This window comes from Pinus tabuliformis, chromosome 4_2, assembly GCF_031772625.1.
Source record: "Pinus tabuliformis cultivar Carrire ecotype Pingquan chromosome 4_2, CPIR1, whole genome shotgun sequence".
Taxonomy (NCBI): domain Eukaryota; kingdom Viridiplantae; phylum Streptophyta; class Pinopsida; order Pinales; family Pinaceae; genus Pinus; species Pinus tabuliformis.
The window spans coordinates 1028214292-1028286380 of record NC_142304.1 but is presented as its reverse complement, the minus strand read 5'-3'; the positions used below and the strand labels follow the sequence as shown (position 1 = coordinate 1028286380).

The 72089-nt window shown below is 34.3% G+C and overlaps 1 protein-coding gene across 1 annotated transcript; it reads left to right on the top strand.

Moving 5' to 3' along the window:
* The first annotated feature begins 27441 nt into the window (after window positions 1-27441).
* Window positions 27442-30606, top strand: LOC149173128 (nematode resistance protein-like HSPRO2). The gene is made up of 2 exons (XM_089426587.1): window positions 27442-27606; window positions 29623-30606. Exons 1-2 carry the CDS (start codon window positions 27442-27444, stop codon window positions 30604-30606), a joined length of 1149 nt encoding a protein of 382 aa, XP_089282713.1.
* Window positions 30607-72089: the final 41483 nt, after the last annotated feature.

The following is a 72089-nucleotide window of genomic DNA, read 5'->3' as shown; positions in this document are numbered from 1 at the left end:
CGCTTTCTGTCTACCTGCTCCTTAACTGCTTTTTCCTGTTGCATCCATGCGAGCCTCTTTGTAAGGGCTACTGTTTACGTGGTCCCTTTTATATCACCATATCTTTGCTGCAGCTCACGTGCCTTTGTTTTTAAGCACTATCTGTTCGAGTCCTCTTGCATAATCGTGAGGACCTCGAACAACTCTTCCAACATTTTGGTGGAGTCCTTCACTGCACTGCTGATCTCCTCCATCCTCGATGTAATGGTGTTGGCATGCTGTTCCCTTACCTTTGTAGGAGTTGAAGGCTGCGTGTTCAGCCGCAGCTCTGCTATCTGAAGGTTCAGCTCCAGCTGAACCTTAGCCATCTCTTCCCCCGCCTGCTGCTAACCTATCGATGCACGCCTCTGCTGGGATGGCCAACTTAGGGACCACATGGCAGGCCTCTTCAACCACCTTCACCATTTGTCGGTTTTGCGCCACTACCTCGTCGAGCTACAAGCTTAGTTGTTCCATATTAATTTTCTACTCACTCAACACCTGTAGTGCATGGCCCTCCCTCACTCGCAGTTCTGCATTCACTCCGTCCTGCAGGACATAGAGTGTCTCCTGAGGGAGCACAACCATGTTGATCCCTACTCCTTTCAATGCACTGACCGTACGCCTATCAGCCTCATTCTCTGTAACCAGTTCCCCCCCCCCCCCCCAACAACAGAACCATTTGTTGGCTTGATGGGGCCTGACCCAGGTTCAGAGTTATTGAGCCAAAAAAATCCCTATACTACTGGCCCTTTCGGCAACAAACCATGGAGAACAGACTGAGGTCTCACCTGATGCAGTATGGGGGGATGCTGGAACCAAGTTTCTGCACCCTTGAGATGTATGAGGGGTCGATTTAGTCCAACTGTGAATACCCTCGCGTAAGTCACTTCGTGCACTATCCTGACCTACGAGGCCTTCACATTATGTTATGCTCGCCTTTACACAGTCTTAACCAAGGGTTGAGGTGCTTTCGCTTGCTAAAGCAGCGATCTGCACTATTTCCCCATGTTACACCACAGATCTTACTTATGTTCTTATAAAAGTTAGTTATCTTTGCGTAAAAAGATACTCTACCTTATATTCACTTTATCAACACATTCATATAAGTCTGCACATCATATAAACAATAGAAAAGGAATTTATACCCAATACATTCAATGCACAAAATAGGAGAAAGATACACAGAAATGATGTAAAAGTTCTCTTTATTAATACTTCAATCGGTTAGACTCTCAACCCGCCCTGCGCACGCAGCTGCAAGGGTATGCGCACTCATCTGTAGACTACTAGGGCTCTTCTCACTCAGCTGCAGAGTCTTATCCTACTCTATGACCCAAATACATGACTCGAAACTTCAACTAAGACTCAATTCTTCATCATTAGATCTTCGGTTAATTTCTACTTTTCTTGTCTACAACTTAGAGCCTCGCTCTATTTATACAATCCCATGGTCTGTGAACCATGGGTAGATATCTAAGGCCGACATTATATTACAAAATGAGGGCAAACAACCCTTTGACTCCTTTACAATCTTCATGCTCCGCGCCCACAAAACGCAGAGTCTTTACATCGGATATGGTCAAAATGAGGGCTTTAGGCCCCAAAACTTGCCTTGGGGGATCCCGTGCCCAACAAGAAGAGAGTTGGAAATTGAGTTTGTCTTATTGAGATTTTCCTCACCAAGGGTCAGATTCCATGTTGAAATTATGATGTTCTATGTTTTCAAAATCACTTAAATACAAAAATTATTTAAGTTGCAAAATAATATAAGTAATTGTAGATAGAACATAAACCATATAAACCATATAAACCATATAAACCATATGCACAATGGAAGACAACCAATAACTCAATGAGACAGAGAGCAGTTAGGAAAATAACCAGGGAAAACCTGCAAGGGGAAAACCCACCCAGATTCTTCTAATATTATAAATTAATTATTCAACAAACTTACATAGTACAATGAGGGAATGAAGAAGTTCACCCAAATATAAAGAATATCTCTAATATCAATAGCTAATGAAACATTGAATCACTTTGGCTCTCCAGGATCTGCTCTTTCTCTTCAAGACTCTCTCCCTCTCTCTCTCTCTTCCTCTAGACTCTCCAACTCTCTCTTTCTCAAGTTTGAATTCTCCTTTCAAAAGAACAAGTGTATCAAGTGAGGATGAGAGGCATAAATATATAGGAAGAGAAAGGAGGTAAAATTCATGAGGGAGTAAATCCTATGCCTTGATGAGGAGTTACATATGCCAAAATAGGAGTGTAACTTATGCCATAAAGGAGAGGAGTGTAACCTATGCATTTAGGAGAGAAGTGTAACTTAGGCATGAAAGAGGTGTAAGAGGAATCTTTTTATGATGAGTCATTAAAGTGTGTAATAGAGTGTATGAGGTGTGTAAGAGAATAAGAGAGAGAGAGAGGAATGAATCCATTAAGAGAGGGAAAGAGAGTAACATATGCATTAATTGAGCACAGTTACTTATCACATGATTGAGTCTCATGATTGAGAGTCTTGAATTTCTTTTTAATAATAATAATAGTAATAATATTTATGATTAAGTCGAAATTGAACTATTAGGATTGATTGATAACCATAAGGGATTTTCCATCAATGTTACTAGTTTTGGAAAGTTATGCTTGATACTTTCTATTTTTAGACTATCTGATTTTAGAATTCTATTTTTAGAAATTCTATTTTTTAGAAATTCTATTTTTAGACTTTCTATTTTTAGAAATTTATCTGTGAGCTGCCAATTTTCAATAGCAACCATTTCATGATTTTGTTTCCAAATCATGTCAAAATATTAGAGTGATTCATTCCAATTTTTGTGGTCCTATGGGTGTTCCTTCTAAAAATGCAAAGAAATAGATGATGATTTTTATTGATGACTACACCAGAATGTTATGGGTATATTTGTTGAAGAATAAATTTGAAGCTTTTAAAACTTCCAAAAACTTTCATGTATAGATTGAAAATGATGCATAATATGATATTAGTTATATCTGTACTAATAATGGAAAAGAATATACCTCAAATGAATTTGAAAAATATATTCGCAAACATGGTATTCAACATCGAATAACTATTCCTTATAATCCTCAACAAAATGGTGTAGCTGAAAGGATGAGTATGACTCTCCTAAATACGGTTTTTTAAATGATGTTTTTCAAAAATGTAAAGTTGATGTTCTAGGTTGATCTAGTTATATTTGCAGTGTATATTAAAATCGTATGATCATCTCATGCTATTAGAAACAAGATTCCTTATGAAATGTGGTATGGCTAAATTCCTTCAGTAAGACATCTCAGGATTTTTTGTTCTACCTGTTATGCATTGATTCCTAGAATCAAACTTGGTGAAAGGAGTTAAAAGTGTATCTTCTTAGGGTACTCAAATACCTACGAACCATAACATTTTCTATGATGAGGTAAATAAGAAGTTTATACTATCTAAAGATGTCATTTTTCTTGAATCTTCCAAGACTGACAATATTGTTAAGCGATAACTTGATTAGATATCATTTTTGGGATTCAACTGCGTTAAGTAAGTCATTCAAACGTATGACCATTTCCATGAGAGGTAGTCGTAACTGACTAATTTCTCATGATTTTTGAATAGTTCACTTAGCACTCATTGCATCGGGTGATGCTCACAGGGGTGAAGAAGTGGGATTGAAACTAGTGAAATGTGGAGAACGAATCACATAGCATCAATCATCACTTCCGGGGCTTGCACCCGGTAACCAGGACTTCCCAGGAGGTCACCCATCCCAGAACTCCTCTGGCTCAAGCGCGCTTAACTGTGGAGTTTTTCCCCACAATCAAGCCCACTTAGCTTGCTACCCCATTTGCAAAACCTTAGCAAGTATTGTGCCTCATGAACCATTCAAGTAGAGATCCCTTGACTCTTTTTGAATTTAAGTATGGGGGATTTACGCAGTGCATTATATTAGATATCATTTTTGGGATTCAACTGCGTTAAGTAAGTCATTCAAACGTATGACCATTTCCATGAGAGGTAGTCGTAACTGACTAATTTCTCATGATTTTTGAATAGTTCACTTAGCACTCATTGCATCGGGTGATGCTCACAGGGGTGAAGAAGTGGGATTGAAACTAGTGAAATGTGGAGAACGAATCACATAGCATCAATCATCACTTCCGGGGCTTGCACCCGGTAACCAGGACTTCCCAGGAGGTCACCCATCCCAGAACTCCTCTGGCTCAAGCGCGCTTAACTGTGGAGTTTTTCCCCACAATCAAGCCCACTTAGCTTGCTACCCCATTTGCAAAACCTTAGCAAGTATTGTGCCTCATGAACCATTCAAGTAGAGATCCCTTGACTCTTTTTGAATTTAAGTATGGGGGATTTACGCAGTGCATTATATTAGATATCATTTTTGGGATTCAACTGCGTTAAGTAAGTCATTCAAACGTATGACCATTTCCATGAGAGGTAGTCGTAACTGACTAATTTCTCATGATTTTTGAATAGTTCACTTAGCACTCATTGCATCGGGTGATGCTCACAGGGGTGAAGAAGTGGGATTGAAACTAGTGAAATGTGGAGAACGAATCACATAGCATCAATCATCACTTCCGGGGCTTGCACCCGGTAACCAGGACTTCCCAGGAGGTCACCCATCCCAGAACTCCTCTGGCTCAAGCGCGCTTAACTGTGGAGTTTTTCCCCACAATCAAGCCCACTTAGCTTGCTACCCCATTTGAAAAACCTTAGCAAGTATTGTGCCTCATGAACCATTCAAGTAGAGATCCCTTGACTCTTTTTGAATTTAAGTATGGGGGATTTACGCAGTGCATTATGGGGGATAACTTGATTGTTTCGATAGATTCAATCATGCAATTTTTTTCAGGAATTTGATAAAGATATTCCCATCTTTAAGGGGGGATTCCTATGGTAAATCAATCTATGGAATCTCCTTTTAAATCAGTCTATCCCCCTCATGAATTTCCAACCATTTCTTCAGATCAAAAACACAATTTAAGTGACGTGATTGAGAGGATTGAAAGGCCAAATCTCGATGCAACCATATCTCAGTTAACGAAACAACCTATACCATCTCATAAAGATCCTTAAAAATGGCTCACTAAGACACTTAAAAGTGTTCTTCTTAATGAGGTTGGAAGGACAAGAACTAGAAGTTCCATCAAACAAAATGAAGGTGATGTAGATGATTATGATTTCATTGTTTATATGGATGTTTCATATGACTGTGAAATAAATTTGTCTATTTATTTTGAACCAGCTTCCTTTAAAAAAGTTGCTTCTCATGATGAATGGAAAGAAGCAATGCAAACATTGTATGATGCATTCATAAAGAATGGAACTTGGAAGCTGGCGGACCATCCATTCTGAACCAAACCAATTAGTTTCAAGTGGGTCTTCAAGAACAAGTATAAATAAAATGGCTCACTTGACAAGCACACAGAAAGCCTCATGGAAAAAAGTTTTTCATAGAAAGAAGGGTTTGACTATGAGAATACCTTTTCCTCACAACAAATGGGCTTCCATCCAAACTCTTTTTACCTTGGCAGCTCATAACATATGGAAAGTGTTAGAAAGCCAGGACAATATTGAGAGGGGGTGGTGAATTAGTATTGTGAGAATTTTAAGACTTTCTTTCACAAAGTAAAGAAGACTAAAACACCAAAAATGTCTTTAAAAATAATTAAAGTAAGCATCAACACAAGAAGAACACATTAAACATATAGATTCTTCAATATTTTTCTCAATTTCTTGTACATAGGCCAGCTTCAACTTCTTGTTACATCAATTAGTAACCTTTGACCTACTTGAGAGATACAATCTTCAATATGTTCCTTTATTAAGATCCAACCTGAAGGAAGTTACCACTCCCTAGTTTATCAGTTGCTAATAAAAAAACTACAACCCCTGAGTTTATCAACTACCCCTAATTTGCAAGTCAAAACGTGTTGGACTTCCTTGGTTCATATTTCATTCAATTTTCAAGTTCAAAACATGAAAGCATATCTTTTACAAAATATTTTTTCTATCTTTCAATCACACAAACAATCACCAATGAGCTCTCTGTTGCAACATCCCCATAAAAAACCTTTAGAAATATTCTTACCCCAATACTTCCGCCACATAAACCCAACCTCTACTTAAATTTTATGTGGTGGAAGTATTGGGGTAAGGGACAAAGGCTTAGACCCCCTCCCAAACATTACCATACGACCCTTGGCACGAAACTATAGGCACAAAGGAGGCGGAGAGGGGCCAACCCCAACCATATGACGTGTCAACAAAACCGCGGGCGGAGGAAGTGGGGGCCCGGGTGACATGGGCAGATGGTTAGCCCTGGCCATGGGCACGTGACCCCCCCACATGACCACATTTTTCGGACCTTAATCCTTTGCTGACTTTTTAACTGCCCCAATAATTCCGCAGGATTTTCGCAGAACTGGCGCTCTATTAGCGAAATTCAAGGCGGAATTGTAGGACTGGTGCCAGAATTTGGGGAGTTTGTGGTGCGATTAGCAGGAAAACTTGGGGAAATCATAACTTGTTGAGTGTTTTGACTAATTTGGGAGTAGGAAGAAGCTAGACATGTATTTTTGGGTCTTTTAAAGCCATTGGAACAGGTTTCAAAGCCATTGAAGCACTGTAAGTGTTTGTATTCACAAATTTGATCATAATGAAAGAGGGCCAAGCCATTGGAAGCTGGACCAGGAGACGTAGCCCAGGAAGGGTGAATTCCTTCATCATGTGCTGATGTGTTACTGTTTATGGTGATGTTTATGTCTGTTACACACTGCCGGCCAATGTTTTATTTGTGTTAATTTTCTCATGAAATTCATATAAAAACTCATGGTTAACTTGCAATTTATCTCATAAACCCTCAAGCACTTTGTTTATATTCTGAATTAAATTTAATAATAACAAACTTAACTTTCTCATTCAGATCATTTATGACACTTATGACCAACCAAACATGATGCTTATGAAGCTTTATAAATATAGTTCGATGTTGTATTTACAATGACAACTGTTGAAAACATGACAAACATGAAAAACATACCGCTTATTGGAGCTTTATAACACAACTTGACGTGGTATTTACAATGACACACACATACCTATATATTTATATGCCAAAAAATAATTTTCTTTAGCCAGTAAATAAAGAAGGATATAATGCCCTCACTTGATCAACCATCTCCCATGTAGCTTCATCAGGCCCAAAGTGATTCCATTGCACTTTAACTTGCTCTATTGCTTAGTTCTGAAGCATGAGATGTTTCTGTTGCAATATGCATTGTGGCTTTGGTTATAACTCTCCCTCTAGTTCCACCTGCAATACAGACCAATCAATCACATGATCAACATCCTGCACATATATCTTAAGCAATGAAACATGGAGAAAATCATGGGCTTTCACTATTGGTGGCAGTGCAAGTCTATAGGCCACTGGTCCACTCCTCTCAAGGATCTCAAAGGCCCACAATACTGAGGTGCCAACTTGGCACATGACCCCATCCCCAAGGATCTCTTCTTGTGATTGATACACAAATACACATGCTCCCCAACCTAAAACTCCTTGAAGGCTTTACATTGATCTGCATAAATCTTTTCCCTGTGTTGTGCTGCTTTTAAATTCCTTTTAATAACCCGCATCTCCTGTTCCATATCTGCTAACATATCTGGTCCAATCAACACCCTGTTCACTGGATCACTCCAACTAATAGGATTATTACATCTCCACCCATAGAGAGCCTCAAATGGACTCATCTTCAAGGATTCCTGATACCCTTAGTCACACAACACACATTCGTCACACATATATAAGGTAAACCATAGGCATTTTCCGTGCATTGACACCATCATTTCAGAAAAGAATGAAACTCACAATTGTTAACTTTGAAAATATATGAAGAACACTTATCTTTAAATGTTTTGGGAAACTCAGTTTGGGACGACAATTATACACCCAACCATAAACAATTATAGCCAATCATTACTCGAAAATATCACCCCCGAGCCAAATTCCAGAGTCTGAGGGGTCCATTCTTAGGGTTGTAAACACAAAAAATCGTTGAACCAAGAATTAGATATTCTACCACCTCCTCATTCCAACTGTGTTGTAACCAAAAGTGTACAGAGGCACTGTGATTCCACCCATATTTAGGGACTCCAAAACCAAAACCAAGAAAATACACAACATGAAACCTTCAGAATCCTTCCAGGACTTTTCTTAGGATTGTTTCCTCCACCCCAACCCTTGGGAATTTCTAAGAAATACCATCTCCACCTTCTAGGTTATGGGGATTCGAGAGGAAAACTCTTCACACCTAGAATGTTTTCTTCCAATCTCCTACCAACCAAAAATTGTTTCACCCCCGAATAGATTGCAAATGTGCTTCTATTGGTCTCCTCCTCTCTCTTGAAGTTGCTCTTTGATAGACCCCTTATTTTCGTCTCTTCTCCACCAATTCGAACCATCCCCTTGCTTTACCAATTAGGACTGATTTGTCTTTTCCTTGGGAAACCTTCAGGCAGTGACCCTACTAAAACAAACTTGTCAGCTAATAGGAATTTGCCACCGTCCTGCCCGTTACTGGTCTAATAAATGTAGTTTCTAATTAGTTGTAATGGGCCACCTATACATCACAGGAGCTGGTAGTCCACCCATTGCTATTTTTAATTCTTTTTTTCCTCACTACCTTGTTCAACATTCCAAGCAAGGATGGTCTCATCTTTTCTCTTGCATCTCCATAAATTTTGAAAATACCAAGCCTTTAAAAATACAACAACTAACCTTTAATGGTTGTCAGAAGCAATCCAAATTTCCTTCAACAAGTAACTCAACCCATCCTAGGAAAGAAACCTCCCAAAGCTTCCTGAATATGTGATCCTTGACTCAGCCCTAATTTGTGAAATATTTACATAAAATATTTACAGTGTGTTTTATAAATGGAATCATGACTAGGGCTCTCACATGGACTAGATGGATAACTATGTAGATAACTATTTGAAGGTAGTTTACAGGTAGACAACCAATCTTCGATAACAATGTTATACCTTCTTTATCACTCCTTTTTTTGACTATGATGAAGTCTTTTCTTTTTTTGGATTTTTTGAACAATGTAACTGATTTTTTTATTTTTTTTTCAAAAGGTGGAAAACCTATCAAACTCAGTAGTCAAACCAATAGTGAGGACAACCATCTCTCGCTGCCATTCGCGAATGTCAGTTGACGCATCACTGTTATCAAGGAAAACCACGCCACCTGGAATAACCTGCTGGTGGTCCATAAGGGAGCAGGCTTTCACTCCTGCTAGATGCCTTTGGGTTTTGAGCCGTTAACCTGTTTCCTTACATCCGAGGAAGACGAGCTCTTAGCCAAACTGATTTTTTTAATATTAAACCAATAATTTTTTCTTAAAAAAAAATTAATTATTAAAAATTTACCATTAAAAATTTAATGAAAAATTTATTAAGACTTTAACATAGCTCGTTTTTTCATAAGGGAAAGATATGTATTAATATAAAACACTGACCTTTTATCTCTTAAGATTTTAATAAAGCTTTTATCTACTTACGTATTTTAATATATCTTTATAGTATTATTTATAAAATATTTATAGATTTTAACTTAATCCTTGGAGATAAAAAAAAATTTAATGATAAATTTTATTAAGACTTTAACATAGCTCGTTTGTTCATAAAGGTAAGATATGTATTAATATAAAACACTTACCTTTTATCTGATAAGATTTTAATAAAGCTTTTATCTACTCACCTATTTTAATATATCTTTATAGTATTATCTATAAAATATTATAGATTTTAACTTAATCCTTGGAAATAATATATAATAATAATAATAAAATAATAATTAATTGTAATGGTATGATAGAATATTTAAAAGGAGATGTTATGTATATAATATATTAAATAAATATTTTCATATAAAGTATGGTTAAATAATGTTATAAACCATATTTATTTAAAGTTGAAAATAAAATAAAAATTTAATTATTTGATAATAATTTAAAATTTTAAAATTATATCTATATATATGTGTTTTGGGTGTATTACATTACTATCAGAGTAGTTTTTATGTGTTAATTTTTGGAAAGTTTTTTAGTCTATTTTTCGATCTAATTTGTCTAAAATCTAGCAGAGATCCATTGAAATCACAAATTTGATAGATGAACTCTTCACAATCGAAGTACCCCAGTGGTTTTTCAGGGTGTTGATCCATATGTTTAGTGAAAAAACCAATTTGAACAACACAAATCAAGATTTAAACACAATTTTCCCTGTAGGATTACAACAAGAAATTCACCAGAAACTCCAAAAAGTTGTACTTAAAGACTACATTATTATTATTTATCTCTCTCTCTATATATATACATATAATCAACAAAATTGGCAGTTAGATTCATTGTGATGAGAGACGCTCTTTAATCTATTATGGGAGAAATGTTGTAATGTTATGTTATATTTTGTAATGTGAACATTTTGGCTCGATCCAATTAAAAAGAAATAAAATTACTAATTATAATTATTAATTAAATATTTTGACTCATTCAAATTATATAAAAATTAAATTAAATTAAAAAATAAAATAAAATAAAATAAAATAAAAAATTAATAATTAAACGAGCTTACATCCATTTTAACTTCGGATTTTTCAAGCTTCTAGAGGGATCAAATCTCTCAATGGTGGAAACATTTCCTCAAATTTTACACTAAAAAAAGAGATGTGCACCTTGATAGATTTGACCCCTCTCAGTGCTTGATAGATCCAACTATAAGATAGATCTAAGCTCATATTAAATGTCCACTATGTCTATCACAAACATGGATAAATTAAAATTTAAATTAATAAACTTAACATAAAAATACATTAACACTCTTTACGCAAAGTCTTTCGGTAGAAATCGCATAAGAGAAATTTTTGGCCGACGCGTTTCGAACCAACAAGTGTGGTTCATCATCAGGACCAGATGAAGAGGCAGACCATAGCAAAGGCTTAAATAGAGAGTAATGTAGAGACATAATTTCAAGTAATGACTATATTTGAACAATAATATTTAAATTATGATATTAATTTATTAATATATTAAGAACAAATATTATTAAGTAACGACTATATTAAATGGTGAGTTTTTGAAAAAAATATTTAAATAATGATATTATTTCATTAATTCATTAAAAATATTAATAAGTAACAACGATATTAAACAGCTAGTTAGGGGAGTCAAAAATTATAAAAACGAGTCAAGCCCCTAATCGAGACAAGATCATTTGATAAACAATTAATGGAAATAAAATAAACTAAATTAAAAATAATTAATGGAAAAATAAAATAAAATAAAATAAAAATATATACAAGTCAAAAGAAATATATATATATATATATATATATATATATATATATATATATATATATATATATATAGATATATATATAAATTGAAACATATATATCCAAAGAAAAGTAATCAATAAATAAAAAGGGGTCAATGATAAAATATGGAGCTTAGGCCCATTAAATAAATAACAAAAATACTAGAATGAGTTAAAAACCAATAGGATGATAAATACATAAAAAAAACATGAAGGATCAAGAAAATAAACTTTAATGAAGAATGAATCAACAACAAATATTATAAAAAGGACACCAATACCTACATAGATAAACAAACAAAAAAATAAATTGCAAAAAGAAGCCTAAAAAATTAGGAGGACAGGACAAGGACCCAACTTCTACTAATATTCCAACCATTATAGAGATGATGGTTGGAATATTAGTAGAAGTTGGGTCCCTATCTTGTCCTCCTAGTTTTTTAGGCTTCTTTTTGCGATTTATTTTGTTTATTTGTTTATTTATGTAAGTATTGGTGTTCTTTTTATAGTGTTGATTTATTCTTCATTAGAGTTTATTTTCTTGACCCTTCGTGTTTTTTTATGTATTTTATCATCCTATTCATTCTTAACTCCTTCTAGTATTTTTGTTATTACTTAATAGGCCTAAGCCCCATATTTTATTGTTGACCCCATTTTATTTATTGATTACTTTTCATTGGATATATATATATATATATATATATATATTTCACTTGTGTATATTTTTATTTTATTTTATTTATTTTTCCATTAATTATTTTTAATTTAGTTTATTTTATTTCCATTAATTATTTATCAAATGATCTTGTCTCGATTAGGGTCTTGACTCATTTTTATAATTTTTGACTCCCCTCCTTTAAAGTTTGACTTTCATATATATATATATGTTTTAATTAATTTAAATATTATTTCTCAAAAACTAGTTGTTTAATATAGTGGTTGCTTATTAATATTTGTTTTTAATAAAGTAATAAACTAATATCACAATTTAAATATTATTTTTTAAAAACTAGCCATTTAATATCACTGTTATTGATTAATATTTTTAATAAATTAATGAAATAATATCATTATTTAAATATTTTTTTCAAAACCTAGCCATTTAATATAGCGTTACTGAATAATATTTGTTTTTAATATATTAATAAATTAATATCATAATTTAAATATTATTGTTCAAATATAGCCGTTACTTGAAATTATGTCTCTACATTTCTCTCTATTTAAGCCTTTGCCATGGTATGCCTCTTCATCTGGTCCTAATGATAAACCACACTTGTTTGTTCGAAACGCGTCGGCCAAAAATTTCTCTTATGTGATTTCTACCGAAAGACTTTGTTTAATTCATTATGGATCACAGAAGCTTGAGTACATAAATTAACACTCTTTGTCACCAATTAATCTACACCTCTAAAACATTAATAATATAATTTATACCAAATATTTTTAATAATATGTTAAATTTATTTCATATTATACATATAAGTTTTAATTCTCTCTTTGATAATATAAAAGTTCATTGTCACATTAACGCTCTCCTCTTTCATCTTCGTCACATAACAAGGCCGCATAACTAGTGTTCGATGCCTCTTAGTTTAAATATAACAAACAACTAAATTAAAATAATTAAAATATAGAATTGTTTTACATTTTATTTATTGATTTTAATTGAGATTTGATTAATTTCAATCATATATTTATGAAATGAAAAACGATTTTATTATTTTACTTCACTTTAACTTTAATATATTGTTTGATTAAATTTATTAATTGATTGATAAAATAGTTTTATTATTCATTAATTGTAATTTAAATAGAATTTATTTTTTTCAAAATACTTTATTTTAAAAATTATTTAATGTTATATCAGAAAGTTATTTCCTATATCAACACTATTAATTTTAATAAAAATTAATATACATGATTAATATATATTAAAAAAATACGCTTCGTAGTATGTAATGTTTTAGTTATCGTATGTAAGCGGTTCGTATTTTTGATAACATGTAAAGTGAGATATCAGATTGCGTTATTGGAAATGGACACCAAGATAATAGCCAACAAAATACACTTTGTCTTATGTATATAAATATGTAATTGCATGTCACATCTAAAGTATTTAGAAAAAAATCAATGTCCCAAAACTAGATAGGAACATAATCATGATCACATCATGGTGCGTAGCCTTAAAAACAGTGTCCCAAATAAAATTGGATCCAAGCATGTGGACCGCATGTTATATACATAAATACACATTACTATTTGTTCTTCTTCAATATGTTGTTGTCTCCATTCAAATCCATTGCATTTTGATTAGACAAACCTTAATATTCTTATTAGTATCAGACTTATTTCACTGTTCATCATTCACTTTCTGCTATTTTTGCTTCGTTGACCACCGAAACTTGTTATATTTTGCTGAGATATTGCAAAGGAACAATATGTTGTTTTTATATCTATAAAACTTTATAAGTATCAAATCATTTATGATCACCTTCTCTAAAACAATTGAGCATACTACTAATATTTTATATTTAAAAATTAATTTAAATTTTTTTATGTGTAATGTATGAAAATAAATTGTATTAAATAAAAAATTTGTTTTCCATCATTTATATGCGAAGTTACCATAAGTTAATTTCCCTAAATCCTTATATGTATTCGTGAGGAAATTAGATTGGCCCTCATTAGCCATCTAGTAATTGAAAGCATAGGTTTTTTTTCAAAAACGCGTGCAACTACTTTGAAATATCAACTTTATTAAATAAATTTGGTAAAGTAATTCAGGTTGAGTGAGATAATTAAGGAAAATTAATATAATATATAATGCATCCACTATACGTAGATTTCAGTACTATTATGGCTAATACGTTGACTAGTGCCAGGAACAATTATTATTAATTGCGATAATGCCAAGGCAATAAAACTTTAACCAATAAAAATAAGTTAAATTAATAATAAATAAAATAAAATAAAATATTCCAATGTAAACTTTGTGAAATCACGTTTTACACGATTTGTTGTAAGGACTTTGTGAGACATACGTTTCACGTGACATTATTGTTAATGCGAGTAAATCATTTATGATAATTTAGTTGGTTTTGTGTTTTAAATTTAAAGAGTAGTAATTTATTTAAAAGGTTTTTTTTTTTGGAAAATAATATAAATTTAATTAATAGTGGTTAGTTGAATTGGTGAAAGTGAAATGTAGTTATTATATTTATTGTTGTTTTTAAAATTAAATATTTGTGTTGTTTTTCAAATAAGATGTATTATAATGTTAAACATTTTAAATAGGTTGATTATGAAGGAAGCGTGATAATATTCACATATGTATTTTTTTAAGGAGGTAAAAGACAAAATACCACTTAGAGTGTCAAAATATAAAATACAGATGTTGAAAATTAGCACTTCAAGGTCTTGAGAAAAATATAAAGTAATTAGTAATTCATAAACTAGAACCATAGAAAGAGGAAATCAGATAAGAGAAGGGATCTATATTTGTTGTTGCAACTTGAATTGGCCTCTTATTGTTGCTTGGTAATGTAGATGTTCCATGGAAAGGAGGAGGTCCTCCTAGTTTTCGTGCCTATCTAATACGACTTTTCCCAATAAATATTTCATGTGCCAATAGAGGTCCATAATGTACACATATTGATTATATTGTCCATGTGTGTGATGACCTGCATTGAGCACCTAATAAACCATATCTGCCAATACCTTCGTGTCCAAGAGAAGACACCGCAGATTAACTATTTCTCGCTCGACCTGTGAGAGTTCTTCCTAAATAGGAGGTGGGGTGAGATTTCAAAAACATGTAGTCGAGTCCTCAACTTTGAGTTGAGCATGTGTGCTTCCCCATGGCTTCCCCAATTGCTAGGCTTCTGGTAATACAATAGCCCCCAACGAACAAAATCTCTCTAATGGCGCATTCTGGCTACACGAGAGGGTATACTATTTTGATGGGTGAGGGGAGAGGTTTCAGAGATGAGACAAGGGTGGATGAAAGGTCAAGTGTCAACATAAGAAATTCCCCAAAGCATTATCCTGTTAGTATTCATAACAATATCAAAGGAATAATAAGGATAATCACACATTAAATAACACGACACATAAACCACGATTTACCTTAGAAATACCCAATCAGGAAAAAGCCAACAAATAATAGATATATTATTATCCTTTACTTAAACACAACCAATCCAGCCAACATCTTGGCCCCATCCAGGTGAGCCTTCACCGCTCAACTTTGAAAAATTACTATGGAGAATCCCCAAGCCTTTTAAAGGCTTCGTCACAAGGAATACCATGGACTCAATACCATACACCACCCATACCAAGTGCCTGAAACTACAATTATTAACCTAACTACTTTAACTCCTTCATTGAGTCAAGTTTATGTAATAATCCCCACCTTAAACCTTGACTTGGGGTTTCCTTTGACCAAATCCATCCAAATCGTTCAAGTGAGACAACACTGCTCACTCTAGCGCTTACCCCCCTCAAAGTTTATACATAGGGTGTATGTTAATATGGCATGCCCCCTATCACCTAAGTCTAATGCTATACTTTTCTAACAATCTCCCAAGGGTATGCATGCCTTACCAGGTCTTACAATAGTATGCCCACTTACATGCAAAATTTTTGACTCTAATATATATATATATTATTGTTGCTTTCATCCTCTCTAATAGTCATTCACTTTTATCAAACTTTGACTTCAAACATCCTCATCATGGCTCCAACGTTATCCCATGTCCATATTTCTCAATATCCATTATTTCTTTTTTTTCGCTGAAGCAAGAGACGATCCTTCTATTCCAATAAACCAAAAGTAATGTTACAACATATACAAAAAACCTGACTTCAACATGGACTCCGGAAATATCAAGGGCATTCTGCCATAGATATGACCCTCCATTCTACAAAAAGTTAAGCTAACCTCTCAAATAGTACCTTCGGTTAACCATTATGATTTTTTAACCCAAAGTCAAACTTCACTAACCCTCACATCACTATTTCGAATAGCCTGATAGGACAAGCGACCCCACAAAATAACACCGCCAAATATGACTGTTAATTCCTTTTACAAAATTGAACAGTTCAGGGAAAAATCACATAGCCAAGATGCTCGAACATTAAAGCGCGATGGAGGGTGGTATTCCTTACCATACCCTTGCCACGTGTTGAGAGCCTAGTGGAATCGCTCTCAAAATTCCCATACCACTTACCATTCAAAAGCCCAACGATCGCCTGGAAATCGCTTAATGCCTGGTTATCTGTTCCGTAAGAGGAATACGGGAGAATATTCACCACTGGAAAGTTCCAACCACCCTTCCTGCGAAATCATGCTTCGGAACTCGCATTGGATACATCCGCTGGCTGTAAATTAAACCCTGTGTTGTAATTCGAAGTAAAAAGGAGACTGATTAACTTACACCAAAGGCTTATGTAACCGCTCTGAGTTTTCCCTTCTTCAAGGTACCAACCAAAGTACTGTGTTTGAGCTTGCTTAGAAAGCTTCATTCCGTGCCTTTCCCTTTGGCCAAATGTCCAAAAATTTCTCTGTCCTCTGCCGCTTGTTCATTACAGAGAGCTTTTAATCTGCTCTGAGGCATTTCCTGCCACTTCATCTCAATCCTGCATTCTGAATTAATCACTCCTTGGTTGGCCAGTATATCCGCTAGTTTATTGGCTTTTCAACGAACATGATTGAAGCTAATAGTTCGAAGACTCAGGAGATGTTTTTGAATTCTTTGGTACACTTGTATTAGTCTCCAGTGTTTTGAGACCCTCTCCGGTGCTGTTCCACAACTGATTCTCTTAACCGCGTTTATAGAGATCTCTGAGTCTGCTTCGATAATGACATTAGAGCTGTGATTTAGTTTTAGAATCTCTAGACATTGTTCCAATGCCATTAATTCAGCCATATTGTTGGTGGTTGTGCCTAAATGGCAGTGGAATATAAAGATTATATTTCCTTCTTCATCTCTTAACACCCCTCCATAACCTGCTATTCCAGGGTTGCTTTTTGAAGCACCATCAATATTGCATTTCAGATAACCTTTCGGTGGAGGATGCCAGAACTCCTTTTCCATTTCCAAATCTCTTTCCTTTCTGCTTAGTCCATGGTGAATGATCTCTTGCATTCCCAGATGCCTGAGAGTTCTCAATTCATTCTTTGTGGGAGGATTCTTGGGATAATTGCGAACAATGGTGGAAACTGTCTCCTTAATCTGTTTCAAGATCAAATCCATTAGGCGAAGAGGAGTAGTTTTTTCTTCCTTGAAAATTCTTTTATTCCTTTCTTTCCAAACATTCCAGATAATGAAGCTTGGCGTAAAGGTCCAGGCCAAATTAAGGATCTCATTCTCTGAAAAGTTTTTTCTCCACTTGTTCAGGGTATTAATGATACTTCCCTTATCTCTATCTGTCTGTTGAAAAATGGTGTCAAAAGAATCCCACAGCCAAGTGGTGTAGGTGAAGCTATTGAGAATTTGCTCCATTTTGTCCTCTTGAGCTTCACATAACCGACATCTCGAAGGCCCAATAACACCCCTTTTCTGCATATTGTCCCAAGTTAAGATTTTCTTGTGATGAACTAACCACATGAAAAGCTTAATTTTCATCCACCCTTGGTGGCTCCAAAGTTTTTTCCAGGATTTCGCCAAAACACAGGGATCTAGGTTCAGGATAATTCTTTTTTCTTCCTTAATATTAAAGGTACCTTCTTTATTGAGGCCCCATCTTAACTGATCCTGCCCATTTGTTACCAAGATCTTCCTTTGTTTTAACATGCTCATGAGTTCCTCTGCTCTTATCTTTATGTGGCTATCCTCTCTGCAGTCTATGCTTCTCCAGTTTCTCCACTTTCTGGAGTCATGAGGAGGATTCCAAAAATCTTTAACTTTGATTAATCCTTGGGAGTCTGTTTCTTGCTTGAGGCTCATAAAATCCTCTCTTATCAGCGTTGGTTCTTGTTGCCATTTGTCTTCCCAGAAGAGAGCTAGATCTCCTGCTCTAATTTCCCAGAAACTATTGTTTTGTACTAGGCTTCTGTTTTCCCAGGCTTTATTCCAGATGTAAGAGCCTTTTATGTTTCCAGACATTCTTATAAGATCACTTGTTTGCCAGGAGCTTGCATATTTTTCTTTCCAGGTCTTAGCCCATTGAGCCTCTGGTTCTTTAACCCATCTCCACCAGAGCTTGGCTCCTAAAACGTTACTTAGAATCTCCTGATCATCCAAGCCTAGACCTCCGTGACTTTTGGGTTTACAGATTTTATCCCAAGAAACAAGGGCCCATTTCTTCCTTGTTTCCTCCTTGCCCTAAAAGAAGTCTCTCTATATATTCCTGAATTGTTGTAAGACCCCTTTTGGAGCTGGGAGGGCTGATAAAAAGAAAACATGGATAGATTGTTGAATGGCCTTTGTCAGAATCAACCTACCAGCTGGGTTTAATGATTTGAAAGTCCATTTTTTGACTTTGTCTTGCATCTTGTTGATCACCAGTTCCCAAATACTTTTCTGCAATGGTCTAGCTGTAAGTGGAATTCCCAAATACTTTGAAGGGAGGGAATCCCTTTAAAAGCCCAGAATTCTGGAGATATTCCTTTGAATTGCAATGTTAGTATTTAAGAAAAAGATTTTTGATTTGGAGAGATTAACTTCCATACCTATAGCTAGGGCAAAGCTCAATATCCATTATTTCACTAACCACCACATGTTCAATTTCATTTGGGCAGACTAGGAGTGACTTTCTAATGCAAATTTTTTATTTATCTTTGTTTAATGGCCATGGACACTATCACGATCTCTCAGATGCGCAATGGTTTCATTATTGCTGCTATGCCTCACATGCTCAATCTTTGAGGCCAGTCTTCTTCACTCCTTGATATAATTGTCTCTCTCTTCTTGTTTTGCCAGAATCGCCTCATGGCTTTGATACCACTTGTTATTATTTAGAACAATATCAAAGGAATAATGAGAAAAATCACACATTAAATAGCAACACACATAAACCGTGATTTACCCTGGAAATCCGGGGAAAACCAACAAATAATATTATTAATATCAAATAAATATTATTTAATATTTATATTGCACTTATTTAATATTAATTTAAAATTAATTTAATTTTAATTAATGTCATATTAATTAATTATTTAACTAAAATAAATAAATAAATAAATTACATTAATTTAAATGATTAAATTAATTAATTAATTTTTAATTAACAGTAATTTTAATAGTATTTAATGTTAATATTTATTTTTATTTAATTTGATTTTAATTTTAATATTTTAATCATAGTCTGTGATATTTTGAAATGAATGAATAAATAAATAAATTTAAATGTTTATTTAATTTATTATGAGATAGTTGTTCTAAGAAGGTTGAAAGGTAGATCTCAAAGTTAGTAATCTTTCCATTTCTTCCTTTCCTTGTTCAACAGTTGGTTGGTTTTCGGTAGGTGCTATGCTCAGCCCAGACCCAATCACTTGGGCCCAAAAGGCTTTCCAGGAGCCTGGCACGCTCAGACATAACATGGTTGCACCGACTACTCAATCAATAACTGTTGTAAAAGCATGGATGGTGGGGCGATTATTGTTGCAATGTTACCTTAAATACCTTGGGTTTATAATATTAATCCATTATGTTCAATATTATTCCCTTGGGTTTATAATCCATTGAGTTTTTATAATTAATCCCTTGGGTTTATTATTCCCTTGGATTTATAATATCAATCCCTTTGAGTTTATTAATCTAAGGGTTCATATTCCTAGGGTATAATATGTAGATCTATTATTATCCTTGACTTAAAAACAACCAAGCTGCCTAACATCTTGGCCCCGACCATGTGAGGCTTCACTGCTCAACTCTAACACATTACAATGGAGAATGCTCAAGCCTTTTAAAGGATTTGTCACATGTAATACCGTGGCTCAATATCACATGCCACCAATACCAAGTGCCTGAAATTACAACTATTAACCTAACTACCTTAACTACTTCATTGATTCAAGTTTACCTAATATGTCAAAGGAAGAGGGCCAGGTTCATGAGAGGGCTTGCCAAGATGTGAAGTTACCAAGAATGGAAGAGACTAGAGAGAGGGAACTCCCCAGTGGTTTGAGTGTTATGAGAGCATGAGGAGCCAACAAAGTTGTAAAGGAAATTAAACTAATGAGAAAGAAACATAACGCAAAAACTCGACAATGGTGAAGGTTGAAACCGAACCACAAGAAAGCCAAGCAACAAGATATAAACAGAGAGAGAGGAGGATTAACCTGTGACATGGAATGGCCAGCCTGCTGGAGAGATAGCTAGCCACAACATCAGAGCCCCAATGCCAAGTTAGGAAAGATGGACCCAATTCTACCCAAAGATGAAGCTTAGTGGTTGATGTGAATTGTGGTTCAAATCCAAGAATAGAATATTTCAGAGTAGTAGAATAGGGCTTTTAAGTGAGTTGGCATTGCCTTATGAGAAGTCCTCTAAGAATGTTGAGAAAGCTAGAGATCTGTATTTCCAAAAGAGGAGTAGACTTTCCTATGCGTGGCTCTAGGATTGGGAAATTTCAAGCCTATTACCAAGGACCTAGCCCCTCCATGAGAAATGTTGGTGAATTTTCATAGTCCCTAATTTAACCATGTGAAACGTCTTGTCTTCCTAGATAACACATTGTCTAATTTTGCTATCGAATGTGATGTGGGTGGTAACCATAAAATTCAAAATTAAATCCCTCATTAATGGTTTTTGCAATCTACCAGACGTATAAACCAAGGTAGGTGAGCATGTGAGAGGATCCACTTCAAGGTCAGTGGACTCTTCAGAGAGTGAAAGTGAAGGGGTGGCATAAGATATTTTGAGTTTCAAATAATAACATGGAAACATCCCGAGCCTCAATTGCAATTCGTATTCAAACTATTAAAGGGGTGTGTTGCCATGTTGCCTAGTCATGTGGCTAGGTGAAATGGCAACAACATGCCCCACCATATTCTCACATGCACTGACACCCCATCTGAGAGTTCTTTTATTCATGGTTATATGTATATGTGTTTACAAAAATATGGACTTATGCAATATGAAGTATGCTTTTCAAGGATTCGATAAAATAGTTATCCTTATTTGTAGTAATTATCTGAAGTTCTTTTGTGGTAGTGAATTTTTATCCATTAAATAATAATAAAAAAATGAGTGGTTTTTTGTTGATTGATTATATTTTTTTAATAATAATTAAAAATAAAAATTACTTAAAAAATTCTTAATTTGAAATAAAAGAACACAATAGAAAAAATATCTTTATAAATAACATGTTTTATATCCGAATTCAAACTTATGTGATCCATATCATGAATAATGAGAAATCTTTTGGTAAAGATCACATCAGAAGTGTTTTGTTGATGTGTTTCAAACCATCTAGTGTAGTTCATCGTGAGGACAAGATGGAGAATCAGATCTTGGCATCAGATTAAATAAAGAGAGCACTATGTCGAGACAATTAATTATAATAGTTAGAATGTAACGATTTTTTTTTTGTAAGCTTGACATGACTACATCTTTATCATGTCCAATATATCACCTCGATCAGGGTGGGGAATTGAGCCAATGACTTCACATCAAGGAGTGTCTTAACAGACCACCCAATCATCGTCTATCCAAGGCCCTGTGGACAATGCAACGATTACTTTTGAATAAGTAACTATTATTTATTAAAAAAGAATATTTCAGAATGATCTATTTAAAAATGAATAAAAATAAATAAATAAAATTAAAATGGAAAGAAAGAGAACCAACTAATAAGGAAAATTTTAGAATGATATATTCTAGGTCAAACAAAAATTTGGTCAAAATTAAACAATAAGGAATCAAAGGGATAAATGTTGCTTAAGACTAAGCAATTAACTAATAAGAATCTATAAAAAATAATAATTAAAATAAATAAAATGAAATAAAAATAAAAATAAAATAAATAAATAAATACTAAAGAATAAATCAAGCACAAGAAAAATAGTTGATTTAAGAAAAACCAATTGATTCACATTAAGTAAAGGAACACACACACACACCCACACACATATATATATAGATCAAGGATCAATATTTTAGCTAAAACAATGAAAATGCTCATAATTGCTTCAGACTTGAATTAATGGATAGATTTTGTCTCTAGCTTTCCAACGCCGCAAATGGTTCAAAAAACCAACATTGTATGCAAAAGTTAGAGCTTCTGCAAATTTGGTAAAAGAAAGCCCCTCGGGGCCAACCCCCACCCCATGTGACCAAGCGCCTGAACCAGGAGCTAGGGGCCAACTATTAAGCGAGATTAGTGTGTCACTAATCAGTTTATCATTTAATTAATCCTTAATTAAGTTGGTGGAATTTATGGCGGAGCCACTAAATCTGGAACTGCCACCAAACTTGGCAAAGTTAACTCGCAGTTCTCCAGATTTAGAGGAGGTTTTCTCGGAAAAACTGTTTGAGCCATAAATTACTCCATTCTCAACCAAATTTCAAAAATGAATAGTCATTTTTGGCTAATTGGCATGCTTTAAACTCATTGGAGTAGGTTGCAGAGGCAGAAGAGGCCATCTACAGATGTTTTTGTTCACTTGAAGATTTTTGAAGCCCAAGGCCACCAGGTGTTGGAGTCCATTCCCAGAGCAGTTGCTAACCAAATTGAGTAAAAAAATAGTCATTTCTGATAGATTTGAATGTTTTAAACTTATTGGAGTAGGTTTCAGAGCCAGAAGAGGTCATATATAGGTGTTTTTGGTCACTTGAATATTTTTGAAGCCTACGACCACCAGGTGTTGGAGGTCATTCCCAGAGTAGCTGGTAGCCAAATTGAGTAAACAAATAGTCAATTCTGATAGTTTTGAATGTTTTAAACTCATTGGAACAGGTACCAAGAGAATTGGATGCATGTAACAACAATTTTAGTGCTATTGAAGCTAATATAAAGGACACACTATGAAGCTGGACCAATGAGATGTAGCCCAGGAGGGGTGAACTCCTTCAACAAATATTTGTGTATTGAGTTTTGTTATTTGTGCTTGTTGTGTTTTTATATGCCGTTGTTCAGACAATTAAATTCATGCTTTTTAAGTTCATGTAAAACACTAAATTTCACCAAGTTAGATGAATTGACAATCACATGCTCATGGATAAACTCTCTATGGATAAGCAAACCAAAGCAAAGAAAATTTTATATCTGGAAATGATACTAGCATAGAATTAACTAGCAATCAATTTTAGATCATATATATATATATAAAACTAACAAAGGAACCAAAATTATGGAAAAAGTAAAATATCCAAAGGGAAAACAAAAAAAAGATTAAATTAATGAGAAGATAATTATAATATAAATATGAACCTAAAACATTAAAAATAATTTTTATTTTTTAAAAAATTAAAGAAAATAATGTAATTGACTATTTATTAATACTCAAAATCCAAAATTTTAAGTTATAGTTGAAAAAGTAATTAAAAAAAAAATTAAACAATCCAAAAATATTAAAATATAACATAGAATTACGTTTTAGGCAGTAATAGATGTTGATAAGAGAAAATATACGGAAGAAATAAAAATATCTATAAATTTATATGAACAATTGATATATATACCTATATACCAATAAAAAATTATAAACGTAATATAAATCTATGATATAATGAATAAATGAAAACAACTAAAAACATATATAAGGAAGACACAAACAATAAAAGGTTAAAAAGAAGGAAAAAAGAAAAGAAGAAAAAAGGGTTAAAGAATAAATAAAAAGAGAAAAATATAAACTCAAGAAGAAAGGACAGGGACTTAACAATTGCTAATTTTCTAGCCATCATCTCTATTTAGATTGTTTGACTTTCTTTCAATATCTATAGCCTCCCTAAACTTACAATAATAGAATTGATCAATCTTTGTAATGGCCCGCGATTCTTCAATGAAAATGGGGTGTTTTGTCTTTTTCACATGTTCTGCCAATCTTGAGGAGCGGGTCCTTGTTTTATGTCAACTGCATGCTCAATATCAACTGCATGCTCATGATATCCTTTGATTTATTGAGCTACGAGTTTAACCAATGTAGGATGTCTCGAAGAAACATGGGATTACATAAATACTTTTCATATTCTTAGAGTCCACTAGGTCTTTTACAGATCTCAGGGAATTTTGATTGGTGTTTAGGGGCCTAAAGGATGAGGGACTCTTGTGCTTTCTTAGGATCCTCACAATTTTTTAGTGGTGCCTTGGATAAAAGCATGTTTTATGTTAAGGTCTTACTTTAAATTCTTTTGTTATAATATCTGAGAGTTGGTTAATTAATATGTTACCATCTTCTTTGAATAAAACCCATTAAATATTAGTGGATAGTTATTTGATGCAAAACGGTCCATTTTATAAAACTCACTAATTAGTTGAGTATCCATTAATGTTGGGACAATAAATAGTTAGAGTTTTGGTGTGTTTATTTACAAATATGGGAGGCTATAAAATGTTTTGTTTGATATTGTTGTTTTTGAAGTTTTTCTCAATGAAAGACCATCTCATCTTGAGAGACAAGTGAACATTGTTTTTTCTAAAGTTTTTACAATTATATTCTTGTTAGATCTAAGACTTTTGTGATCCATAATGTAGATAAATAACTTTCAGATTAATCACATCATTAGGATTTGGTCGACGTTTCGAACCAACTAATGTGGTTAATCCTCAGGACAAGGTGAACAAATCAATTGATATTTAAGAATAAATAGCATGGATGCATCATTGCCCAGAGTTAGCCTTTGAAAAATAGTTATTAGTAAATTAGTTAACTAACTAATTTACTAATAACTATTTTTCAAAGGCTAACTCTGGGCAATGATGCATCCATGCTATTTATTTCTGAAGATCGATTGATTTTTTCACCTTATCCTGAAGATTAACCATACTAGTTGGTTCGAAATATCGACCAAATCCTAATGATATGATTAATCCAAAAGACATTTATCTAAATTACATTCTTAGTATATATAATCATATTTCAAATTTAAAAATTAAAAAACATTACACTTAATATCAAAATTATTTACTAAACTATTACACTCCAAATTATAACAATTTTTTTTAAACTAAATTATATTATAACATTTTTAAATAATACAAATATCTCTCATTTAAGAGTATCAATATTAATAAACCTTCAAAATAAGACAATCATATCCACTATTCTATACTTAACCTAATTTGATACCCTTCTTACTTTAATGTTTTACAAACTTGAATTATAAAATGGATAAATCACTTGACATGTAAATGAAGTTTTATTCCTTATGATTTTATTGCTATGTAAGATACATTGTTTACATATATATTTATACATTGTTTACCTATATATTTATATTTTTGACATATCCAATATAAATTAGTTCTAAATAAATGCTTTGGGAACCTTGATAGAGGATAATGTTGAACTAACATTTTTTCCATTGTATTAATATTTGAAGCTTTAGCATGGCTTCAATGGAACAAAATGTTTATATAACATAAGACAATATTCTCCTTTTATAAATTCCATTTGATTTATATAACATAAGACAATATCCTCTTTTTATAAATTCCATTTGATCTATGTGAATTTTATTCGGATATGTTTTGTTTATTTGTGGAATCAATTTGTTTAATTTCAAGTTTTTACTTGATTTGAAAAGTCTTAAGTAATAACCAAATATACTAGATGTATATGGTCACTGCCACACAATTGAGTTGAGCGAGTTTATTAATTTGAGTGAGATTCTTACAAATTCATATATATTACAGAAGAATTGGAACAACAAACTAAAATGCAACATTCTTGTACATTTGCAAATTCTATCTTCAAACATGTTATGGTTATAAGTGCTAGTTCAACATGTAATTTTATGTTGACGATTTTTAATATTGATTAAGCTACTATGTAATCTTATTTTCCATTAATTTTCTGGTGGCAAAAATTATTGTTATTTTTTTTAATTAAATTTAAAAAAAATGATATTTTATTAGAAAATAATGATGATTAAAAAGGGCGTTTTTATTGGTGTCTATAAGTGAGATTTTTTGAATTTTTTTATAAAGATTTATTAAAATCACAAGTTTTACGAGTGAATTTTCACAATCAAAATGTGCCAAAAATTTTCATGAAACTGAATCCATATATACATTCAAAAAACCATTTTAAACAACACAGATGCAAATTTAATTACAATTTTTTTTAAGCAAAAGTCTTTTGGTAGAAATCACATAAGAGAAATTTTTGGCCAATTAAGTCATTCATTAATCCTTGCAAGTTAGGCATATTCTTAATAGCATACATTTTACACCTAAATTCATCATACTGAATATATTTAGTAGTAAGGGGTGTGTTCCAATTATTACTTTAGGGAGCCATCTACGGAGGCGGAGGAATTCCCGAACTGCTAAAAGTGGTCAAATTCCGGGAAAAAAATTCAAAAATTCTTGTAAAGGCAGTGGTTGAATCATGTTTTTGATGGTGGAAATAAATTCAGCACTATCAAAAACATGTAAGGCACCTAAAATTTTAAAGTTTAACAATTATAACTTGAATTTACAAAAATCCCTACTAGATTTTCTCAAAATATGATCAAAATTTTCACGACTTTCAATAAAAAATGACGTAATGTAATCACATTACTATCTTCCAGCTGACATCACAGATGATGAGGCGCACGAGCGCCCTCTGACCATTGTCGCATTCCTATTTCAGACCCTATAGCATTATTAATGCTCCGTCCTTACACTCACCTGACAGGAGCTTGATGTCACCGCGACCATTGATCATGCATCCATGCATCCATCTCTTATATTCCCGCGAATACCCCTCACCTAGCTCCGGCGATGCGTGTTCCTGCCCGCCTCCAGCGCCGGTGTTCATGCTCGCCTCCGGTTTGATGTCTTAATGAGGTTTACCAACCCCCGCTTCGAGGCTCATAAACTCTGCACCAACCATCCCCAATACACCAACCAGACTCAATATGTTATCGGATTCTGGACTAATCCCGACAATTCAGACCCTGCAACCATCGAACAAGAGCACGACAGAGCAGCGGCGAACCGACGTTGGTGATCCCCTGCACCGCTTCGAAACCGGTAACGCTCTACCCTTGCGCAATGCAAAGCCCTCTCATGCTAGACGTTCTGTAAATTAGAAGAGAAATCCGAAACCAACGGAAAAGAATAACAATATCCACATCTATATCTAATTTGAAACCAAATAGACATAACAGGGCTCTCGAATGTCTCTGCCACTTCTCTTCCAGTGCTATTCGAACTTTTTCATTTTGTAATCGATAATAACACATGAATAAATCAAAATATACCAAAAAATTTCATCCTAATACGCTTCTGCTAATGAAATGGGTATCCCTGATCTAGGGGCCACGTAGTTTCTGTTGTTATCTCTCACAACAGGAGGACTCGCTCTCGCCCTATAGAATAGAGAAGAACCACACAAGAGCTCTTTAGTTTTATTTAATCTCTTTACACCATGAATGAATGCTATAGGGTCTGAAATAGGAACTGTCGTAGCTGAACGGTATGGGAGAACGTGATAGCCATAGTACTGTTACACTTCTGTACTTCAGAATTTGGTTTTGTCGGGTGTGAGATTGTGGAAGTTTTATGAGGGTGTATGATAAATACTACTTACTACATAGACCTTCGTTTTTGTGATCTCTTCGAAATTCGTAATTAGATTCACATGAGTATTTTGTAATTTGAATCGATTCAAAAATTGATTTTATACTATAATCAGAGTTTTGTTCTCAGATTTCTATATAATTGTCTTCTGGAAGGAGGGTTAAATTCTTTGAACACAAGTGTATGTGATTATATTTTCATTTTTCCCATTTCTTAATACGCTTTCTTCGATTCTTCAAAAATAAAAGCTGTTCACATTATGTGTCATGTTTATATTTTTATTTTGAAGGTAGATTTCATATTTATTTAGGGGTAAAAATGAGAATAATGGTTTTACTTCAATTTTATCCATGAAATCTTGGAAATATTTCAGTTTTATTTAATTATCTCAAAAAAAAAGTTCATGTAATTTTAATTATCAGATGTTTTTTTTGTCTTCTTTAGGGTAATTATTCTCATGGAAATTTGGGACTTCTTAGAATCTTAATTTTCAAATTTGATAGTTCTTAACATTTCATGTTTCAGTGATATAATTTGCATAAATTAGGTATCTCAATTGTCTTTTAATAAAACACTGAATCTATTTATACACTAGAAAAATTATTTAGATAATTTAAATTCACAATTTTATTCTTCCATAAAGAGAAAAATATTAACTTTATATTAGAAAATAAAAACTAGTACATGTTATCCATATCTCTCCCATATTTGCGAAAATAAAAAGATATACTAAGCTTCCCATCCACATACACAATGTTCAGAGCTATTCCTGCAACCAGTCTAAAAAGGGCCACCGAATATAAAGAAACAAAACTTACAGAATTTATTACCGTATCAAAAATCTTCTTTATAACAAATTTTAAGAGTGTCACTAAATTGGGCGAGGGAGAAGTCATAAGGCTTATAAGCGAGGCTCGACAACCACAAGAGAATTTACGTGTTAAGTTTTTATCATCTACAGAAAAAGTTGAGTTGCAACAAATAGATATGTTTTCTGTCCAGTAACATATTATATATAACTTTTTAAATATATCAAGGATTTAAGAACGTTTTATTCTATTCCAATTTTCAAAATTTTAGTGTTTAAAATGGATTTTAGTGTTTATTCTATTATTATGTTGTTCTTTTTAGATTATGGTATATGGAGAGCATTAGTGTCTTTACTCTCCTGGTTATGTTTGCAGGGAAAAAATATGTCCTATAAATAAATGGCATCCTATTTTTCCTTTGTTGAAGAGTCCATAGAGCCCTCCCCCATGGAGTGTGTGGGTTACGAGCAGTATGTGCATCTCCCCGAGCTTAGTGCCATGTGGAAATTCAAGGAATGGCCTGGTTGGTCTAGAGAGGGGTTGGTAAAGGCTGCCTTATAGTCATTGGAGATTACTTTTCGGTTTGTTCCGTCTGTCCTTTGTGACACAAGGACTTACATTGACAAAGAGGAATGGAAGAGAAGGCTTGAATCCTTAATTAGTTCCTAGATTGAGTTGATTTCAATGATTTGTGAAAATGACAAGCAGGTTCCCACTCTTCAGTTGTCAGTAAGTAGTGGTATTCTTGCTAGGAAAGTTTTCCATGAGGTATGGCAGAGACCTGGTGCTTTACCTGTGGTTAGCAGAACAAGTGAAGAGAGCTCACTTCCTCGTTTGGGTACATGGAAAAGCGCTGAAGCTATGGTTTCTAGAATATGGCTTGCCATTGAAGGCCATATGCAGAGGACTCCATTCACTTTAGGTCTGGGGGAACCAAATATGTCAGGTAAGCCTCTTATTGAATATGATAGAATCTGTAAGCCAAGATATTTGCACTCTTTAAAACAACATAAACAGTTCCATAATCCAGAAGATGCCAAACTTTGCAATGTCCTCCAGATCTTTGAGGCCTGGGTATTTCTAGGCCAAGAATTGTTGCAGAGAGTATATGAAAGAATAGACTCTGGGGATTTCGTAGGAGCATCCACAGACTATTGGATGGTTGAAAGGATGTGGAACATGCTCACAGAAATTGTGAATTTGCTTCTAGTGATGGACCCAGATGATTTCCTTTGCCTTAAACACCAGTTGGCAATTAGCAGCACTAGTACGCTTGCAGGCGCATATTGCCTTCGGTCTGCCCCCCTTAGAGACCTTACAAATGCATGCAAGGAACTAAGGAATCTGGTGCCCAAAGTCATCGGTGTTGAGGCTGATCTAAAGGGTGGACCAAGGCTCCAGGAGGCACTTATGCATTTGTTTCATTCACATGGACTGCGCTCACATAACACTTCAAGTGCTTACCATGTTGCAACAATACATGTTCTGTTGTCCTTCCAGGAAATAGAAGCCGCGGTGAAAAGGTTTTTCTTCTCATATCAGCAGCTGGTAGTAACAACCATGGGTAGCACTGAAATGAAGGGTCCATCATATCTAGGTGCTTGTGATGCCCTACATCAGATATATTTTGAACCACCTTTTTTCCCTAGTGTGGATGGTGCAAAGACATTTTTGGGTTACTATTGGCACTAAAAGTCTATAACTATGGTGGATGGTACACTGGAAGATCTACAGACAAATCAAGTGAAGTTTACAAGACAAAGAACAGTGCCTTCAGTTTTTCAATGTATTACCCCAAATTCATACATACACTTTTTACATTGACAGTTTTGAATACTATACATAGAATTATATTGGATATAGGATTAGACTCATTTTTGTTCATCCCCATCAGTAGGAGCAATCAATAGAACAGTGCTAGAAATTTGAACAATTTTTTTTTTCCCTCTCCAACATGGATAGGATACTAAGGATTCATAGTGTGCAATTCCTCCTTCGTTAAATACTGTAAAAGATTGTCCAAAATTAAAAAGGTAATTATTAAAATTATTAAATTTTACGAGTTGTTTCTTTTTTTAATTTTTTAATTCTTTACCTAAATTCTATGATGAGTTTAATGATATTTATATAATTCATTATATAAAAAGATTGTAAGAAAAAAATAAATTATATTAATAAAATTATAAAAAAAAAACTATAAGTTTTATATGGAAAACATTGTAAAAAAAAATTGCATTTCCTGCATTTTCATGATAGCTATTATCAAGTTAGATAATAGGAATTACAAGGATTGAGAAATAATGCAAAATCATGATAATGTTATGGAATTCAATCAGAGAGATTTATTTCTGATAGACTATTACAAAAAAATTTGACACTGTTTTGGTTATGGTTAAATAAATTTCTATTCTAGAGATAAATACAGAGAAATTTTAACCTTAATTAAAAACCTGTTAATTTCAATATCAAGCCTTCCTACAATTATCTAAGGCTACCTAAACTTTAAATTTAATATGCTTCATAAAATTCAAGTTTCAATACCTCCGCCTATTAAACCCACAACCACTTGAAATACTAAACTAATACATGCTTGCCTTCCCTTTTGTTAAGCCAAATTGAATTTGGTTGGTAAGCTATTGCCAATCTTTTTAGCTGTAGTTATAGCTTCAAATGGAATCCGAAGTAGATCCAGTTGTCCTTAGATGAAGTAATTGCTATTTTTTATTTTATTTTAAATATTTTGTTTTATTTGTTTATCGACAAATAAATAGCAATTTGTTTATGTTTACCAAATTGAATTTGGTTGGTAAGCTATTGCCAATCTTTTTAGCTGTAGTTATAGCTTCAAATGGAATCCGAAGTAGATCAAGTTGTCCTTAAACGAAGTAATTGCAATTTTTTTATTTTATTTTAAATATTTTGTTTTATTTGTTTATCAACAAATAAATAGCAATTTGCTTATGTTTACCAAATTGCCACTTTAATAATAGTTCTCAAATTATGTATCATCGAAATATTCTCAATTTTCTATGAAAATTTGAGGGAATGTTATATTTTAACTTCATAAAAAATGCCTTGTTTTCCGGCAATGATAGGAACATTATAATTAGGCATCTCTACCGTGTCTTCTTTGGAGTAAGACAAATTGTGTTTTTCAAATTGTGTGAATATAGTTCATTAATTTAAAACGATGTTAATTTTATTTATTTTTTATATATTTGAATATATATAAGATGTACACTTTCAATTGTTTTTGTTATTGGGTTTTAGATAGTCTAATTTTTTAGTAATCAAATCTGAATTTGAATTTAATAGCTATAGTTTATGAATGTAAATTTCTAGATGTGCGAAATTTATTTATACTTTTAAAAACTCAAGTTATATAATAAATTAGATTATTAAAATTAAATCAAAATATTAAACAGTTATATTGCATTGTTTGTCGAACACAGTTTGAGATAGATTAAGCTTACTGGACTGTAGATAGGGAAGGTAACAGAGAGGCTTGGATATTACTGAATTCACCTATTTTGCTAACTCTGTTCTTTCAGCGAATATACTGATGTAGCTCATCTGATTGTTTGGTAAATTGAAACTAGATTTGTGGATGCCACTTCATAAACGCAACAGTGGTATTGGAAAATATTTTGTCATCCTTCTAAATAAATACCTTTGCTTTTATATGGCACCTTTTAAAACGAGGATACCGAACGTCCCAGCAATGGAATTCGAACAAACATAAGACATCTTTCTTTTGTTTGTTTTAGTTGTAAATGCCACACTTGTTTTTAGCACTTGGTTTATATATATATATGAGTGTGTTGGGGGGCGTGTTTATATCTGTTTGATATAAGTCGTAAAGCTGTCATGTTAAGTGAAACACAAATTTAGTAAAAAAAAAATTATAAACAATATCTTAACCATATATCTCATCATCAACTAATCTAAATTATAACTTAACTATAATATCTAATCCCTCTTTTTTTATTTTCCAAGAGCCACCCATCCCAGCGAAAGTATAATATTACTTCCAGTGTCTGAAAAGGAATGCTTGCTTGGTAAATCAGTTTAATGTGCAGGGTGTTTGAAAGAAAGTTGCAAATATGGTTGTAAGTGTTAATGTACACGGTTATAGTTGAGACCAAAGGTAAAGCGCCCCAACTTTCATCCCAACCCAACTAAATTATAATATAGGTGCAGTTGTTGAAAAGGAGTATTGTCCTAAAAAATGAGTCCTCAAAAATGAGTTTAATGACCATGGTATTGGAGGGAAGGTAGTAGATATGCCTATAAGGGTTAATGTACATAGTTATAATTGTGGGTGAAGATAATAATTAATTAATTTTATTTTTTTTGGGTAAAATTTAATGATTTTTGTTTTTTTATAAGATTGTAAGTTTTTTATTAAATTATATTCAAAATTTTTATAATGCAATTTTTTATTGGGTAAATTATATTTTTGAATGTATAAATAAATTTAGTTCTTCAATACTAATTTGTTTTAGTGAGATTGTAAATTTTAGTCAAATTATTTATAGTATAGTATCATTTATAAAATACGTTGTTCTTTAATCATATAAGTTTAAATTTAGAACATTGATAATGCATATTGCTTATAATCATTCTCACTCCTAATATCTATAATTTGGCTTAACACTTATCATTTTCTTGCAGATTGACACACGGTTCGCTCGCTTGTGCAGAGCCTAACTCCATGGTTTACAGAGAACAAAAACAATCATTGTAATTTTTCTTTCGTGGGTGACTGGCAACCTTTAATGAATTGCCTTCACCTCTGCAATTTTTTTCCATATAGTTCAGATTGTTTTAATAATCAGTATTAGTAGGGCAATTACTTAGCCTTTACTTTAAAATTTTTACATTTCACACATAGCTTAAGTAAGGGTAAAAGTAAGTGGCCATAATCCACACATTTTTTCAATTTGTTTTGCTATTTTACCAAGTCACATAGCTTAATTAGCAAAGGAGTAAGTGGCCCATAATTCACTCATATTTTTTACTAACCAAAGCATCTTTACTTCATTAGCATTGGGACTAGGAACTGGTGTTATTAAAGAAAGGGAGTAGCCCCTGCTTCCCTTGCGTCTTTTAGACGATCCTGGGCTTGCATCTAAAATCTTTCTCAAATCACTCAGTTTTTCATCTCCCTTTTTAGGCTCACATAGTGTAATAGGAAGGAAGTAAGTGGCCCATCAACCACACATTATTTTATTTGTAGGTAAGGAACAAACATAATTTAGTGTAAGTAGACGAATTTGAAAAGGATCATCGAATATCCACATGACTACAAACTTTGTATGTTCACTCTGTCACTTACACACACTAAGCTACTCTAAACTTTGAACAAAGGGAATCAAGTGTAAAAACCTTTTGTACTTAGTTTATTTAAGCTTAATTTTTCACACCATAAGTGAAGGAAGACACGTAAAAGCAATCATAACTTGAACAAACTAAATTTCCCCACATGGGCCACAAAATAATTTATAGTTTAGGTTAGGACTGTTGGGGGTAGGCATCCAATAAGCCACCATGGTCATGTTACATTTTGAAACATAGAAGTTGTCTTTTAGGGTGCTTCAAATCCTTCAATCAGTCCACGGAAAAGACAACCCAGGCAGCAAAGAGACCCGATTCAGAGGGGGTTCGGCTTAGGCTCATTGCATGCAGTCCTATATGGGGCTACCCAACCTGTATAGTGCTCGGTACTGATAACTGATTACCAAGAAGCTAAAGACTCGACTGCCTCCGTGAGACGAAGGTATCCTATTGGCCAAATTTTAGGGCATCTTTCCCTATAGGTGGAGGTGTGGGAAGCACTAAAGCCTCATTCAATACCTTGGTTGATTCTTTTCGTTGCTGGAAGCGTCACCAGTTCTTTCGGGACGTAGCCCCAGTACTCGTCATTGTTTGGCTGCTGGAAGCGTCACCAGTTCTTTCGGGACGTAGCTCTAGTACCCGTCATTTTTTTGTTGCTGGAAGCGTCACCAGTTCTTTCAGGACGTAGCCCCAGTACCCGTCACAAAAGATATCTCCGCAAGGCCTAGTTACTTATAGAGTGGAAAGGACGAATAGGTCTTCATAGGACCTTTTATCATACGCAAAAGAAACTAAAATATTTTCCTTGTTTGATTGATCACATAGCTTAACTTAAAGGGAAAGTAACACTTTATTTTTCATTTTGATTTATGTATGTAATTTCTTTTTATACACATTCCTCTCCTCACCACAAAAGTGACACACATTCCATTTTAAGAATACATAAATACTTTACTTTTTCATATTAAGAATAACAAGACAATGCTACAAAAAACATTCCAATTCTTCTTTCACCTGAATATACATTAAAATAAATTCTACAAATAAAAATTGAAATGAATTTTTTTTTTAACTGATTTAAAATGAATTATTGGATAATTTGTTATTTATTTTGATATTTTTTGGGTAGAAAAATTGGAGGAATTATCTTTTGTGACATATTTTATGATATGTCTTAATTTTGAGATTTAGAATTTAAAGCCCTCTAAAGTTATTTTGGGATATGAAATGAGTGAAAGCTTTGTGAGAATAGCTCTCTGCCTCTTGATGTCGCTTTACACACCAATTCTAGCTTTCAAACAATGTGAAAATCACCTCAATCAAATTTCATATGTAGAAGCTATGCCTCCCACAAGTTCAGCTAACTTGTTCATACGGTGGTACCAAGTGGACGTTGCATCAATGCCATTACTTAGATATGTGGAGTTAGTCACGTGTGGACATTCAAAAAGATCCTAAAAGGTCCAAAACCGTAACACTAATATTGGCTTGAAAAATGTGAAAACCCTAAACCTTAAATAGTTTCCAAGCTATGTTAAATATTACGTCACTAGGAAGAGAAGGGGTTCCATCTTTTTAGGATTGTATTAAAACATAGTTGAGCACAACATCTAGGAGTGGGATTTGAGATCAAAACAAAGGAGAAAGATAATTTGCAACAACCATATAGACAACAATGTCATAGGCAACTCGATAGTCAATACCCCTTTCTTTGTATTTGTATTTCCATAATTAAATAAAAAAGAGTAGAGTATAAGCCTCACCTTCTAATTAGGTTTTCTTTTATATGATATCCCCTGAGTTATATCTTGTATTAAATTATATGATTTTTATATTCACTTACATTTTTTTCTTTTATGGGTTTCAATATTTATATGTATTTAACACTAACAAAGTGTTGAGACATGTGAAAACCCTAATCTGAAATCATTATCAAGCTATGTTAAACACCAGGTCACTAGAAAGAGGGGGTTCCATCTTTCTAGCATTGTATTGTCTCGTGGTAGAGTAGAGCATCTAAGAGTTAGATTTAAGAGCATAACATAAGAACCATTTAAAATGTAATGTCAAAAAAAACTCTGTAATAAATACTCATTTTTTGTATGTAAAGTTTCATAATTAAATAAAATATAATAGAATATAAGTCTGCTTTTTAATTAGATTTCTCTGATATCATATTTTATAAATTACATCTTTTATTAAATCATATAACTAATATTTCCATTTACTTATTACTTTTTAAAATTATTTTCAAATATTTGAATAATAAAATAATAAACAAATTAAAATTCAAAAAATAAATTAAATAATAAAAATTCAAAAATGACAATGTAGGCTATAATAAATTACTTCGGGTGAATATCTACAATAATTTATATATTGTTTCACAATAACTTAAACCTAATATTAGTTTTTGAAAAATTCACTCTCAACTTTCAATACCATGACATCTCATGGTGAAGACCTCTCCAATCTACTTATGTAAAAAACGAAAAAATGAGGGGTATTATTAGACTCGAGAAGCCTCAACCTATGCTTTTACACTTAAAAGTTACCTTTCTCAATGACTCATTATCATCTATAACCACATACCTTGAGATCTGGTAAAGGACTCTCCATAATCTACTTAATTAAAAAAGAGGGGTGTTATTAGGCTAAATAAGCCTCTAACTTAAGCTTCTAATAAAGCAAAGATGCGGGGTGCGTCAACTTATGTTAAGTTGGTTCATTGTTTAATATTAAGTATGTAAGCTAGGGTGAGCAATGATATTATGGGGACGACTAACTTAAATTCTTTTTTTTGCTGAAGCAAGATTCGTACCTTTTATTCATTAGAAACAAAGAAACAAATTACATATAATACAACTACCCAAAGAGACCTGAGGGACATAGAGTCAACTATCCACTCAGGGCTTGGGTACCAAGTCTGGGCCACGAGCCCACAAATTTAACTATGATACCTTCAAAATACAAACAAAAGCCTAAACTGGCCAATCCGTTTGCAAAGTTCTGACAGATGAGACGCAAATCGGAGCCAAAAAAGGCATATACTTAGATTCCAAAAATGGACCCGATGAAATAATAGAAACCATACTAAACGGATTTCGAGTCTGAATGGTGGAATAAACTTCGCGCATGTGAATCTCCCGAAATCCACCAATTCCAACCTCAAGGCTCAACATGCACGGAAGATAACAGTGAATCCAAACCCGAATTCAAAATAACCCAAAATTGCCACTAGCCCCCGGTAGCCCGCGAGATCTCCCACAATTTAGTCCCCAGTAGAGTCCCTTTGATACGAACAATCTTGACCATTGATCCACATAAAGAAATCCAATGGAAGAGCATAATATCGCACCGAACAAGTGGACCAGACGTTAGTGTGCGATGGAGGGTGGTTTTCCAAACCCTCTCTCTGCCACGTGTAGGATGTTGGATGGGATCGCTGCAAAATCGCTAAAACCATTTCCCACTTTAGAGCGATGCGAACATCCAAAAACCGCCAAGGAAGCGGTTTTACTCTACGAGGCCCAAAAATGTAAAGATTCCGGTTGCTGGTAAAACAAGGATTCCTTCCATGCCTGCTCAACTTTCTTGCCTGAACCTGGATCCCAGAAAAGAAGAGAGGCTCTCCATTAATTAAAGAACTATGGTATCCGCTGCGCTCATGCCAATGAATAGTGATGTTCATCTGACTGACTCTAGGTATTTTAGCGGCCAGCCTGTGATTTCCATAGAAACAACTGTTGTATTTTATTGAGTTCTTCTTGTGGTAACGAATCTACTCCTCCCGTGGTTCCCTGTATCAAAAACCCTTCTAGATCTAGGTTTTCTTTATCAAGAATTTCTTGTAGTTCATGATCCTCCAAGTCCATCTCATTTTGGGTCATCTCCTGATCCATCTCTAGTTCTGCATCACTCATTATGGCTTCCTTCTGATAATCGATGTCCTGTGTGTTTTCCCGATTTTCTTCAGATTCCTTGTACACAGGACTTCCTTCCATTGCTTGATCTTCTTTTGAGATCTCTTCATCTTCCTCAAGCACTTGGAATTTGTTCTGACTGATTTTTGACCTTCATCTTGATGTTGTTTTGGTCCTCTTTTGCTGCCCTTTCCACGATTCACCACTTTCTGAAATCTGTATGTTTCCTTCATTGTGTTATTTTTGCTCTTGCTTACTACTTTACTGAGTGGACAATCTCTGAAAAGGTGTCCATGTTCATGACATCTGCGACATCTGAACGGAATGTGCTCATAATCTACTGTTTGCACCCATTCTTCATCAAAAACTTCCAAGATCACCTCATCCGGTAGAGCTCCTGATAAATCCATTTCCACACATATTTCCATCACAAGTCGCCCCTTGACAATAACATGGTGGCCCCACCTCCAGAAAGAATTCATATGTCATACATGGTTAGTCTAAACTTGTCAGAGATATTTAAGCTTATTAATATCTTACTTATCATACAATGTCATCTAAGATCCCCTGAATATTACTTAATCCCAAAGTGGTTTACGTGAAAAGTATAAAATATTTACTTAAAAATGAGACTTCCATGCTTAGTACGCTATGCATTGATCAAGACCATAATATTTACTCAAACTAAATTATTTTCAATGCAATTTGTACAGGTATTTTAAGAATGAATAAGTGGGGGAAGATTAACAAGTTGGATGTTGAAGACCCGGAAGATATGATACAATTTTTAGCAGAAGACTTAACATGGACAGAGATTGGGGGGGACCAAGTTGCGGTGATTCCATATTGTCGACTTGATGATTTCATAAGTGGAGAGGAATCAAATGAAAGTGCACCCACTCAATTTCTTCTTAAGAAACATCGAAGTAGAGGAATAGAGGATATCACACACACCAATTACTCAACATACCTAGAGTACAGTGTGTGAGTCTCTATATGCTTTTTCAAGATACGTATAATTTTTTCAATATGCATAAATATTATACCTAATTTGTAGTAATTTTTTTACGTACAGTTATTGGTGTTCATATGGTCCACAGTGAACAAGGATAATTAGGAGTGCATCATCAGATCCAAGGACAAACCGCAATCGACATGAAAGTATCAAAGTTGGTTGCCAATGTCACTTCTTTGTGCGACGACTTCAAATGAGACCAGATGATGCTGTAATAATATATACTACATGTAGACATATTGATAAATCCAATGTTATTTGTCATGGGACAGATGCAATCGGTAGGCCCATGAGATTCAATTATGCACCACATTTAAGTTGGGATATGCGATCTAGTGTCCAACATTTCGTTAAAAGAGGTTTTAATGTTACAATGATATGGGACAAGTTCATCTCTGATGTGAAGGATGGATCTGGTGAGTTATACACAGGGATACCTCGAGATACATACATGACAAAAAAAGATATAAGTAACATTTACAATGATATCATAAGGCTAGAGTATGCTAAAGATCAAAGTGATCCAAAGAGTGTAGAGTGCTGGTATAAGGAAAACCCAGAGAGTTTTTTCTTCTACCAAAAACAAGATCTTGTTGAAAATATCCCTTTTATCATAGGCATACAAACAAAGTGGATGTGTTCAATGATGCTGAAATACTCTCACAATAATATTATCTCAATGGATTCAACCTTTAGTACAAATAAGTACGGGGTGAGTACATATTTATCCTAAATCCGATTCATTTATTTAACCTCATATTAATGCATGTATCTTATATAAATATAATTATGCACATTTTTTGTAATGCAGTATCAACTTTACACCTTAATGGTTTTCGACAAACATCACAATGGAGTTCCAATAGCTTGGGTGATATCATCACGCAATACTATAACTAATCTTTCTAAATGGATGTTGGCCTTACTTGCAATTGGAAACAAAGAGCGACCATATTGGAATGTTCTTGCCTTCATCACAGATGATGCTACTGCCGAAATTGAAGCATTGAGGTGATGTGTTTATTATTTTTACAAGAGGCATAAAAAATATTGTTAATGTATACTCACTAAAAATTATGTTATTGCAGGTCTTCGATCAAGTGCAAAGTATTATTATGTGTGTGGCATGTTCGTCGTGCATGGTTGAAAAATGTTGGAAACAAGGTCCAAGGGAGAGAAAACCAAATAAGCATTTTTCGTGGTTTAGGAGAAATCATGCACATGTGTAAAGATGATGAATCTATGAGAAAGAAAGTTGAAAGCTTATTTGAAGAATTCAGTGAACAAAAAAGATTTTTGGAATATTTTAGAAATACTTGGTTAGACAACAAAAAAATATGTAAGCTTCTTATTGGTGGTTTTAATGACTCTATTTTTCATGTCATATGTATACTTATTAATATATAACTAATAAATTTCTTTCTACAGATATGTGGGCAAAAGCATACAGAAATTTTCCACATTCAAATCAAGATACGAACAATGCCATTGAATCTTACCATCGGTATATCAAGGAAAGGTACCTATGTGAGAAGAACAATGCATGCCATAGAAGGGTTGATTGGTTAATCTATGTTTTGTTGACAAAGGTTGTATTATATTACAATCATATGCACCATTTAAAAGAAGCTGGTTTTGTATGACCCAGAAAAATACAGGAACAATTGAATTCATCCAAGTGTAGAGCTAAGAAAATCCCAAATGAAGATTGTGTGCCTGATGAAAAGAGTAATGATTATTGGGTTCGCAGCCAAAATAAGGATACTCATGGCATTTGGTACAATGTCATATATAAGGGTTCTAATCTACACTTCTGCAATTGCAATTGGGCCTTGAATGGAAATATCTATAAACATGTATTGAAAGTTGAGATGTTAGTGAGTAACACTATTTTGGGTGAAAATGTAGCACGTGGTGTCACTGATCCCAGGATAGAAAGGCTTAGAATTTTATTTGATTTGAATGAAACACCTATATTGGGCCCAAAAATCCAAACAGAGCTTTCGCCTTGCTCTGATTCTCCTCCCAATCTGAATTATCATAATGAAACAGGCATTGATAATTTAGAGAATTTATCATACAATGTTGAATCGACCAATGTACGACAAGATAGTGCATTCTCTGAACATCATGAGATGAAACATGTTAACTCATCAACCCTTGAGAAATTGAGATCCATAATACCTACAAATTTGGAACAGGCATATGCATTGAACAACTTGGTAGACAAAGCATGTCAAGAATACAACAAAATGTTTTTCAATACTATAACTCCATCGAAGATCACTACCAAGAGAAAACATAGTTTCTTGAGTCCAGTAAATAAAAAGAGGCGATGTGGTCGCAAGTCAAAATCAGGGACAGATAATCTACAATTTGAAAGGGTTGGACGAGTTCATGCAAGGAAAAAAAGAATGGATGAACAATTGGAGTCATCTTCTCAAAAACAAAGAAATGTGGACCACGCGCCTGAGATAATGCAAGATTATATTATACCCAATATTGGTATGGAAATTTCATGCTATGCATTGTTTTACATTAAATGTGATATATTAGCATGTTCAACACATTTGCATGACTATATGAACTATTTTTATTGTTACAGCTGAGGGACCCACATCTCACAACATTCCAAATTGTCGAATTCGTTTATTTGATGAACATGCTATTGAAAAAAGATCTAGCATTGGGAACACTGCTTTAGCCATTAACACCCCAATATCCTCCCCAAGGGTGCTCCCCCCTATTGTTGAACCAATTAGGATGTATCATCGCCCACACCCACCACCTTTTTCCTCCATAAATTCTTCCATGCCTATAACCACCTCTGTAATACCTTCCCAATGCTCACCCCTACCCTTCAGTCATCCACCATTCTCATTTTTTCAATTGTCCACCCTTAACATTCCAATTCCCCCCCCCCCCCCTAGGTTAATCCCCCAGCCTACAGTGATTACCACTATCGTACAACCGGTGGGGGTGTATTGTCGCCCACACCCACTACCTTTTCCCTATTGCACATCCACCATGCCTTTATCCAGCACCCCTGAACCATGCCTATATCCATCACCAAGTGCTCCGCCATCTACCCAGGAAGGGCTGTCTTCTCCATTGCCTCAAATCCTCATGGTGAGAATGAGTATTTGATCAAAATATCATCATGAATTAATGAAATTGATTATATGCCTTTCAATTTTTACAACTAATTGATTACTGTAATTTTTTGCAGAGATATCAATTTGGAAATCCACCTGGGAGTGCCAAGAGGGACGAAGGTGACTTATAGACCCATACTTTAGATCGATCATGATGTTGTTAATGAAGTTCTATTTTGTAAAAAAGAAACATGTATAGTTGGACCTATTTTGAATAAAAATACATAAATTTATACTTGTGTTGATGACAACATCTTCATTAAATTTTAAATCCTTATGTGGATGCGATGTTATATTCTATCAATGTTACATTACTTTTGATGAATAGTTGTAACATATTTTTCTTTTATTATTTACAAATTATCAAGTTTATAAGTTAACTTAGTTTTATATTTATATCTTATTTGATATTTAAAATGTAATCTTAAGACTTATACCTCGCACCTCAAGATTAATCTGTCTAAAAGTACATATGCCTTTCAAACTTGATACTAGATAAAAAACAATAACCACACATTACAATCCAATATCACTTTAAAAATATTCTTACCAAGTCTCTTAACAAATATGTAACCGTAGATATTTTTATCATAAGCTACCATACAATAACGACTCTCAAGTATAAACAAAATATATATCGAAAAAAATATGAAAGCTTAAATATATTTTCACATCCTCGACCCTAGAATATTCATTTATTTCTTTACATATGAATTATAGTTTATAGTTTATGTTCATATTCCATAGATTTTACATGTGAGAATCAACCCATTTAATAAACATGTACTTGTTATTTAACCTCTTTAACCTTTATTGATTTTTTTTTTTGTTTTATGGGGTTAAGGGTGTGATTGGAGAAGAGGGAATATTAAGATTACCAAAATAAAATTACAATTGAAATAGTAAGGAAGTATATAGTTAAAAGTTGTAAATTTAAATTTTGAAATGGTTAATATTCTAAAGTGAAATGTTGATTTTTAAGAGTGGAAATATCGATGGATAGAAGTATGTATTTGGAATAAAAAAATGTGAATTCCATTAATTTCAAATCTCCAAACTGCGAATTTTGATTTCTAAAGCGTTAAGTGTCATGTTTTGTTTCAAAAATATAAATTTTGATTTCAAAGTTGTTAATTTAAATTAAAAAATAGTGAATTTCAAAGTAGCTGTTTTGAAGTGTAAATTTGGATTTTCAAAGTAGTGATATTGGTTTTCAAAATGCCAATTTTTAAAATAATTTCAAATTACAAAAACGACATGCATATACGGAAGATATGCACATATACGGAAATTGCGCATATCTTCCGTATATCCCTAACTTTCCTGTATGTGCATATCTTCCATATATGCACGTCGTTCATGTATCTGCATCGTAGATGCGCAAATTCCATATACAGAAATTGCGCATATATGGAAACTGTGCATATACAGAAGATGTGCGCATATACAGAAATTGGGCATATACGGAAGATATGCGCATGTCTTCTGTATATCCCTAACTTTCTTGTATGTGCATATCTTCCGTATATGCACAGTTTCCGTATATGCGCAATTTCTGTATATGGAATTTGCGCATCTACGATGCAGATACATGAACGACGTGCATATACGGAAGATATGCACATACAGAAAAGTGGGGTATATACGGAAGATATGCGCACATCTTCCGCATATGTGCATATTCCATATATAAGCAATTTCTGTATATTGAATTTGCGCATATACGATGTAGAAGCATAAACGAAGATATGTACAAATTCCATATACAGAAACTACGCATATACGGAAACTGTGCATATACGGAAGATGTGAGCATATACGGAAACTGTGCATATACGGAAGATATTCGCGTGTCTTCCATATATCCACAGTTTCCGTATATGCCCAGTTTCCGTATATGTGCAATTTATGTATATGGAATTTGCGCATATACGATGTAGAAGCATAAACGAAGATGTGTACAAACTCCATATACAGAAATTGCACATATACGGAAACGGTGCATATACGGAAAACACACGCATATCTTCCGTATATAAATAGTTTCCGTATATGCCCAGTTTCCGTATATGCACAATTTATGTATATGGAATTTGCGCATATACAGAAATTACGCATATACGAAAACTGTGCATATACGGAAGACGCACATATCTTCCGTATATGCCCAATTTCCGTATATGCGCACATCTTCCGTATATGCATAGTTTCCATATATGCGCAATTTCTGTAACATAAACGAAGATGTGTACAAATTCCATATACAGAAATTGCGCATATACGAAAACTGTGCATATACGGAAGATGTGCGCATATACGGAAACTGGGCATATACGGATGACATGCGCATGTGTTCCATATATCCCTAACTTTCCTGTATGTGCATACTTCTCGATTATGCACGTCGTTCGTGTATCTGCATCGTATACGTGCAAATTCAATATACAAAAATTGCGTATATACAGAAACTGTGCATATACGGAAGATATGCGTGCATCTCTTCCGTATATGCACAGTTTCCATATATCCGCAATTTCTTTATATGGAATTTGCGCATCTGCGATGTAGATACACGAATGATGTGCATAATCGAGAGGTATGCACATATAGGAAAGTTAGGGATATACGGAAGACATGCGCATGTCTTCCGTATATGCCCAGTTTTCGTATATGCGCACATCTTCCGTATATGCACCGTTTCTGAATATGCGCAATTTTTGTATATGGAAATTTGTACACATCTTCGTTTATGTTACAGAAACTGCACATATACAGAAACTGTGCATATACGGAAGATGTGCGCATATACGGAAACTGGGCATATACGAAAGATATGCGCGTGTCTTCCGTATATCCCTAACTTTCCTGTATGTGCATATCTTCCGTATATGCACGTCGTTCATGTATCTTCGTTTATATTACAGAAACTGCGCATATACAGAAACTGTGCATATACGGAAGATGTGCGCATATACGGAAACTGGGCATATACGTAAGATATGCCCATGTCTTCCGTATATCCCTAACTTTCTTATATGTGCATATCTTCCGTATATGCTCGTCGTTCGTGTATCTGCATCGCAGATGCGCAAATTCCATATACAAAAATTGCGCATATACAGAAACTGTGCATATACAGAAGACACGCGCATATCTTCCGTATATGCCTAGTTTCCATATATGCGCACATCTTCCGTATATGCACAGTTTCCGTATATGCACAGTTTCTGTAACATAAACGAAGATGTGTACAAATTCCATATACAGAAATTGCGCATATACGGAAACTGGGCATATACGGAAGATGTGCGCATATACGGAAACTGGGCATATACGGAAGACATGCGCATGTCTTCCGTATATCCCTAACTTTCCTGTATGTGCGTACTTTCCATATATGCATGTCGTTCGTGTATTTGCATCGCAGATGCGCAAATTCCATATACAGAAATTGCGCATATACGGACACTGTGCATATATGGAAGACACGCGCATATCTTCCGTATATGCGCACATCTTCCGTATATGCACAGTTTCTGTATATGTGCAGTTTCTGTAACATAAACGAAGATGTGTACAAATTCCATATACAGAAATTGCGTATATACAGAAACTGGGAATATACGGAAGATGTGCGCATATACGGAAACTGGGCATATACGGAAACTGGGCATATACAGAAGATGTGCGCATATACGGAAACTAGGCATATACGAAAGACATGCGCATGTCTTCGTATATCCCTAACTTTCCTGTATGTGCATACCTTCCGTACATGCACGTCGCTCGTGTATCTGCATCGCAGATGCGCAAATTCCATATACAGAAATTGCGCATATACGAAAACTTTGCATATACGGAAGAGATGCACGCATATCTTCCGCATATGCACAGTTTCCGTATATGCGCAATTTATATATATTGAATTTGCGCGTATACAATGCAGATACACGAACGACGTGCATAATCGAAAGGTATGCACATACAAGAAAGTTAGGGATATACGGAAGACATGCGCATGTCTTCCGTATATGCCCAGTTTCCGTATATGCACACATCTTCCGTATATGCCTAGTTTTCGTATATGCACAGTTTCCGTATATGCACAATTTATGTATATGGAATTTGCACATATATGATGCAGAAACATAAACGAAGATGTGTACAAATTCCATATACAGAAATTGCGCATATACGGAAACTGTGCATATACGGAAGATGTGCGCATATACGGAAACTGGGCATATACGGAAGACATTCTGCATCATATATGCGCAAATTCCGTATACATAAATTGCGCATATATGGAAACTGTGCATATATGGAAGATGTGCGCATGTACGGAAGATGTGCGCGTGTCTTCCGTATATGCACCATTTCCGTATATGCGCAATTTCTGTATATGGAATTTGTACACATCTTCGTTTATGCTTCTACATCGTATATGCGCAAATTCCATATACATAAATTGCGCATATACGGAAACTGTGCATATACGGAAGATGTGCGCATATACGGAAACTGAGCATATATGGAAGATATGCGCAAATCTTCCGTATATGCCCAGTTTCCGTATATGCGCAATTTTTGTATATTGAATTTGCGCGTATACGATGCAGATACATGAACTTTGTTAGATTTTAAGCTTCTGTGGTAGTTTTTTGCAGTGGTATGATCCGGATTATCCACAGTTTCATGTTCATTCCATCGACGTTTCAAACCCCAAAGGGGGTCCATCATCAGGACTAAATCAGAAAGAATATGGATGAAAACTTATTGAGAGAAGAGTTATAATGACCTGGGTATAAATAAACCTAGATCCCTAATTTTTAAGAAGTCGACACTTATGTAAATAATTTTTTCATTTATTTATTTATATATTTTTATTATTTTCAAATTAATTATTCCTATTAATTTACCTAGAACCTAAAATATTTTAATTGATATATCTGATTCATGAATAAGTTTAATTTTTCATTTCCTTCCAACTGTTTTTATTAATTTAACAAATTTTAATTTTATTTGATTAATTAATTAATTAATTTAATTCTTACTTATTGTTTTTATTTTCATTTAATTAATTAATTTGAATTTAATTGATTAATTAATTTAATTTATTGTTATTTACCATTCTAATTAATTAATTAATTACTTTAATTAATTAGATTAAGTTATAATTTTAATTTTACTTATTTATTTATTAATCCAATGTTAATCCTTGGTTATTATTAATTCTTTTAATTAATTGACTAATTTTATTTAATTTTTATTTTAATTAGAATAGAATAACTGAATTAATTAATTTTGATTTAATTGATCTACTTAAATTAATTAAATAATTGATTTATAATCCTTCCTATTATTTTTATTTGATTAATTAATTAAATTAAAATTTATTGATTAATTAATCTTATTGATTAATTAATTTTATCTTTATTTAGTTAATTAATTAATTAAATTAAATTTATTGATTAATTAATCTTATTTTTATTTAGTTAATTAATTAATTAAATTTATTGATTAATTAATCTTATTGATTAATTAATTTTGTTTTTATTTATTTAATTAATTAAATTAAATTTATTGATTAATTAATTTTATTGATTAATTAACTTTATTTAATTTAATTATGACCATAATTCTTTTTGAATTAATTATTGATATTTACCATTTTAACCTATTAAGCCTTAATTGCCTAATTAATTAATTAATTGATTGATTGATTAATTAATTAATTAATTTAATTTAATTTTTCTTTTATTTTATTATTATTAATTATTTGAGAAATTCTATTTAATTCTTATTTAGAATTAATTACAATTTTTTATTTAATTAATATAATTAATTAAATAATAAAATTTAATTTAATTAATTAATTTTGATTTAATTAATCTAATTAAATTTTAATTAAATTTATCTAATTAAATTTTATTAAGAGACCCTGATACTATGCTTCCAAAGCCCTGGAGGGGTTTATTTGTCTGATGAGGGGAAGCCAGTTTCCACTAATTTCACTCCCATTGTCCTTGTTGAGGTTTTGAGGAAATTTCATAATTTCGATGGCCTCTCTGATTTTTCTTTTGTGATAATTATCCTCTCTTGCAATCACTTTAGCGTCCTCCAGACACACATGATGTTTGGTTTTGGACGAGTGTTCCGCAAGGGCCGATGTACAGGATCTCTCATTCTTTATATCAGCCACGTGCTCCTTTAGTCTTATTTTCAGAGATCGACCTGTTTCCCCAATATAACTCTTGCCACAAGAGCAATCAATCTTGTACACACCCTTGAGTTGTTGACGATCGACGTTATCCTTTACTGACCTCATCATCTGCCTTATAGTTCCACATGTTGTAAATTGAGTGTTTATGTTATTCTTCCTTAAAATTTTTGCAATCTTATCTGTAATCCCCTGGATGAATGGAAGGTAGACCTTCCCAGAATCTTCTTTCTTGTCTTCAGGAGGATGCTTGTAGAGGGCCTTATCTTGAGCTCTTCTTATAGCCTTCTTGATACTCCATTCTTTGTATCCAAGGTTTTTGAAGATAGAGATTATGTGCATATCTTCCGTATATGCACGTCGTTCATGTAGCTTCGTTTATGTTACAGAAACTGCGCATATACGGAAACTGTGCATATACGGAAGATGTGCGCATATACGGAAACTGGGCATATACGAAAGATATGCGCATGTCTTCCGTATATCCCTAACTTTCCTGTATGTGCATATCTTCCGTATATGCACGTTGTTCATGTATCTACATCGCAGATGGGCAAATTCCTTATACAGAAATTACGCATATACAAAAACTGTGCATGTATGGAAGTCACACGCATATCTTCCGTATATGCCTAGTTTCCGTATATGCGCACATCTTCCGTACATGCATAGTTTCTGTATATGCGCAGTTTCTGTAACATAAACGAAGATGTGTACAAATTCCATATACAAAAATTGCGCATATACGGGAACTGTGCATATACGGAAGATGTGCGTATATACAGAAACTGGGCATATACGGAAGACATGCGCATGTGCATACCTCTCGATTATGCACGTCATTCATGTATCTGCATCGCAGATGCGCAAATTCCATATACAGAAATTGCGCATATACGGAAACTGTGCATATACGGAAGATATGCACGTGTGTCTTCCGTATATGCACAGTTTCCGTATATGCCCAATTTCTGTATATGGAATTTGCGCATCTGCGATGCAGGTACATGAACGACGTGCATATACGGAAGGCATGCACATACAGGAAAGTCAGGGATATACGGAAGACATGCGCATGTCTTCCGTATATGTCTAGTTTCCGTATATGCGCACACCTTCCGTATATGCACAGTTTCCATATATGCGCAATTTCTGTATATGGAATTTGTACACATCTTTGTTTGTGTTACAAAAACTATGCATATACAGAAACTGTGCATATACGGAAGATGTCCGCATATACGGAAACTAGGCATATACGGAAGATATGCGCGTGTCTTTCGTATATGCACAGTTTCCATATATGCGGACATCTTCCGTATATGCACAGTTTCTGTATATGCATAGTTTTTGTAACACAAACAAAGATGTGTACAAATTCCATATACAGAAATTGCGCATATACGGAAACTGTGCATATACGGAAGATGTGCGCATATACGGAAACTATGCGCAATTTCTGTATATGGAATTTGCGCATCTGCGATGCAGATACACGAACGATGTGCATATAGTAAGATATGCACATGCAGGAAAGTTAGGGATATATGGAAGACATGCGCATATCTTCCGTATATGCACAGTTTCCGTATATGCGCAGTTTCTGTAACATAAATGAAGATACATGAACGATGTACATATACGGAAGATATGCACATACAGGAAAGTTCATGTATTTGCATCGTATATGTGCAAATTCAATCTACAGAAATTGCGCATATACGGAAACTGGACATATACGGAGGATTTGCGTATGTCTTCTGTATATGCCCAGTTTCCGTATATGCGCACATCTTCCGTATATGCACAGTTTCCTTATATGCGCAATTGATGTATATGGAATTTGCGCATATACGATGCAGAAGCATAAACGAAGATGTGTACAAATTCCATATACAGAAATTGAGCATATACGGAAACGGTGCATATACGGAAGACACGCGCACATCTTCTGTATATGCCCAGTTTCCGTATATGCGCACATCTTCCATATATGCACAGTTTCTGTATATGCGCAATTTATGTATATGGAATTTGCGCATATACGATGCAGAATGTCTTCCGTATATGCCCAGTTTCCGTATATGCGCACATCTTCCATATATGCACAGTTTTCGTATATGCGCAATTTCTATATATGGAATTTGTATACATCTTCGTTTATGCTTCTGCATCGTATATGCGCAAATTCCATATACATAAATTGCACATATACGGAAACTATACATATACGGAAGATGTGCGCATATACGGAAACTGGGCATATATGGAAGATGTGGGCATATACGGAAACTAGGCATATACGGAAGAGATGCGCATGTCTTCCGTATATCCCTAACTTTTCTATATGTGCATACCTCTCGAATATGCACGTCGTTCATGTATCTGCATCGCAGATGAGGAAATTCCATATACAGAAATTGGGCATATACGGAAACTGTGCATATACGGAAGATATGCACGCATATCTTCCGTATATGCACAGTTTCCGTATATGCGCAATTTCTGTATATTGAATTTGTGCGTATACGATGCAGATACATGAACGATGTGCATATACGGAAGATATGCACATATAGGAAAGTTAGGGATATACGGAAGTCTTCCGTATATGCCTAGTTTCTGTATATGCGCACATCTTCCGTATATGAACAGTTTCCATATATGCGCAATTTTTGTATATAGAATTTGTACACATCTTCGTTTATGTTACAGAAACTGCGCATATACGGAAACTGTGCATATACGGAAGATGTGCACATATACGGAAACTGGGCATATATGGAAGATATGCGCATGTCTTTCGTATATGCACAGTTTCCGTATATGCGTAATTTCTGTATATGGAATTTGCACATCTGCGATGCAGATACATGAACGACGTGCATATTCAGAAGATATGCACATACAGGAAAGTTAGGGATATACGGAAGACATGCGCATATCTTCCGTATATGCCCAGTTTCCGTATATGCGCACATCTTCCGTATATGCACAGTTTCCGTATATGCGCAGTTTTTGTAACATAAACGAAGATACATGAACGACGTGCATATACGGAAGATATGCACATACAGGAAAGTTCATGTATCTGCATCGTATACGCGAAAATTCGATATACAGAAATTGCGCATATACGGAAGATTTGCGCATGTCTTCCGTATATGCCCAGTTTCCGTATATGCGCACATCTTCCGTATATGCACAGTTTCCATATATGCACAATTTATGTATATGGAATTTGCGCATATACGATGTAGAAGCATAAACAAAGATGTGTACAAATTCCATATACAGAAATTGCGCATATACGGAAACGGTGCATATACGGAAGACACGCGCACATCTTCCGTATATGCCCAGTTTCCGTATATGCGCACATCTTCCATATATGCACAGTTTCCGTATATGCGCAATTTATGTATATGGAATTTGTGCATATACGATGCAGAATGTCTTCCGTATATGCCCAGTTTCCGTATATGCGCACATCTTTCGTATATGCACAGTTTCCGTATATGCGCAATTTTTGTATATGGAATTTGTACACATCTTCATTTATGCTTCTGCATCGTATATGCGCAAATTCCATATACATAAATTGCGCATGTACGGAAACTGTGCATATGTGGAAGATGTGCACATATACGGAAACTGGGCATATACGGAAGATGTGCACATATACGGAAACTGGGCATATACGGAAGACATGCGCATGTCTTCCGTATATCCCTAACTTTCCTGTATGTTCATATCTCTCGAATATGCACGTCATTCGTGTATCTGCATCGCAGATGCGCAAATTCCATATACAGAAATTGGCATATACGGAAACTGTGCATATACAGAAGATATGCACACATATCTTCCGTATATGCACAGTTTCCGTATATGCGCAATTTCTGTATATTGAATTTGCACGTATACGATGCAGATACATGAACGACGTGCATATACAGAAGATATGCACATACAGGAAAGTTAGGGATATATGCCCAGTTTCCAAGTGAGGAGTTAAATTATCCACAGATCATGGAGGAAGAAACAGAAGCAATAGATATGGGGAAGTTGGACATTCCAGGTATAGCCCGTATTCTAGGATTCTCCATTGCTACCCTCGCATCCAAATATTTAGGTGCTCCTCTGACTGCCTCAGCCCTAAAACACTCCTCTTGGAAAATCCTCTTAGAGAATCTGGAGGCGTGGCTATCCTCTTGGACTCACAGATCTCTAAATATGGCGAGTCGACTTGTCCTCATAAAAACAGTACTTCAGGCTATGCCGCTATACCTCTTCTCCATCCTTGTAGCACCCAAATGGGTTCTCAAAGAAATCAAGCTTCTCCAACGATCTTTTCTCTGGGGCAGTAATGGTCACAAGCGAAAGTGGGCTCTGGTCAAATGGGACACTACTTGTCTACCAAAGAAAGGGGGTGGTATTGGTTTAAGGGATCCCTCTCAAAGCAATGCGATCATGGGAGCTAGAATCCAGTGGAAATGGCTTACGGAGCCTCTCACCCATTGGGCCTCTCTGTGGATGGCTAAGTATGCAAGGAATTACCCAGCGGAGGAACTAATAAGAATATCAGAGGTTAGCATGGATTCCTTTATATGGAACTTGGCCAAGCAGCATAGGGATCTCATTCAGCAGCACAGCTTTTAGGAAGTGAAGAATGGCAACATTGAAATATTTTGGGAAGATTCATGGTAGCAGATGCCCAAATTAAAGGACCAAATCCCTCTTACTCAACCCCTGGAGGAGGAGATGCAATCTTATGATAAGGTGAAAAACTTCTGGAGAAATTCACCAACCCAAGAGTACCGAGAATGGCTCAAGGCGGATCAGATTTTAAGACAGGGCTCGACACAAGTCCAACAAATTCTAGACACAGAATTAACAAAAAGAAGAATTTAGCATTCTAATGAAAAGGACATTCTTCGGTGGGGATATGAAGAAATAGGTACCTATTCTACGAGAGAGGCCTATAATATCATTATCATGGCACATACAGTGAAAGATCCTCTCTGGAGCATAATCTGGGACCCTTCCATATGGCTGAAAATCTCCACCTTTCTTTGGCTCCTATGTCATAACAAGATTCTCACGTGGGATAATCTCAGAAAGAGGAACTTTCATGGGCCCTCAATATGCCCTAATTGCAGACAAGAGGAGGAAACCATCAAGCATCTAATGCTGTCTTGTCAGACTGCACGCAAGCTCTGGGAAAAGGTCAGTTTCCGCTGCCAAAAGGAAGGAAGAACTCATGGAGACACCATTGCCACTGTGCGCAACTGGGATCATAACCCTTATCAAAGCAAAATTTTAAATTTCCTTTGGAAGCTCATTCCAGGATTTCTCATGTGGGCCATATGGAAGGAGAGAAATAACAGAATATTTAAGGATCACTCTATGTAGCTGGAAGATATCTGGAAAATAATCTACCAAAATATTGAGGAAACCATATCTCTCAAGACCTGGTATCAGGAGGATCTCCCAACTAACCCCCAAGAACAATCCATGTGAGAAAATTGGAACTTCTAATGCAAGCAAGAACAGCTTATCAAAGGAACAAAGCCTCTAAGGAACCATTTACCTGAGAAATGGTTACCTCCCCCTATGCATATGTACTAGCTAAATTTTGATGGTGCCTCGAAAGGCAACCCAGGAAATTCAGGCTTTGGAGGGATTTTCAGAGATCACAAGGGGGCTCCTCTTTTAACCTTCTTAGGTTCAAAGGGATGGGATACCAATAACTCGGCAGAATTGGAAGGTCTCTGGCAGGGACTAATTCTTGCGCAAGATAAAGGTTTCTTCCCGCTCATAATCGAGGGCGATTCCCAGATCATCATAAATATGGTCACAAAAATCCTGCAAGGATCCTCCTTTGGCAAAGTGAGCAACAGCTGCAGAATGGAAAAAAGGCTTGAACTTATTGAATGCTGGCTATCCTCTAACAGAGCGATCACTTTAAAGCATATTCGAAGGGAAGGGAATAAAATTGTGGACTTACTTGCTAATATGGGGGTTGATTGTAGGATGGATCTTCATGTTGGATCAATTTCAAGCCTAGCATCTGAATCTCAACTCACGGATTACAACAACCTAGTGAAGAAGGAAATGCAATAGGAGGAAGGAGAACACCCGGATGCGGGTGAAATTAATGAAACATAATGAGCTTATTCACTGATGGACAGGCTAGGTATTGCCAGCTGCACCTCTGCGTGGCTTCCTAAGATTTCACCCGACGCAAATTGGATAGCCTTAAGAGAGGTAGATTTGGAGGAATGTCTGCATTAATGGCTCGCTTCGTCCAAGGTGATGCTTCAGCTGTTATATTCATGGTGCTCTCCACAACTTTTTCTCAGCCTCCATGGTCCAGGTTCTGGCCTACAGCAGGTCTGTGGTCTTGTTATGCTGAGGGTCGTGATGGTAGGCTAGTTTATGCAATTGGTGGCAAGCTTTTAATTGCCCCTGAGTTTCGAATTGGGCTGCACTCTCAGGCCCGTCTTGAGCGAATGAAGAGGTCCCTTGTGTTGTTCTATAGCCCTCCAGCCATTGCCCCTGGTCTCATTATGTGCTCCCCTCACCGCCTCAACATGGTGCGTCAAAGTATGAGGAGTCGCTCTGGGGGATGCCGAGGTAGCCAAAGGCATTCGAAGTTTAATGGTTCTGTGGATCCTGCTGTGCCTCCTGTTACTATCCCCTCCTCTTCGGTGGTTTCGCCTCTTCATAGCCCTTCTCGCAGGCCGACCCCGAACAGTGCGTTCTAGACCACTCACTTCAAATTTCAGAGCAATCTCAGTAGGCCAATGATCACTACTCATATACAAATTATAATAATTTAATATTGGCTATACAAATTATAATGTTTAATTTTGAGAAATAAATATTTATTTTTAAAATATTTAAAAAAAATCAAACATTTAATTAAATTACTCATTAAATAATCTAAATTAATTTAGACACAATAATTTTATATACAATTTATTTGAACTTATAATTTATAACCTAAATAACCAGAACTAAACTACCTTATAACAATTATTAATGTATTATTTTCAATTTATTATTTATAATAAAACTTAAAAAATATTAACCAATATATAATAACTCAAACTAACTTCTCAAATTATAACACTATGGAATCAGTGTTGCTTTTAATATTAATTACAGATTAAATGGATAGAAAGTTATTTATCATAATAACGGAACGAATGTTGCTCTAAACAGTAATCACATATATAAATTATTTATAACAATAATATAGAATCAATGTTGCTTTTAAATGTAAATTATTTATAATAATTACATGGAACCAAATTTGCCTTCAACATTAATCACATGTTTTTACAACCCGAATTTTCTAAAAACCTATAAATAAATAAAAAAACAAAACATTATTTTATTATTTATTTAGTATTCCACACACAAAAGCATTTGACCCATTATCATTGGTTTAGGCCGGACTCATCTAAGTCCACATTGTAAAAGCCATTCGCATTTGTTTAATGTTTTTTTTATAGAATTATCATATATATAATAATGGCTAAAAGTTTATTAATGATTATTGGTTAGAATTTTCTAAATTAATATTAATTTTAGTTATAATTTTTTACAATTTTTTTTTTTTTAATTTAGATAATATTGTTTTAATTTTTATATGAAGTTAGGAGATGTTAAATTAATTATATTATTAATAAAATATATAATTAATAGAAGTTTTTAGGTTATTATTAATTAGGGTTCCAAAGATTTATATATTTCATAAAAACAAAATTAAGATGTAAATTTGTAAATTTAATATTTAAATTTTCTCTTTCATGATATCTTTTTTCTGTAATAGAAGTTTTTGCTAGCATTTTAATTTTATGATATCTTCCTTATTGCTTCTTAGAGCATTAAGTATGGGCTTGGAATAATAACTAGATGATATATATTTGCACTATGTGGTGGACAATACAGAAAGCAAGGAGATATGATGTGATATCAAATGATTAGAGGTTTTTCTAGAGAGAATGCAGAAATACATGCACATATGGAGAGATATCTATTAGACAATGTCATTATTGGAGATAGGGGAGAGCTAAGGTGTTTCTAAGAAGTGGAAGCAATATATGACATCACCTTTAGTGAGTGTGTAAAGGTAGTGTGAGAGTCATACATCATGAACCATGAAAACTAGTCGTAAATACCTAGAAATAAAGTAACACAATTGATGTGTTACATCATAGAAAATGTTCCCATGAAATGATTGACAATATCAAAAATGACATAACATTATTATAATGACACCCATGATAATCTTATTTGACACAAATAAGATGGTGTCTCCCGGAATGAAGGGCGACTAGAAAAGATAAACCTTAATAAAGGAAATAGAGAGCAAATTCTTTTTATTTTTATGTCCATCATTAACTGAACCACATGATTTAAATTTTGTAATTAAGAATAAAGATAATTTAAAGATAATTTAACAAGCTCAAACAGTTCAAGGATTAGTGATAAGTACTAGCTAGGAATCTAGTTTAGTTGGATTCTCTACATCAATCACATCTTCGTGAGGTACAATAAATGCAAGTAGCTTGGAGTATAATGTTCTAATGAAGTGTGTAATATTGAAAAACGTAGCATTGTAAAAACTTTAGTATTTGTCTGTGTGGGACGGGAACGAAAAGCAACGGAGGTGGTCATTAGATTGGGAAAAAAAATTTGAAAGGACACTTACCTATAATTTAATTTTATGTTTCAAAGATGATGAAAATACCTAAATACGAACATGTATTTGTTGCCCATTACAAGGTCGGGAAGAGTTATTTTACAGTCCTAATGCAATTCAGAAGAGGACAATCACATAAGATTACAAATAATCAAATCTGGGATTCGATTGACTAAATTAATGATCACTTAGTTATATTATTGGATGATTTATGTTGTCGTAAGGATTGTTTAAATATTTTTTTGTAAAAATTACTTTGGTATATTTGCAAATGAGACACCGTTATTGTCAAAAGTTTTAAGAGATGGCATGTGAGGATATTATCTCGTGTGAGGATATAGGCTAATAGTGAATTTTTATTTATTTACTTTTAAATTTATTGTTGTTTGTCGGAGCAAATGTTAAAGGGAATCCATGCTCGTTAGATTTTAGACTATTAATAATGGATGTAAATGATGTTATCCTATATATGAAAATTAAGATTAAAACTTTATATCAACCGAAAAAGAATGAAATAATTTAGAAACTCACGAGGTTGTTACTCTATTGTTCATAATTTTTTTAAATATAAATTTGTTAATAATTCATTTCTAAAATAATTTTTCATTTTTTAATCTAAAAAATATATGTATTGTTTATATTTTTTTCTAAATATATATAAATAGTCTATTAGTTAATATAAATCGGGAGTATGTTTTAAGTTATTTCTGTTTGGTTGAGAGTTTGTTTTTCTAGGACATAAAGAAATAGGTTATCAGTCGCAAGTAATTCTAGCTAGCTTCCATATTTTTTTAAACAATCACCTTGTATTTGCTAATAACATCAAGTAATGACTATCCCACTATTAATTTGACAACTAATAATTCCTCACTTTACAACAATAAAATAAAAAAAATTGAATTATTGAATTAATATTTAATAATACTTTTAATTATTATTTTTCAATTTATGTTCTATACCCATGTAAATTTGATAATGCTCCTAATTATATTTGATAATGCTTCTAATTAAATATTTTTCCTGTAACCGTTTCTCTATCAATATAAATTTGAATAGATTAGCATTATAAACATATGAGGGGCACAGTAAACAACCTCCTGCAACATCTTATGCCCTCCCACAACAGTACAGAAAGTAGTTGACATCTTCCTTTCAACAATTACATGTTTGATCTTGAAATATCAAATAAATCTATCTAATAAGCAAATTCAATGACAAAGGTTGGTCAAACAAATCCACATATTAAGAAAATTCAATGACAAGCATATTCACCAGAGTATATTTCCAAATATTCAACGTTGATTTCAAAGATTTGACAGCGAGGATATTTCTTTCACCAATTGCAAGGTTGATCTTGCTATATCAAGTAAATACATATATTATGTAAATTCAATAACAAGGTTGTTCTCCTGAGTATATTTGCAGAGATTTAACATTTATTTCTAACATTCGAGCTTGTAACTTCCTCCAATCACAACTTGTTGGAATGTTTATCCTTCAAAGTAGCAAACGTGAGAGCAATGCTAGTTGAGCATATATGCTCTATGTATTGTTTGCGTGACTTGAACCCACGTGCTTTCAAGTCCTTTGGCGTGATTTTGGTCCTTTTAACAATAACATCAACATTTATCTTTTTTGTTTTCTGTGGAAATTAAAACATTATCAATAAATATCAAAATCCACATAGATATAATGAAAATATGCGGACCATGTAATGAATATGAAAAGACAATGCATTGACTAGCTATCAATAAATATCAAAATCTATATAGATATAATGAGAATATGGGGAACATGTAACGAATATGAAAAGAAAATGCATTAACTAGTCATAAAAAAATATGTCAATGTTATTATGAGCTAAGATATGTAGTATATAACTTACCTCTCTTAATTTATCTTGAAGTCTAGGTGAATGCCACAATGGTTGAGGAGAATGTGATTTTTTCTGAGTATCATGTCCACCATCATACATGTGCAAAGGTGTTTTAGGAGATGTATATTCATTACTCTGAACATTAGATTATACATAGATATAAGTATGACTCAAATAGAATTAAATGTAAAAATATGCTAAATTTATAAGAGTATAAATAAATATAATCTTACCTTGCATTGTGACATTGGACGTGAAGATGGTTCTAGCATTTGAACCATTTCATTTCCATTCTTCTTAAGACTTCGACAAGGGGTTTTCATTGATTGTGATGGTTCCAAAGGGAACACCTGCACCATAAATAAGAAATAACACACACACACATATAATCAAAACAAATCAAGGATAACGATATATAATACAAAACATCCATTTCTCATCCCATCATTATGGTAAAACATAACAATTTATATCTTAATGTTTTTAGTGGAATAGGTTATATGGATTAAAAACTTACTGGCCCAATAACCCCTTGAAAACCTTGAAATCTAGGTGAGCACCGTAATAGTTGGTGGCTTGAACTTGGGGAATTTTGTTGATTAGGCTATGCATATCAATAACAATGAGAAATTAGTATACAATTATAATAAATATAAACATTATTTAATGTTAAAATGTCTAAAAAATTAATATATGCAAAAAAATGGACTCAACTGTGTTGTCATTGTCCTGATTAGTTTCATCAAAGTTTAATATATGGTTGTGCCCATTTAATCCTTCTTCCCCCACATCATCAGGAACCTCAGTGCTTACTTTCTCTTTTAAAGCAATGTCTATGCACTTCATTGTCTCCATAGGTCTACGAGGTAGACTCTGATCCCAACGTTGAATTTTTTCACAAATCCTTTGCTTTGAAGTATCATTAAGCTGATCAAATGTGACAACTGACTGTGAAAACAAGTTTCAATGAATTTAGTCCACAACAATAAATTAATATTAATAAAAAACATATACAGATAAATACTAATAAATACTTACAACTGAAAGAATTTCTTCATTGACAATATTAATAAAAAGCATATACAAATAAATACTAATAAATACTTACAGCTGAAAGAATTTATTCATTGACAAATCTTTTATATGCTTGTTGTCGTGCACGACATAGCCTTGCATCTAAATCATATTGTATTTTGGCATTTTTCCTTTTAACTGCACTTGTAGATTTGACCGCCCATGTAGCATTTGCATCTCTTACTCGACCTCTTTGACGTGGAGGAATTGGTGGGAGATTGTGGGTGGTAGCCCGATGATGATTAAGGCCAGATAGCTTAGATCGACTCAAGTTCCCCGCACAACCACCAACAAGACAAGTGAACAATTGCTTGGTTCCTTTGATAGTTACCTCCCATTCATGTCTATTTTCCTCCATTTTATTACTTCCTTATAAATGAATATGTAAACAATAGTGTTGTTAAAAACATCATAAAAACACTTTAAAATAAAAATCAATATTCATATCTATTTTTTGTGGTTACCATAACTATCAAATTTTATAAAATATAGGCCAAAATATTTACAGTATATCTACTACCTTCCCTCCAATACCCTTATAGGCATTTCTACTACATTAACGCTTATAGGCATATCTACTACCTTCCCTCCAATACCATGGTCATTAAACTCATTTTTTGAGGACTCATTTTTTAGGACAGTACTCCTTTTTAGCAACTGCACCTATATTATAATTTAGTTGGGTTGGGATGAAAGTTGGGGTGCTTTACCTTTGGTCTCAACTATAACCGTGTACATTAACACTTACAACCATATTTGCAACTTTCTTTCAAACACCCTGCACATTAAACTGATTTACCGAGCAAGCATTCCTTTTCAGAAACTGGAAGTAATATTATACTTTCGCTGGGATGGGCGGCTCTTGGAAAATAAAAAAAGAGGGATTAGATATTATAGTTAATTTATAATTTAGATTAGTTGATGATGAGATATATGGTTAAGATATTGTTTATAAATTTTTTTTTACTAAATTTGTGTTTCACTTAACATGACAGCTTTACGACTTAGATACAACACTCAAAATTCTCATAAAGACACGAATAAGAAACTGAAAACATAAATATATACCCATAAAGACAGAAATAATAAACAGATAATATTAAAACATAAATTTATACATATTGTTGTGGCATTTTGAACATAACTTGAGTCTTCGAAATTAATAAAGGCATAACAAACTCTCGTATCCTGTCTTTGGATCTGATGATGCACTCCTAATTATCCTTGTTGACTGTGGACCATATGAACACCAATAACTGTACGTAAAAAAATTACTACAAATTAGATATAATATTTATGCATATTGAAAAAATTATATGTATCTTGAAAAAGCATATAGAGACTCACACACTGTACTCTAGGTATGTTGAGTAATTGGTGTGTGTGATATCCTCTATTCCTCTACTTCGATGTTTCTTAAGAAGAAATTGAGTGGGTGGACAAAAAACATATCTATTTGTTGCAACTCAACTTTTTCTGTAGATGATAAAAACTTAACACATAAATTCTCTTGCGGTTGCCGAGCCTCGCTTATAAGCCTTATGACTTCTCCCTCGCCCAATTTAGTGACACTCTTAAAATTTTTGCATCCTTGGGCTCTCCAAGTAGAATTCTATCGGGGATGTCCAGTTAAGAGAACTATGGCCAACAATTTAATTAGGAACAACCTCAACCTAGCATGGCGGTGTTAATGCCATTATGACTACACAGAGATCCGGAAATAATCCCAACACCAGAAAAGAATCAATAGAAGGGTATAATCAGTTCATATCGGAACTGAGTTAATCTAATGAAAACAATGCAAAACATGGCCTATATCGATGTGAGAGACAAACTACCTGCTGTGATATATGTAAGCCGTGGAATTTTCTCTAATCTAGCAGAAGGACATGGTGCATCGATCTTCAAATCGATAAAATTAGAGGTGATAGGAGGGCCCTCTATTGAATGGCCATGCCATATTGCATTTTCTATGTTTTTAGTCTCGTCTTATGAAGAAGATTTTTGATACAGTAATAAATTCTGTAAGTTTTGTTTCTTTATATTCGGTGGCCCTTTTTAGACTGGTTACAGGAATAGCTCTGAATATTGTGTATGTGGATGGGAAGCTTAGTATATCTTTTTATTTTCGCAAATATGGGAGAGATATGGATAACATGTACTATTTTTTTTTCTAATATAAAGTTAATATTTTTCTCTTTATGGAAGAATACAATTGTGAATTTAAATTATCTAAATAATTTTTCTAGTGTATAAATAGATTCAGTGTTTTATTAAAAGACAATTGAGATACCTAATTTATGCAAATTATATCACTGAAACATGAAATGTTAAGAACTATCAAATTTGAAAATTAAGATTCTAAGAAGTCCCAAATTTCCATGAGAATAATTACCCTAAAGAAGACAAAAAAAACATCTGATAATTAAAATTACATGAACTTTTCTTTTGAGATAATTAAATAAAACTGAAATATTTCCAAGATTTCATGGATAAAATTGAAGTAAAATCATTATTCTCATTTTTACCCCTAAATAAATATGAAATCTACCTTCAAAATAAAAATATAAACATGACACATAATGTGAACAACTTTTATTTTTGAAGAATCGAAGAAAGCGTATTAAGAAATGGGAAAACTGAAAATATAATCACATACACTTGTGTTCAAAGAATTTAACCCTCCTTCCAGAAGACAATTATATAGAAATCTGAGAACAAAACTCTGATTATAGTATAAAATCAATTTCTGAATCGATTCAAATGACAAAATACTCATGTGAATCTAATTACGAATTTTGAAGAGATCACAAAAACGAAGCTCTATAAGTAGTAAGTAGTATTTATCAGACACCCTCATAAAACTTCCACAATCTCACACCCGACAAAACCAAATTCTGAAGTACAGAAGTGTAACAGTACTCTAGCTATCATGTTCTCCCATACCGTTCAGCTACGGCAGTTCCTATTTAAGACCCTATAGCATTCATTCATGGTGTAAAGAGATTAAATAAAACTAAAGAGCTCTTGTGTGGTTTTTCTCTGTTCTGTAGGGTGAGAGCGAGTCCTACTTTTGTGAGAGATAACAACAGAAACTATGTGGCCCCTGGATCAGGGATACTCATTTCATTAGCAGAAGCGTATCAGGATGCAATTTTTTGGTATATTTTGATTTATTCATGTGTTATTTTCGATTACAGAATGAAAAATTTCGAATAGCACTGGAAGAGAAGCGACAAAGACATTCGAGAGCCCTGTTATGTCTATTTGGTTTCAAATTAGATATAGATGTGGATATTGTTATTCTTTTTCGTTGGTTTCAGATTTCTCTTCTAATTTACAGAACGTCTAACATGAGAGGGCTTTGCATTACGCAAGGGTAGAGTGTTACCGGTTTCGAAGCAGTGCAGGGGATCACCAACGTCTGTTCACCGCTGCTTTGCCGTGCTCCTGTTCGATGGTTGCAGGGTCTGAATTGCCGGGATTAGTCCAGAATCCGATAACGTATTGAGTCCAGTTGGTGTATTGGGGATGGTTGGTGGAGAGTTTATGAGCCTCGAAGCGTGGGTTGGTAAACCTCATTAAGACATCAAACCGAAGGCGGGTAGGAACACCGGTGCTGGAGGCGGGCAGGAACACGCATCGCCGGAGCTGGGTGAGGGGTATTCGTGGGAAGATAAGAGATGGATGCATGGATGCATGATCAATGGTCGCGGTGACGTCAAGCTCCTGTCAGGTGAGTGTAAGGACGGGGCATTAATAATGATATAGGGTCTGAAATAGGAACTACCTTGTCCCGGTTACGCTGTTGTATTCATTGATTCCCGTCCATCGGGATTCGGGACAAGCATACTGCCTATGAGGATAAATGGCCACGTGACACGTCAGGAGATTAGTTGGAGATATTTCTTAAGTGGAATGCAAAGTTTTGAAGCATTTGACCTCTCTAAATATTGCCTCTAGTCACCACCGCATTCGCTTAAGGGAAATTTAGCACGTCAATGTAATTTTATACAAAGCTTTTAAGGGGGGCAACTAGGGTGGGAATTTTTCAAGTGCTTGATCAGAAAACATAATATATAGTATTATTACAAAATATTAAATGATATTGTAAATAATATATTACAAACATATTTTTTTCACCTATGATTAAATTAATCAAAACAAATATTTAACTAATTATATAAAATAATACAAAGTGATTTCATCCACTTCAACATGCACAACCTAATCAAAACCACATATTCCCCACAACAAAACATGATAATAAATGAAAACAATCACTAAAGTTCCAAAAATAAAATCTACCTAAATTCACATAAAATTAAATATTCCAAAATACTTAAGGTATTAAGGATAGTAACTTCATATTAAGGCAATGGAAAAAATTCCTAGCTATAATATCAATGTATTAAGGATAGTAGCTTCGTATTAAAGCAATGGAAGAAATTCCTAACTATAATATAAAAAAAAATATTAAAAAGAAGATAATTTTAATATATTGAATTTTATTTTTAATCACTTGTTTTTAATGTTTTAAGGATTAGTAAATTTATTATCCATATAAATGTAAGTTATAATTGCAAACATATTAGCAATAACTATTTCAATAAACATGATAGATAAATAGATAAATATACCATTGTTTATATAAATTCAAATAATTAAAAATTGAGTAAATATTCATTAATGTGATGGTTATAGTGTATAAAAGTAAAACATTGTCGTAAAAATGATATATATTTTTTTATATAATTGATATTAGTACCATTATATAAATTAAATGGCGTATATACATGGATAGTCATCAAAATACTTATGTGTCATTTAGCCATTAATATATAATATTTTTAGGGAATCTTTACAGTAAATAACAAAGCAAACATAGACATAAAAACCATGAAAATCAAACACATGAATCAGTTCATGAAATTGTACCAAAAACTGCTTTGCTGAGCCATTTTATTATAATATGAATAGGGTATAATGAGGTGCTGGAAAGAGTGTATTTGGGCTTGCTCAAGGCAAGCTAGCTAAGCCCAAAGGAATAATAAGAAGTCTCTCCCAAACCTGATGCGGCTCTCTCTTGGCTCTGCACTGAAACTGTCAAGAAATATGTCGCTGGTTGTGAAGAACTGCTGCTAGGGCCTCCTTCGATGCTCGGAAAATTCCAGGAAATTAACTCGAAGCTCTCCACCAAAAACATACAAAAACCCACGAAGGAATTGGCCAAATGTTGACCTCAGAATTTTGGCTCAAATTTCCCTTAGCTCCTCTTGTTGCTAACTGAGTTGGAACCCCTGTTTGAACCCTCAAATATACCCAAAAAATTCTGCAATTTTAGATATGAGATTCTTGTCAAAAAATCAGAAAAACCCAGAAAGAGTTTCCCTTGGTTCCAAACTTCAAAATTTGACTCTTCACAGCTTGGGCCTCCACCAAATTTGAATTTTGTTACTGTGATTGCTCCTATCAATCTATGCTCTCCAAACTACAACAATCCTCCTCCAATAGCCCTCCAAATGAAATCCCATCAGTTCAACTCCTAAATCCTTCTCTCAAGCCTCCTCACAATTAGCTCCACCAATGACTGCGTAGTCCTGGGACAAGTCTACGCAGGCCTAACCAAAGAAAGTTGTCTTGCTGAGAAGGGCACTCTCAACTCCCATAAATTCTCTTCCTTCACCTGCAATTTGGACAAGGAATTTCCTAGTAATGGTATAGCCTCTAATTTCAGTACCCCACTTCACCCAAAAACTGTGTGGTTCTTCTTCTGCGTCAAGGCTAAAACTAAGGCAAGTCGTACCACCTGAGACTAGTCCCCAAGTATCCACAAAGTCATGACAATACTTCCCTACGGTGGCACTCGTGGTCCACCGAAGAAGAGGGTGAGATTTCCCCTTGGAAACCTCTCATGCTAAACAACACTTGTGACTCAGCTAAACAATTAGAGCAAAAATGTGTAAATGTCAAATGATCAAAAGGTGCCCAATGTTGCCTTCAACCCTCTATTTATAATTGTTGCCTCACCATTCCTTGTGGGCCACTCATCCAAATATTTCGACCTCCTTTCCACAAAATTGATTTTTCCTAAGCCCCATGTACCAAAAATGTCTCTAATGCTTAGATTACAAAATTTTTCTATGCTTAACGCTTTCGCAATAAACTTAGTTAATCCTGTTAAATTAAAAATCAAAATCGGGGATATCACATAATATATGTAACACTTAGAATATGTAACACCATTATAGAGTGGAGATTGCAAACACACTGTATGAGTTTTGAAACAGAAAAATGATTTAGACATCCTTGATTTCATATATAATGATGAATATTTTCATATTAATAAATCTAAACCATCCATACATTTTTATTTTTATTTTAAATAAAAATTTTGAAAAGCTATTCCAAAATAGACCACACCTATCAACTTAATTAATAAATCTAAATTATTTAATAACCAACCAAACATAATAATAATTTTTTCCCTCCAAATTATAAAATGGGATGAATGACATGTGTTTACTGGCATGTAAGTCACTAGCAAAATTATTGAAATGGTTTTTAGCAGCTCAATGCATATTCTAATACATGCAAAAAAAAATACTCCAGAAATCCATGTTAAGTATAACTCAGTTACCCTCCTTTGCCCTCCCCTCCCTTGATAAATTTTTCTAAGGCATTAAAGATGTACTTGTGAAATGGAAATTGAAATCAAAGAGAAATATACTTTTTTAATACACTTCTCTTTCTTATTGTTCCACATTCCCATGTTATATTATATTTATATAAATAAGTGCACATATAATTGTGCCTCCTTATAGTGCATAAATTTAATTTTATGATGTTATGAAGTGAAACGAAATAAAACAAGAGGGTTGCAAGCAACAATTCCCTACTCTGCTTAGTAATTACTTTTGGGACAAGGCTATATGTGTTAACGCAAATTTACTTTGATGAAAGCGTGGGGAACACACTGAAGCACTAGTTCCAGCAGCAATAGTAGCAGTTCCATACTCAGTCCCAGATCCTCCAGTCGATCCAGCAATATCATAAGTCAATCCAGATCCACTAGTAGCAGTTCCATACCCAGTCCCAGATCCTCCAGTCGATCCAGCAGTAGCATAAGTCAATCCAGATCCACTAGTAGCAGAGCCAGCAGTAGTAGACCCAATAGTCGTTGATTCTTACCTTCATTATACCCAACACCCTCACTAGCTTACCCACTGCCACCAACAGTTGTTTGAGATCAAGATTGGGATGTTCCAGATCGATCCCCAACAATGAAAGCAAAGGCATCGGTAATTGCAGTTCCAGGTGGTCCAGTAGTTTCTCCAGATGCAGTAGAAACAATGACAAATCCTCTCTTGTTGATTTATGACCAACATAGGTAGCAGAGACAATAGCTTATAGGCATAATCACAGGTAGAGCGAGCATCAATTGATCCACCTAAATCAAAGCCATATTGGCACCAACCATTGCAAAGTCAATTCCAGCAGCAGTAGCAGTTGACTTAGTTCCAGGTTAAGATTCAGAGTGAACAGACCTATAAACCGAAGATGAATATAGCGACCATTTCACCATCATTAGCTAAGGCAGGGGTAGTGCCTGCGATTGACCTTGATTCAGTTCTACCCACAAGAGAGGAGATAGCAGAATACTGAGTTTACCTATAAGCAGTGAATGATCCATATGCAAATCCGCCAGTCCCAGATTAAATTGACCGACATCGGGATCCATCCATTGGAAATTAAGGTCCCATGCCAACAGTAGCAAAGCTATAGGTTTTAGACCCAACATTCATTCCAAATTCGGGTTACCTTGTTTACCCAGAACCAGTCCTGCATCCAATGCCATATGTTGACCTTGAAGAGGTAGGAGAGGTGGCTAGAGCTTCGGTAGGGGTTTAAGTAGCAAAGTAGGTAGCAGGAGCAAAGACTTGAGAGGTGGAATAAACAACTACATCAAAGACGGGGCCATTCATTGATCCCGTTGGATAACCAATCGATCCATACACAATTCCTATCTCAGTTTCTCTTACATGTTTTTTTTTTTATTATTTTTTAACTGAAACAATTGTGTTTTATTGAATATTCCAAGTTGGGCAAAGCCTAATCAACCAAATTACAATTCATGGATTTTAGATGAACTCCTATCCCGGTTAAGGGATGATTGCCATTTTCAAAGCACCTGCGTTTATGCTGATCATTCCACTTTGTCGAGTGCATCCTATGTTTGCCAATCTGTCCGCTTCCTCATTTAGATCTCTGAGAATGTGAAATGTTTGCACTAAGGAGAAGTCCTTCAGGATTATGATCACTCTTGAGATCTGTTTGTTTAATGCTGGATCCTTAAACCGTTTCTTGCTTATTAATGACTTTATCAGCAATTCTGAATCCCCCAAAATAAGGATTTCTCTTTGATTTTCTTTTCTGGCTAATTGGCAGGCTTTTAAGAGACTAAGAACTTCAGCCTGATTGTTGGTTTTCGTACCTAGTCCCCAACTGAAATCTTCTTTTTCTCCGTTCGGATAGAAGATTACCCCTCCTGCTCCAGATGTGCCTGGATTGCCTTTTGAGGCACCGTCAAAGAAGATAGTGCACTTGCCCTGGGATTTCCACCACTGCTGAAATCTATCCTCACATTCTCGAATTTGTCATTTTTCCTTGTGGGTTGGCCGAGTGATTGCTGAAGATCTGGTGTTGTAAGAGAAGTCATCCAGCCATGCCCTTTCCTCTGTTCGAAGGGAGTTGTCATTTTTGACTGTAGAATGTTTCAGGGTTTCTAAAAGGAGTTTCTTTGCCTGTTCTGCCACTTTTTCTGCTGGTATTTCATTTTGGTTGAAGATGATTTCGTTTCGGGCTAGCCATAGCTTCCAGCATACATATTTTGGGGCAGCAATCCAAACCTTATACCATAGAGATTTTCCAGCGATATTGTGAGAATAACTGGCTTTCCAAGTGGAGAACATATCTGCAACTGTACTGTGAGTTGAGGGTCTCACATTTAGTCCGGACAGAAAGATAGACCAAGCCTTCTTAGCGTATTCACAATTAATAAACATATGATCTGAGGTTTCCAGTGCATTTTTGCATAGAACACATCGATGGGGGCCTGCTATATTCCTCTTGCACAGGTTTTCTCCGGTCAGGATTTTGTTATGGAATAGATTCCAAAAGAAAAAATTGATCTTGGGAATGCTAAAACTGTCCCAAACCTGCTTCCACACTTCTTTCGGATGAGGCGAATCCTTTTTGCTTTGCATCTGTAGGTATCCTTGTCTTGCTGTGTATACTGTTAGGCCCCTATACTACTAGTGTAACCCCTTATTGTTATTAGTATAACCCACTTATTATATTGATGTACCCATGTAGTGCCCATATTGTTACTATTGTGCCCCATAGAAGCCCACTATTGTTATTATTATGCCCTTACATTATTATTGTTATGTTGGCTCTGATTATGTTATAACCCCTTAGACTCCTATATATAGAAAGGAGGTATTTTCATTTGTATCATCGAAGAATTGTTCATTTATGTAATGTAAAGGAGGTTTCCCCCTCGAAGAGGCTGAATTCTAAGACGTTGATCTTTCTTTTCTATCTTTTCTTGAGCTGGTTTCATAACATTTGGTATCAGAGCTTTGGATTCTAGGGTTTCGCTGCTCCAAACAGGTCATCGTGGAATTTTCGCTATAACTTGTTTTCTATGACGTTTCAGAAGTCGAAAAAAAAACCCATTTGAGAAGAAATCGTGCTGAACCTTGGGTCTGAATTTTAGATCTTTTTACACGATATTGTCGGAGATATGATCTGAGGAAGTTGGTCTTTTTGCAGACTCCTGAATTACACTCAAAACAGGTGACCTGGGGAAAATCGTCATAACTTCCTTTCTGAGCATCGGATTGAAATTTCATAAGAAGGTACAAAAAGAGGACGGACTGCAGTTTTCGTTTATATATTTTTCAGAGTCAAAGGTTGAAATAGTGACACGTGGCACTTAATACAAGTTCACTCTACTGAACTAGTCTATAATCAGGTCACTGCAGGAGATTGTGAATAACTCTTTCTTGGAGAATCCAATTTGGATCAGACTACTGGCATTGGAAAGAGGACATAGTGGGCTACTACAGGTAGAAATTTCAAAACTTAAATATCTGCAAGTACAAAGTTACAGTCATTTCAAGATCGAGGTCCTAAAATAAAGAAAAAGCAAGATGAGGAAGTTTGATGGCAAGGATCCGGTAAATTGGATACTTCAGATGGAGCAATATTTTGATCTACATGGTGTACAACTATTAAAAAAGGTATGTATTGCATCTTCATATTTAGAACCAGATCAATTTTTATGGTATGAAGGGCTTTGTTCTCGTAAAAAACGTGTTACGTGGTCAATTTTCACGGAGGAAATGATAGCACATTATGAGGATACAAAGAGCAACACCTTCTTTAAAGCAACACCACAACAATTGGAAAGAGTAAAAGGGCTTTGTGACATAATGGAAAGCAAAATTATGGAAACCAGGAAGCATACCCCTCACAATTATAAAGATGGAAGTGTTGTTTCTCCCAGCCTTCCACAACCTACAAGGGTTACACCACAACAATTGGAAGAAAAAAGAGAAAAAGGGCTTTGTTACAATTGTGATAGCAAATGCACTAAAGGCCATAGGTGTGCTGAGAAGAAATTATTTACATAGAATATGAAGAGGAGGAAGAAAATGATCAAGAAACATCGAAAGAAGAGGATATATGCTAGGACACCACCCTAGAGAAAGAAGAAATGAATTAGATCATATCTTGTAAAGCATTGGCAAGAATTACCACTCCTCAAACTCTCAAGATAGAAGGACATATCAAGAAGAAAAAGGTGCAAGAAGTGAAAGATCACATCGAGAAAGAAGAAATGAATCCAACCATATCTTGTAATTCAATGGACGAAATTACCACTCCTCAAACTATCAAGATAGAAGGACACATCAAGAAGAAAAATGTTCAAGAAATGAAAGATCACATCGAGCATCAAGAAATGAATCCGACCATATCTTGTAAAGGACTGGAAGAAATTACCACTCCTCAAAAGATAGAAGGACATATCAAGAAGAAAAATGTTCAAGCAGAGAAAGATCACATCGAGCATCAACAACAAGTTCTCCAACTTTTAAAGGATAACGCCACTTCAGTGCAAAATCAAACGAAACAATAGGTAGATCAACATCGTAGTGAAAAAAGTTTTGATGTAGGTGATTGGGTATTTTTACTGCTACATCTCAAGCAAGCTATTTATGAGAAGGAAATGTTGGCAATACTACATGCACTTAAAAAATGACGACCTTACCGAATGGGAAGACTCTTCAAGGATGAGGATGTGGAAGCATTGTTTTGTGCTATTTATATTATCCAACCAGATTGGATAAACGAAGCAAGGGATGAATGGAAGAAGGACGAAGAAGTATGGCCACTTATTCAAAAGTTGCAAAAGATCCCAATTCAAGCAATATTGCCAGAAATTAAAGAGGAAGGAAAAATCATATTGGAACCTGGAGCAGTCACAGAAACAAGAACCCGACAGCTACGAAATCGATCAATTTCAGAGTATCTCATCAAGTGGAAGAACTTACCCGCTGAATATTCCATATGGGAGGACAAGAATTTTATACAGAAGCATCAAGAACTACTCAAGCGTTGAGGACAACGCTTTTTGAAGGAGAGGGGCATGTTAGGCCCCTATACTACTAGTGTAACCCCTTATTGTTATTTGTATAACCCACTTATTATATTGATGTACCCATGTAGTGCCCATATTGTTACTATTGTGCCCCATAGAGGCCCACTATTGTTATTATTATGCCCTTACAT

Excerpts from the sequence above, each read along its gene's own strand:
- LOC149173128 (XM_089426587.1), top strand. The coding sequence starts at position 27,442 with ATGTTATCGGATTCTGGACTAATCCCGACAATTCAGACCCTGCAACCA. Across the intron at positions 27,607-29,622 it reads CCTCTCATGCTAGACGTTCT|GTTCCCACTCTTCAGTTGTC; the intron begins GTAAATTAGAAG and ends AATGACAAGCAG.